The following is a 72,089-nucleotide window of genomic DNA, read 5'->3' on the forward strand; positions in this document are numbered from 1 at the left end:
GAAGCAACAGGATTTCAGTTTTTGGGCGCAAGACCCCAGTGAGCCAATTAATTAGGCTTCTGCTCGCGGAGGAAATCTTCCGCAGGGCAGAGCACGATGACACAGAGGAGGCAGCTCGGAGACGCGCTTCCTGTAATGCATTCTCCATCCCATGCTGGGGAAAAGAACGCATTTTCGTACACGTTCGTTTCTCAGACATCTTGGGCCCACAGAGGTGAGAGAGGGGGGAGAAAACCCCAGAATAGCACAGCACTGCGTGGGAAGGATGATGAAATTATGGCACTCTGGTGGCAGACCAGGAGGTTTCATTTTCTTTCTCCGTAACAGCGCGTGTTGGGAGGTTCACTGTTTGCATTTCTCTCCTTTCTCCCCGTCCCTATGTTTTCCTCCATGAATATATACACGGTTGCGTATTTTACTTCCATTTTGGATGCTTTTCCTTTTCTCAGTCTGCCTCGGATCCACGCAGCCTCGCTGCTCTGGAGGGCTGTGATGGGCCCTGCTCTCCAGGGCTGTGTCCCAACGGGCCACTCTTATGTCAACGCTTGTGGCCCCAGGTGGCCCCTGCGCGACACCATTCAGGGACAGCTTTTGCTTTGAAGGTCAACACATCCCCCGGAATCCGGGGCATGGGGTTCCCTGGGATCCCTCCCCACCGCCAGGTCACAGACGCCAGGCAGCAGCCTACTGGCCCCAAACGAAGCCCTGCCCTTCTCGCTGCCAGTCATCGTGAGGTTTTGCGTGGCAACCTTCATCCACCCACTTCCTGCTGAGCAGACTGTTCCTCCCGTTCCGGTCACGTGCGAAAGTCCCACCGCCTCTGCGTCAACCCAGCCCCAACCTCAACAGCCCAGGAGAGAAAAGGCGTGGTGGGTGCCACAGCCCCTCACCTCTGAGACGGGGATTTGCAGGGTCCATGCTGCCTCATCGCACGCGAACTCTCTTAGACAGGGCGCCCCTGCCGTTATGAGGGTCCGCAAGCTGGTCGGCTGTACCCCCTGGATCAGGCGGGGTCTGATCAGACAAGCTGGGGGTGATTTACCAAGGGTTTGGAGCGGTCACAGGGGCTAGGCCTGCAATGGAGGGTGCAGGCTACGCCGGCCATGCCGTCCACGCAGGCTGGCGCTCCTGCATCACCTCCAGCGTGGTGACTCTAGGTCAGCCAGGCCATCCGCTGAGCAGAAAGCCAGATGCAGGTGATAGCAAGAACCGACTGGAACCAGCAGAGGGGAGGGGAGACTCACATGACATCTGGAACCCGGAGGGAAATAGAACCTGCTTCCGTCTCATCACCTGGACGCTGCGGGTGACCCGCGGGAGAAGCGAGGCCCCCGGGCGGAGAGCGTGTGCACACGGGGGCCAGGACTTGGCAGGACCACATTCGGAGTCTGGGAACTGAAGAGAGTGGCCACCTTTCACGTCCCTCACTCCCACCTGTGGAAGGAACAGCGATCCCAGTGCACTGTTATCCATTCTCATCCTTGTGTGTTTTGTTTGCTAAGGAGGGAAACAAAGGCAAGAGAAATGCAAATGAAACTAAATCTCCTCGCAGTGCGCAGCCCACTGATAGACGCTGCGAACATGCGGTGTGACCTTGCTGAGGCAGCTCATGGCCGCCTTACTTCCTTAACGTTTCTGTTTTCTTGAAAACTAAAAGTAACCTTTTCTTAACAGTAGCTGGCCCCTCAAGGTCCTCAAAGCCTTGCTTTCAAATTCTGTAGAGACTTGCGCTGTCCCTAATCCCCACTAAATTAAAAGTATATAATCAGTCACTCCTCACAACTCCAGGGCAGCTTTCTGACCAGGGGTCCTTTCTCCGGGCTTTGATAAAATCACCTTTTTGCACCAAACATGTCTCAAGAATTCTTTCTTAGCCATTTGCTCAAGAACCCATTGTTCACTTCCATGAGAAGGTGCTTGGTCAAGTCCAGAGACCATCCCAACAAACTCTGACCCATTTACAACTTTTTAACCCCCTCTGTATTTTTGCAGCAGTCCATAAATTAGCGGGCTTCAGCTGAGCGCCTGTTAGCCAGATCCTGGGCTGGATCCCCAGGAAAATGCAAAGAAAGCCACTCATGCCCTCTGGCGTAAGAGGTGCCGTGGATTCATGTGAAGCGGAGTGACGTCAGAGCGTTACACTGGGTAAGAGGCAAGGAGGAATCCTACAGGGGACGCAAGGACTCTTCCCAGAGGCGGAGACTTCCAGCAGCGTGAGATGATGGATGGAGAGGAGGAGGAGGAAAGCAGTGAGGAGCACAAATCAGAGTTCAGAAGGCTCCGTGGGGGCGGGGAAGGCTCCCCACTTCCAGCCCGCCAGCTATCTGTGTGCAGAGAACAGGAGGCAGAAAGTCAAGGCTCACGTCCAGGATGACACGAGGACATGATCTCCCTACTGCCTGAGCTCCCCCAGCGCTGTGACTGCAAAAGGTGACCCTGATGCTCTTCAGTGACGATGAGAAATAGCTGACGCCCAGGGCAGTCACAGTGCGCCGGTACATCGCCATGTAATCCCTAACTAACCCTCGGGTAGTTTTTATTTTTATTATTTTATTTGTATTTATTTTTATTATTTTATTTTATATTTTTGAGAGATGGTGCGAGTGAGCCAGGGGAAGACGGAGGGAGAAAGAAAGGGAGAGAGAATGCAGAGCCCAAAGAGGGGCTCAGGCTCCCCCGACATGGGGCTTGAACTCAGGAACGGTGAGAGCATGACCTGAGCCAAAATCAAGAGTCAGAGGCTTAACCAAACAAGCCACCCGGGTGCCTTCACATAGTTATTCTTATTCCCATTGAAGAATAAGGAAACTGAGTCTTAGAAGATGAGGTCCCTCAATGCCACATTCCTCACCAACTGCTCAAGACCACCAACCCCGCCCTGCAGCTCCAAGCCTAGCGGTGCAGGAGCATAGATGCTGGCGACCTGTCCAGTGTTACACTCACCAGGCCTTCTTCTGTCGTTTAATTTCAGTTCTGATTAGGGAAGCAAACACGCCAGGATTCAAACAGGCTAAATTATAAGAGAAGTCGGCACTCTAAGAAAGTGGGTTTCTCTACCCAGGAGGCTGGATGGGCGCCAGAGCCTCCATTGCGAGGTGCATTTACTGTGGAGTGCGCACTGGGCACTTGTTTCCTTTTCAATTTTTTAAAAGTGTATTCATTTTCGAGAAAGAGAGCACAGCAGGGGAAGGAGAGAGAGAGAAGGCGACACAGAATCCGTAGCAGCCTCCAGGTTCTGAGCTGTCAGCACACAGCCTGACATGGGGCTTGAACCCGGGAACCGGGATCATGACCTGGGCCTAAGTTGGACGCTCAACCAACTGAGCCATCCAGGCGCCCCACCTTCGCCTTTCATTTTATGGGGGGTTTCTTTTGTGGGGGGAAAATAGGTTTCAGTTTGTAAGTTGAAACACACTTGTTAGTGTCAAGGATGAAAATGCGCGCCCGCATGCAGAGAAATCACCACCGGGGCCTCCCCGACTGAGCAGCGCCCTCCCTCGCCGGCCCCAGGCCCCAGGCCCCAGGGCCCAGGCCCAGAGCTGCCTCAGTGAGCAGCGGCCGGCTGAGGCAGTGAACAGGAACGGGAACGAGCTCAGTAAATGTGTCAATTTACCTGGGCTCCCTGCAATTTAGAAGCTGATTTCAAAGAAAAATTGCTTCAGGCCTCAGACTCCTTCTGTTGTGGCCAAATGCGGCCCAGTTTTACAGCTGACTGAGTGCGGGCTAGGAGTGCAGGGCTCCGGTGGTCTCGGGGGCCCCCCGATGGCTCCTGGCCACCCCCCAGCAGAAGTGGCAGGCATAATTACAGCTAATGGAGGCAGGCCCGGGCAGGCTGTCCCTCACATCGCCGCCACCTGCTTCCCCGAGGCCTGCGCGGCTGGCGCACGCAGCTGTTGGGAATCCCGTTACCAGCTGCCGCGGCTCAGTAGACCCTCACCCTCCTGCCCGGCAATCCTCCTCTCGAACCTTCTCTGAGCAATCCATGGCTCTGTGCTCCCTGCCCTCCGAGTCTCCACCCCTCCCCTGGGTGACACCCCACCCCCCACCCAAGGTTAATTATACTGTCCCCAGGGCCTCTGCCCAGAAGGAAAAGAAACAGTCTGATTTCAGTGAGTGGGGCGGAGGGGCAAGAAATCCTGTCCCCATGCACAGAAATCAACGCACGGGTCTTTCTCTCTGGCAGCTTCGATCTGAGGGTGTCTCACTTAAAATCCATCCCTCTCTAGTCTCCGCCCGAGATGGGGGTGAGGGGTTATGAGGTTGCTCTGTGGTGACAGAGGACAGACTCATCCCAGCCGAGCTTCCAGAGAGATGCTGGGTGTTTTGATTTGGCTTTTGGTTCAGAAAGGGCAGTTATTCAAATAGTGTTGTTTGGAGAGTGATCCAATAATAAGTTGTCCCCTGAACAAACCCTTCGAGAACCTATCAACCTGAGTGGTTCAGTCCGTTAAGCATCCAACTTCTGCTCAGGTCATGATCTCTTGGTCTGTGAGTTTGAGCCCCGAATAGGGCTCTGTGCTGACAGCTCGGAGCCTGGAGCCTGCTTCCGATTCTGTGTCTCCCTCTCCTCTCTCTCCTCCTCCCCTGCTCATGCTCTCTCTCTCTCTCTCTCTCTCTCTCTCTGAATTAAACATTAATAAAAGAACCTATCAACACAGCCTCAGTTGCTCAGAGGAGAGATTCCTCCTCCACAAGGTTTATCTCAGGGTAAGTGGAGGATGCATAAGGTCTGCTCAAAGAGCACCTGTTTGGAGGAAGCTTCTGGAGCGCGGCTAGGCCAGCAGGGCTATTCTAGGCGGGGGTCACCCCTGGGAGGCCAGAAGCAAACGCATGCGCCACCTGTAGGTGGGGCCCAGCCGATAGAACAGGGTAGACCAGACGGCCTTTCTCCTCTGGCGCTCCCCAGCTCTGGGCTCCTTACCTGAACTTTTCTTTCTTCTTTAGTGAAGACAACTGTCTAGACGAAGGGAGATGACCTTTGCAGACCAATCACGACCTTCCACCGCGACATTTGCATGCGATTCTTATGGAAAGGTCACCCAGAGAATTCCGTGGTTGAAGAGCATCCTTCCAAACAACAAATGTGACAATGAAAACAAAGCACCCTTCTCATGCGGTGGCAGCGCGGAAGCAGCTGGGCTCCAGGATGGCTTGGCTGGCCCAGGCCCGTGGCATTTGTCACCTAAGGGAAACAATAGCGGCTCTGTAGGCATTTCTGTCTGAAAGGGCAGGAGCTGTCGCCGGCTGCTCGGCTCAGGCCAACAAAAGAGGGGCAACGGGAGAACGCCCATCATGACTGCGGGCGCATCCTCCCACCTTCCCCGACGCCTCCACAGTCCTGCCCCCTCTTGCCAATGTGTGCATGCGTGTGCCGGTGATGCCTACATGGACTTGATTCCGGATCAGGACGTGAAGCTCGGGGCACCAGGCAAGCTCAGTGGCTGTGGGTGTGTCACTTCCATGCCACTGCAAAATAGCCTGGTCGTTCATGGCTTTGTCCTCGACTTGAAAAATGTGCGTTGGGCTGTGAGCCAAGGACACACATCTCACTTTCTGCCAGCTGTTTCCAGTCTCTTGTAGAACCAGGTCTTCCACGGAAGTGATCATTTATGGATCGATTATGGCTCCTCTAAAAAGCCTCCCAAATGCTGGACACCTCGGGGGATAGACTGTTCAAAGGGAAACTGACTCACATAAAGCCCTGGCGGCTTCTCCACCCACATCCCTACCACACAGATCATTGGGTCAGGGGCTGGGAGCCTAACCCACAAAAAGAACCAATGGATACCTTTCCAGTGACTAAGATCCATACGGTTTCTAAGAAAATATGTAAGAGGAGGAGGAAACACCGAATCTATTTCATTCTCTGTCTTTCTGTCTCTCTTTCTCTCTCTTGAACCCGAGCCATAAGTAAGAGAAGAATTTCCCACTGGCAGGAGGTAAATTCTGAACTCTTCTGAAGAGGCAGGAAGTAAATTTAGAACTAAAGCAGCCCAAGTTAAGGGTGAGCTGGGGCGGTGGGCAAACACAAGGAGCCACTGATGGTTGGGAGTGAGCAAGAGACACAGCAGGAGGGTATTTCATCCTGAAGGTGCAGGCCTTGAGGACCCCACGGAAGCCCCCTTGAATCCTTCTGTTCCATTTCCAGATGACCCATCTGTACCTGGGTTTTCTGTCCTCCGTTTCTGGACTTCCTCATGGTTGCGCATATATCTTAACATTAATTCCCCTTCACTCTGGTTAGCGTCAAGGAGTCTCGATCCCTTCCCTGAAGATAAGCCTGGAAAACAAAACAGTAGACATCTTGGGAGACTTGCTTTCCCAGGGCCCAAAAAATGAAGAGTGATATATTAAAACACATTAACGGGCACCTGGGTGGCTCGGTCGGTTAAGCGTCCAATTCTAGATTTTGGCTCCAGTCATGATTGCATGGTTTCGTGAGTTCAAGCCCCGCGTCAGGCTCTGTGTGCTGACTGCACAGGGCCAGCTTGGGATTCTCTGTCTCCCTCTCTATGGCCCTCCCCTGCTCATACTCTCTGTCTCTCTCAAAAAGAAAAAAAAATTTTTTTAACTAAAAAAGAATACATTCGGGGTGCCTAGTTGGTTAAGCATCCGGCTTCGGCTCAGGTCATGATCTCACGGGTTGTGGGTTTGAGCCCTGCGTTGGGCTCTGTGCTGACAGCTCAGAGCCTGGAGCCTGTCTCTGGATCCTGTGACTCCTTCTCTCTCTGATCCTCCCCTATTCATGCTGTCTCTTTCTCTCTCTCAAAAATAAATAAAAACATTAAAAAAAAAAAGAACGCATTTAATTGTTGCTGTTCTATTTGATTAAAGGAAGGAGGACAAGAACTCTGATTCATGAGGCAGTCACCAGATCTGGGGAGGGTCATCCAGGCAGCCAAAAACACCGCCATTTATACAGATTGTTGAGTAACCTGATTGACTCAGAGGGAGACGCAGGGGAGTCTGATCTCTCCTGCCACGATGGCTGTTCCTTTGGAGACGCGAAAAACTAAAGTCACAGCAGGGAGCCCTCGCGTCCCCCTCTGGGCAGGACCAGCAACACTGGCACCCCAGCACAAGGTGCCTTAGAAGAGGTCAAAGCCATATTCTGCCTGGTTGCTTGAGCCTCGTGGACACGGACACGAGATGAGAGACTCACATTCCAAACTGGGTGTCAGTCACTCAGGCATTCTCTCCTTTTGGATCTACAATGGATCTACAATGAACATGCTCTAGGTGAGGAAGAAAGCACATTTAACAAATATCGAGAAGTTTCTATGCCACTGCATATTGATTATAGCCTGTTTGAGGAGGCTGGGAGAACAAAGGGAGGCAGGTTATGTCATATTTACAAACCTCAACTAACCAGAAGCCCACTAACTATAACCTCTCAGTTAACCAGACATTTAGCCGTCAACTTTTAGAAACATAAAAGGTCAAATGACCAAAAAAAAAAAAAAAGTCAGACTAGGGTCTGTCGTAGAGTGACACATCAGAGATCTCTAGGATGACCTTGAGATGTTGCAAAATCTTGACTGGTGTGAAAATGTTTGCTTTGCTCATTAACCTCTACTGACAAAGGCATGGGTGTGATCACAAATGCTATGGGCAGATTTGCAACAAGTCTCTATTTTGTTCTCATGAAAGCTGGGAATTGGATATTTAAAGTCCACCCATAAATCTTTTAGATTATAACGGCCTGAATATCACCTTTATTTCAGAGAAGAGGGATTATGACCTGGGGTTTGTCCAGATGCTCCCAGTTAGACAAAAGCCTCAAGCACTCAAAGGCAGGACTGAGCCACTGGACACGAAGAGGTCTTGGGATTTGGACTTATTTGGCCAAGGGACATGGGTTCAAGTGTCAGCCATTTCAGTCAAGGAATGACCTTGAGAAAGCTTGGTCTCCTTTTCCACAAAACGGAGAGATTGTATTAATGTTGAAAATGACCTATCTTCAAACATGACCCCACTTCCAAAACCTGCTCCATCAAGTGGAGAGGAAATTTAGAGGCTACCTGACTTGACTTTGAGCCCTTGACTCAAAGTGGAGATGGAGAGACCTTCGAGCGAATCCCAAGCTCTGTATTACACTTTTGCCCTCTGAGGGGAACTCCACCTGACATAACCATCCTCCATATCTAGTCTTAGCTGTAGTTCACACACTGCTTTTCTTGATAGAAAGATTTTGAAGGTTCTAGCCCATCACGAAGATGAGGCATTTACAGATATATTCTGCCCATACTGTGGGCCCCTGACCAGAACTGAGATCATGTAGCCCTGAAGACCCCTTTTAGTGCCCCTTAGACCGCTCATCCCAGGCCAAACCCAAAAGTTCTTCCAAATCCATGTGGAGGTGAGGTAATGGGAGATTTTGTGTGGAAAAATGATGAGATGCTTCCTTCCTCCTCGCGCTGGGTGACCTCCCTCTTCAGGACTCTCATGGCTTCACAGGCCAAGGGGTGAGGGGCCTGTAACATAGGGCGGACCCAGGTTTCCTTTCAGACCACAAAAATCAACCCATTCGAACAGGTGCGTGTGATCTATCTAATGTAATCAGAGTGGCAGAGACACTGTTCCTACTGGTTACTGCCTTAGGCTCTGGGGCCACAAAGCTGGGACAAGTGACTTCATCTACTAAGGCTTTAATCTCATCTGTAAAATGGGCTTAGAAACAGTCCTCACTTGCTAAGGTTGGTGCACCTACTCAATGAGAGAGTTTATGCCAAGTAGTTGGCATGTGGCAAGTGTTTAGTAGCATGTAGCTCCTATTTTGTTGTGTCCCAAGGATCTCCAAAACCCTTCTCTGTTCTCCCAAAATCTCCCGAAGACAGGGCATCACAGGAGTTAAGTTTGATATGACCTCTATGTCTTGTCTAGGCGAAGGAACGGGGGTTGAAGAAACTTCTGATTTGTGGTGAGCACGAAGGGGTTCACTGATGAGTCAATAACTCTGCTTTTGCACCTGTGACCTCACCCAGTCCGGAGGCATCACCTCTGACTTCTGAAGATAAAGGTGAGAAATTAGTCATTTTTGCCACCCTCCTCAAAGCCCCGATAATTTCAATCGCACCTATGTTCACTAGGGTTCCATAACTTTTAGTTGAGGTGTGGGCATTCAAATGCACCCAAGCTTGATTAGAAAAGAGGTTGTATAATTCCATAAGAAGAGGAATCATAGCCAGGGTCTTAGTGTGACACCTGAGGCTGAACCAATGGGATCAAGGGCGAGGTCAGGGGTTGATTCATTCGATCTCTGTCATTTGCCAGCTGTGGGCAAGTCGGACCTCTCCAAGACCACACCTCCTTCTTTATGAGGAGGAGAAAGTAAAAGCCTAATAATAATCCCTTCCTAGGGTCATGCTGGAGACATTTGTTCTACAGCTCAGTATTTGGTGGTGCCAAGTCTACTCAGCTTCTCTCCCAGACCCACTGATGGCTGGTAGGCAACTGCGTTAACCATTTGGTATGTTTCCATCAATGGGCAACCAAAAGCAGGCAGCTAGCTCATCCCCTTGCTGGCCTGGTCTCCGACTTGCACCAAGTCTACCAACTTGGACTGCTCCAGTACAGCCCTGAGCCTGCTAATCTGCCACCAGCAGGGGGAGCACTGCCCAATCTCCCGCAGGTACTCACCCCTGCCTGGGGAGCAGGCAGGAGGCAACAGAGCGGACCGCTAGCACCTGATTCCTACTAAAGATCGCTTACCCCTAGACAGAGTCCACGTCCAGCTGGAATGTGGTTGGGACGTCATGACTCTGGGTTGGGGCTCCGATACGATACACCGACTGTCCTCCTCTCCTTCTCTTCAGGATCTCTGAGTCCTCCGGCGGAACTCCGCCCCACTCCCCCCCTAATGCCTGTCTGTTAGGTCTTGGTCACAGCATTTCCTACCTGGACTTCACTATTTCTTTCTTTCACTTTTACTATTCAGCGTTCAGTCATTCGTAGTATGGACTCTGCTCCACACCTGAATTTCAATGCTGCTTTCTACGTGTGTGACGTTAGCCAAGTTACCCAATCTCTCTGGGTCTCTGTTTCTGCACCTGTAAAAGGAAGAATTTAATAATACCTCCTCCTTTCGAGAGCTGTCCTGACGGGACGAGTTTATGCAGGTAGAGCGCTTGCCACAGCGTCTGGAACACAGTAAACACCGTATTCCTGCTGACTACTTGTTACTGCGTTCTTGTGCCTTGGTGACATCTCATAATTAGTGGCATTGTGCAGAGGTGTCCTCTCGCAGGAGAGAGGGGGCAGAGACTGCCCCGTCAGCTCTCCACCAGGACGCGGAGTTAATCTATTGTGTTGCGCAACACAGTTGGACTCTTGTCTGTTTCTCATGATCCCAGGGCAGCTTAGTCCTTCCTGTTCTTTGGATGGTTCCTCTTCTTCCGGAACCTTCTGTTTATTTCTGTGGATCCACCCTCCCCAGTTACACAGAGAGAAATACAGATCTATATTTTACAAAAAGATACAGATAATTTGAAAAACAAAACAAAACTCAAAATACCCAAACATGTCAACCTCACCACCACCACGCTCAACCCCACACCATGGCTCGAGATGCAGGGGAGAAAAGGGCCCTGTCCCTTGCTTTCCCTAAGTGTGGATGCTTCGGCTCTTCTTAATATTTCTCCTCAAGAGCCATCATTTTAATATCTTCAACAACAAGGGGCACGTGGGTGGCTCAGTTGGTTGAGCCTCGGACTTCAGCTCAGGTCATGATCTCGCAGTTTGTGGGTTTGAGCCCCGTGTCGGGCTCTGTGCTGACAGCTCAGTGCCTGGAGCCTGCTTTGGATTCTGTGTCTCCCTCTCTCCACCCTTCTCCCACACATGCTCTGTCTCTCTCTTTCAAAAATAAATAAACCTTAAAAAAATTAAAAAATAAAACCTTCAACAACAACAGGAGTAGAATTAATGAAGAATTCTCAGAGGTAAACCTGTCTTTTTTGGCCACTTGGGTAAACGTGGTGGAAATAATGTTCCCAAACCTCTCCCGATCCAGGCCCAATCCTCACAGGCCTGAGAGCAGCTGAGGTACAAAGTCATCTTTCCAGAAAGTGCCGGTCAAGACACAGGTGGAGGAGGGTGGGGGTGGGGGTGGGGAGGAAGCGGTCCCTGTTGTGCACCAGACTCTGCACCCTGCCCGCACCCTTCCCATCTGGGTGGCACAACATACACCCCAGGCATTTCCAAATCACTGCCCATCAGCTTCCCAGGAAAACAGAAAGGCCACACTTGGCACTTTCCAATCTCTCCCCACCCAAGCTGTTCATGCAAGAAGAAAAAAAATTTTTTTAAGTCTACAAGTTGAAAGGGTTTTTTTAAGCGCCTACCCACATTAAAGGAAGACTATTTAATTCTGGTGCTAGAGCTACAAGATCAAAAATAGGAATAATTAAAGCCTGAGATGTAACTGTTAAGATAGGCATTTTTTATTTTCTTTGCCAAGTCCTTACATAGGTAAACCACATATTTAAAGAAAGCACTAAGATCCGAAAATCCCAATGGGAATTTTTCTTTTTTCTTGTTTAAGACATAATGAATTCAGTCTTCGGAGACCACGGAGCAGAGTTTGTTAAGGTCTGTGAACTGTCAGCTGAATAATTATCTGGCAAAGCCTGTGTGGAGGTGACACCCCACGATTTCACTTCTTTCCTGTTATGAAACAGAAGGTTACCAACCTCTGGAACCAGATCTGGCAAACTCAGGGAGTGTCAGCTCGTGACCTTGCTTTCACCAGAGGCTATTTGATTTTTCAGTCCTGCGAATATGCATACTGAACTCCACTCAAGTACATGTCCTAGAGGATGTACAATTTAACAAAGAAACAAAATTGAAAAAAACACAACCAAACACACACACACAATCTCCCTTTTTCCGAGCGGCTGGAGCCAAATGAACTTTATGTCAAAACCTGTGAACAGTCTGACAGTTTATATTCCAAGGAGAAGGTGAGGCAGGAACAGTAAGGGTCGAATGCAAAATAAGAGTTCTGGGGAAAAAATCTCATTACTGCCAAAACTGTTGGCTTTTTAATATGATTATAATTTTAAATTGTGGTCTTAAAATACCTATCTGAGCGCTTAGATGTTATTGCTTTAAAATCTCCACTTGAGAGGCTGTGGCCATGGGGGCTTCCCGTTCACCTGAAAGGGGTCTGGACATCTGAATAATGGGCGCATCCTTCTGTTGCATGAACCTCATCATCCTATTCTGAAACTGAAGTATTCAGTCTCCTTCCCCACAGGATGCCAGGTGCCTTCAAGGAAAGACAATGCATGTCATTATCCTAACTTGACTGAAGGCAAAGCTAAGCTGTGAACTTGAGATCAGACGCAAAACCTGATGTGGAGCAGAGATCACACCTGGCTTGCCCGTGTCCCAAAGAACTCTGCCTGGGAGTCAGGCAGGACTGGTGGCTGCACCTGCCGGGGCGGGGAGGTGGGATTTGCAGAAGGGAACACAAAAACTCAGTTCCTGGTAAGGGAGGAAAATGAGCAGCCCACTTGTTCTCGGCCCACCTGGCCAGCTTCTCTCAGGTTCGGTCAGACAGGACGTTCCGTTGCTTTTATCCTAAACCAGAAAACCACCTCCCCCGCTCCTGCTATTGCCTGTTATCTGCCACACGTCCAAATGGGCCTGGGGCAGGCTGCCCGCTTTGCTCTCTGGGGTAGAAGCAGGGTTGAGAGAGGGGCAGTGAGAAGCTGGTGCAGTCCTGGACTTGTGTCCGCAGCTGGAAACCACTGAGCCACACGGTCTCCATTATCCATGTAGACAACAGTGGTTGGTGAGAGAGGCAGATTCCCGGTGCAGCTGTAAGGGTTCCCGATGGGACCTTATTTCTAGAATCAGCAGCCTGGACCGTGCTCCCGGGACTGGAACCTGCTAGGTACACCCTCAGCATTCACAGCACAAACCACAAGATGAAGAAACAAGCACAGTGGAGCGATCCTGTGACTGTGTGTTGGGTCATTTCTCTTTAGAATCGGGAGCTAAGTTATTAAACTGTTCTAGCGTACCCTGATTTTTTTCCAGGGCACCCCAAGCGTCAGAAGGCATAGGCTTATATCTACCCCTTGCCTCAAGACAAGCTGCAGGGGCGCCTGGGTGGCTCAGTCGGTTGAGTGTCCGGCTTTGGCTCAGGTCATGATCTCATGGTTCGTGGGTTCGAACCCCATGTCGGGTTCTGTGCTGACAGCTCAGAGCCTGGAGCGTGCTTCTGATTCTGTGTCTCCCTCTCTCTATGCCCCTCCTGTGCTCATGCTGTCTCTCTCTGTGTCTCAAAAATAAATTAAAAAAAACATTTAAAAAATTAAGAAAAAGAGACAGCTGCAAACACCTTGGGAAACTTTGCTATCCCGACACCTGTATTTCCCCATGTTTGGGGTGGGTGTTTGTCTCCGGTCTTAGGCAACTTGATTATCAGTGTTCAAAGAACCTTGAACATCTAAGGCTTTTCCCCATATTCCCTTGAGCTTCAAAGCCCTGTGGAAACTGATCCTCAAGATGCGTCTTGATGTCGTGGGGATCCCAGGTGGGACATGAGGACTGTGCCTTGATGAGTCTGCACATCAGTTTCAAATATGAGGTACGTGCCTACAAACCCACAAAAGCTTTGAAGGCTGCGATTGTTGACGCCGGCCTGGCTCTGTAGTGAGGAAAGTGGCACATGAACTCCGTCCTCAAAAGACAGACAATCTGCCAGCATGCCGAAATACTCCTCTCATCGCCCCCGCTTTCTGTGTTTTTTGATAATATTAATTCCATGGCCCTATGATCACTGTCATTACCAAATTCCAGTCCTTCTCTGCTGCCCCAACACCAGCCAAGAGCTATCTTCATCCCTCCAACCCACTGTATTTCTTTCTAGAAACCACACCTATGACTTGCTCCAACCGAGCAGCGAGGAAATGGCCAGAGGTCACTTGCTTCGACAAAACCTACACATCAAATTGAAAAACAGACAAATAAACCCACAGCTTGGGGTCGTCAGGGTAAGGGGCTAAAATAATATCGGATTTTGAGAGGTGCATGCAATTGGGTATTTAAATTTCAGGGAACCTGCATGAGAAAAAGTAAACCCATGGTCACGAGAGGTCATCGGTCAGGTGTTACAATGTGGCCCCATTTCACCCGGATCGGGCCCCATACAATTCCTAAACCTTCCTAAGTTTCCTTCAATCTATGGGAGATGTCTCTGCCCCCCACCACCTCTGTTTATCCTTCCACATTTTTTAGAGTTCCCAACATTGCAATTGCTTATGAACAGGGTGTAGTATCTGGACAACTTACTGAAATTCTCTTATTAGTTCAGATCAACTTGTGGTTGATTGGGGAGGATTTTCCAAAGAGACAATTATGCGGTCTGCAAGTAAAAATGGTTTTGTTACTTTACTAATACTAATACGTTTTGTTATTTTATACCGGTTTATTCCATTAGCTCGGATGTTGAATAATAACAGTGTTTGTCTTTGTTGAGGATTTCAAATGGGTGAGTCACTGCTGAAGATGAGGTTTGTAGAGGGGTTTCTTTCCTTTATGAAAATGAGGCTGTTTTGTTTTAATTCTATTTTGTTCAGTGTTTTTGTTTTACGTCACAAATGGGTCTTCGTTGAGCTCGTTAAAATATTTTTTTCTGAATCTATCGAGATGACGTTATGATTTTTCTTTTTGAATTCTTGATCAAATGAGTTACATTAGTAGATTTCCTCATGGTGAAATATCCTGGCATTCCAGGGATAAGCCCTTCCTTGTTAGGATGTATTATTCTTTTCGGACACAGATGGATTTAATTTACTACTGTTTTATTTAGGATTTTGGTGTCTTTGTTCATAAATGTGATTGATCTATATTTTCTTTCCCTTCAATATCTTTGTTTAGTCTTGTTATATGGTTACATAAGCCTTGGAGATGGAATGAGAAGCTTCTAAGTTTATTCTCGTTTGGAAGGAAGTGATATACCCCCCAAATGATCTGTTGCCTGGTGATCTGAGGTTTATGATGAACTTTGCCTAACTTCTAAATGTTTCTATAATGATCCCTCTTTACTCAATTTTAGAATTTATATTTACCAGGATTTCACCCGTTTTAAAATATACATTTGCACCTTTATTTTAAAAAGCTAAGCGTGGTATGTTTTTACGTTTTAAATCTCCAAACAGAATACACAGCCTTTCTTATTTCTAATGTTTCATTAATTTCCTCCTTATTCATAATAGGCCTTCATCAAAGCCTCGATCATGTTTTTTTCATTGACTCCATTCACCCCTGCGTTTTCTCATACTTATTAATTCTTTCCTTCTACTTTTGAGGGGATTACGTTACAATTTGTTTTCCAGCTTCTTGATTCATAAGTTTAGTTAAAAAAAGTCTCATTATCTAATGAGACTATTTCAAGCTGTAAAGCCTCCTGTGACTATTATTTTGCATGCATCCCACAGCTTTTTCTTTAATGCTGTGCTCACATTCTCATTTATTCCTAACTTGTTTGTAATTTCAGTCAGATTTCCTCTTTAATCTAGAAGTTATTTAAAAGTCTCTGTTAAAATGTGCTGGTAGTTGTGTCTAGACTATATAAAGAACTCCTACACATCAATACAGAAAAGACAGCTCATTACAAAATGAATCAACATTGGAACAGGCGATTCGTCAAGAAGATACATGAACGGCCAAAAGACATGTGAAAAGGTAGTCAATATTAGCAGTCTTCAGGGAAATGCAAATCGAAAGTCCAATGAGATACCACTTGCCACCCACCAAATGGTTGGCATGAAAAGATGTGAAAATATCAGGGGCACCTGGGTGGCTCAGTCAGGCGAGTCTCTGAGTTCGGCTCAGGTTGTGACCTTACGGGTTCATGGGATCGAGCCCCACGTCAGGCTGTGTGCTGAGGGTGTGGAGCTTGCTTGGGATTCTCATCTCCCTCTCTCTCTGCCTCTTCCCTGCTCGCTCATTCATTCATTCATTCTCTCTCTCTCTCTCAAAAAATAAACACTGAATGAATAAATAAAAGATGTTACAATATCAAAGGTTGGTGAGAAAGAGAAGCAAAAACCCTCGTATGTGGCCGATGAAAGTATAAAACGGCACAACCACTTTGGAAAAGAGTGGTAGTTTGGTGGCAGTTTCTAATAAAATGAAACATACCCCTACCCAATAAGCCCGGGATTCTGTTCCTAGGTACATGCCCCAAAGAAATGAATGCACATGTGCAGAGAAATCCTTGTACAAAACTGTTTTCTATTAGCTTTAGGGAGGTGCAATAACCCCAAACTGAAATCCAGATTCCAAACAGTAATACATCTGCACAGAGACAGACTCCTTAAAAAAATGAGTAAATAAATAAGGGGTGAACTGTTCGTACATACCGCAAACAACAGGCTCACGTCTCCAACACATGCTGAGTGGAAGAAGCCAGATGCAAAAAAGTATCTGCTACGTGACACCATTTATGTAAAGTTCAAGAACCGTGATTGTCTCTGGGTGGGGGCATGACCAGAAGGGGGCAGGAGGAATCTTTCTGGGTGATGGGAATGTTCTAGATCCTCAGCTGGATGATGGTTACTTAGGTGTGAACATCAAAAGTCTGTGAGCTGCACCACTGCACGCTTGTGCCTTTAACTGTGTAAATTATACTTAGAAGAACACCACCACCAATGAAAAGTGGTGGATTTTTTTCTTTGCCCTTCTTCTGTAGTTACTTTATACAATTATTGCATTTGGCTAGTAAATTTATTTAAATACAATTCAACTACTTAATACTTATTGAGATTTCCTTTGAATCATAGTAGATAGTACATTTATGCTCCATAAGTATTTGAAAGAATATATGTGATTCTGTTAAAAATAACTTATACAGCTTGTAGTGTCTTATTTAAATATACCAGTTTTCTTTTTTTAAAAAATGATATTTCTATTTCTGAGAGAACCATGCTAAAATTGTGGCTTTTTCCACTCATTTCATCCGGTAAACATTTGCTGAGTTCCTACTCCTTGAGGGATGTACATTAAGAGCTGAGAGCCAAGGGTGTGGAGCTAGAATCACGGGGCATGAATCCTGACTCTGGTATCGACCGGCTGTGTGACAGTGAATATGCCACTTGGCCTCTCTGTGGCCCGGTTTCTAGATCTTTAAAATGTGGACAATATAGTACCTGTCTATGTGTCTGTCATACCTATTAAATGAGTACATGTGAAGTGCTAGAATAATGCTTGCATATAATAAGGCCTTAATAAATATTAGCTGTTACATGGCAGGAACTGTGTTAAGCCCTGGAGATACTACAATAAAAGAGAGAATATAAGACATGGCCTGAGGCTTACCTTGCAATGGAGGAGTCCGACCTTTTGTCAACCGCACAGATAACCGTGTGATTAGAGCTCGGATAAGTACAATGAAAGAACACGGTATCATGAGAGCACAAATGAGACATGATCCGTTTGAGGGACCCGAGAAGACTTTCCTAAGGAAGAAGTATTTGGGCTGAGGAGAATGTGGTTATGACTTTAGAATACAAAAGAATTTCTTATACAAGTCACAGTCAGTACAGTTCAAAAAATGGTATTGTATGAAAATGTAAACTTGTAGAGTTCTGGGGCACCTGGCTGGCTCAGTCGGAGGAGAATGTGACTCTTGATCTTGGGGTCATGAGTTTGAGCCCCATGTAGGGTACAGAGATTACTTAAATAAAACTTTAAAAAAAAATTTAAACTTGAATGGTTAAAAATTACCACAAATAAAATGCAAAGACAAATCAAAGACAAGGATGAGATACTGCAATGCATATGGCTGATAAAAGGTTACAAGTTTATAAAGAAATTCTACAAGTCAATAGGAACAACCTCAAACATATAAATGCATAGACAGATGACAAGAACAAGCCATTCACATAATAAATTGGAATAGCCAAAAAAAGGACACATGTAAAGATACCCAACCTCATTAGTAAGCAAGGTAGCACAAAAAACACAATAACAATGAGGTAGCATATTGACCTGATACACTGGCAAAAATTTTTAAGTCTAACAATATAGTATTTGGCAATGGGAACTCTAACACTACTCCAAAAATAAATCAATATTAATTTATAATAGAGAGCAATGAGGCAATATCTAGTAAAATAGACTCTTTGACTCAGAAATTTTACTCCTGGGTATACACTCTAGAACTAAGATTTCCAACTTTTTCACATCATAGCTCACAGTGGATTTTATTTTCCCCAATCAGTCTCTGTCTTTTAACAGGAAAAATTTAGCCCATTTACATACATTGTGATAACTAATATGACTGGATATATTTCTAGAGCCTTATTTAATGTTTAAAATTTTTTTCAATATTTATTCATTTTTTAGAGAGACAGAAACAGACTGCGCATGGGGGAGGGGCAGAGGGGGGGAGACACAGAATCCGAAGCAGGCTCCAGGCTCTGAGCTGTCAGCACAGACAGGGCTGGGACCCATGAACCACGAGATCATGACCTGAGCAGGAGTCGGAGGCTTAAAGGACTGAGCCATTCAGGTGCCCCCAACCTTACTTAATGTTTACCATGTATCCTACTTTAAAAATACCTTTGTTAGTTTTCCCTTTATAAACCATTTATTTCAATGGATTTTGAATTCTTTGAATTTTTTTCCTCCAGTAGTTTAGACATTATATACCCTATTTCTATTTTTTCTGGTGATTATTCTTATACTTTAAAACACATTTAAGCATGTATCTTTCTATGAATCTCTGGTATTTGTCAGTATCTCTATACTTCTCCTGAAAAGTTATCTATTGATTTGATATAATTCCAATATTAGCCTGCTTTCACTCTCTTCTGTGTCCCAAACCCATCACAATGAAATCATTTGGGATTTTAGTTCTTGTTTAGTTCTATTCATTATTTTTCACATCATGCTATCAAAAGCTTTTAAGATTTAACTATTAAGCTTATAGGTTTATTGGCTTACCACCTTCCTGTGACCTGATCCCTTTCTTAGGGTCACTTTTCTTCTTGCTAGAAACACTCAAGTGCATCTTCTGAGAGAGGCTCTGTGGGGGTTGAGTCCTTGCGTGTCAGTGATTTTATTTTGTTCTTCAACTTCATAGGTAGTTTGGCTTGGTGTAACATTGTAGCTCTCTGCAACCATTCTTCCCTCCTGCAGTTTAAAACGAATACATTCCCCTAAACTGCTAGCCTTTTAAAAAAATCTTTTTAATGTTTGTTTATTTTTGAAAGAGAGAGACAGAGCACAAATGGAGGAGGGGCAGAGGGAGAAGGAGACACAGAATCCAAAGCAGCCTCCAGGTTCTGAGCTGTCAGCACAGAGCCCGATGTGGGCCTTGAACCCACAAACCGTGAGAAACTGACCTGAGCTGAAGTTAGACTCATAACCGACTGAGCCACCCAGGTGCCCCCAAACTTTTGATCTATTGCCACTTTCCCTTAGATTTCAGTTTAGCCAGTATTTGTTGCATCCCTTCTATGTGCTGAGTACATTTCTAGGTATTGGGAAGTAAGGGGCTTGACATAGGCCTGTGTGTGGTGTGCTGGGTTCACTCCCATCACTGTGCCTGGACTTCCTACATTTCCCCCGATGACTGGCCGAGGGACCGCCCTGCTCAAAGTTAGTCAACGCGTAGACTGGCCTACAGCATGATGTGGTCTGATGAGAAAACCCTAAAAACTGAGCTGTGCTTGGGGCGCCTGGGTGGCTCAGTCAGTTAAGCATCCGACTTCATCTCAGGTCACATCTCATGGTCTGTGAGTTCAAGCCCCGCATTGTGCTCTGTGCTGACAGCTCAGAGCCTGTAGCGTGCTTTGGATTCTGTGTCTCCCTTTCTCTCTCTGCCCCTTTCCTGCTTGTAGTCTCTCTCAAAAATAAACATTAAAAAATTCTAAAAAAAACCTGAGCAGTACTGATTCAGTTCTCACTCTTAGGCATTTCAATGGGGAAATGCCCAAGGAAGAAAGCTGTGAAAATAACACTGCCTACTCTTTGGCCATCTGCCCACCAAGGACAGAGCTCAGGGCATCTGGTCCCTTTGATAAAGGCTCTGACCTGGCTCTGCCTGACAAACCACATCTTTCTCACTGTCACTTTCTGGGCAATGACATGTGAGAAAGGAAAAGACCAGCTCCTCGGCACAGCAATTCCCCAAAGAAAGAAAACAGGGCTGGGGGTAAGGGGAGCATTTATTAAATCACCTGGAGGACTTTAAAAAAAATGCATATTCAGGGTCCTTAATCCCAGAGAATAAGATTTGACCTCATGGGATGGCGGGGTAGGGATTAGAGGAAATATACATTTTGAAAAAGTATTTCAGGAAATTATCATCTATATTTCATGTATGACCGCTCTGCCACATCTGAGTTGACAGCCACTCATGTTATCCAACCCTGTCATTTTATAGATGAAGATACCATGGCCCAGGTACGAAAGGTGATTGATTTGTTTCTGCTAGCTAGTAGCTAGCAGAGCCAGGATGAGACGCAAGGACACTTGATTCCTAGACTGTGCTTCTCCTGACGTTACCTATCGTTTGTCTTTAGCTCTTGCTCTTCTTGAGATTATCATCACCGTGACCACCATCATGATCATCACCATGACCACCATCAACACCATTACTATCATGATCATCACCACCATCACCATCACCACCACCATCACCATCATCTTCATCACCTTCACCTTCACCAGAAGGCTACTGGCCACTTACATAAACTTATCTCTCAAAGTGACAATAATCCTACAAGGCAAGTGTTATCTCCGTTTCTTACTCCTTGTCCATGTTCCCAACCTTTATGGACTATGCCTCCTGACACACAGGATCTGTCACCAGCAACAAGTACCTCTATCTGTGCCCTTTGTCTTTTGTTGTGAGGTCTCTTCCTATCTTGCCCCAATGGAAAGTCAGCTGCGCCCTGCAAATCCCACCTCATCTGCAGCCTCTCAAGTGGAGGCTATTTGGGTTTCATCTCCATTCTCCTTATATCAGAGGGTTCCTTATATCACCGGGGTATACTTGCAATTTAATTCTCTTCCTCTTCCTTCAAAACTCCCATCCTTCGAAATTCATGTCACACTTTACTACCTGCCACCCTTACCTGCCACTGTTACCTACCAACTTACTCCCCTTCATTCATGAATGACTCTAGCATCCGGCTCTCCATGCTTATTCCTGCCACCATTCTCAGTGACTCAACCACCTTGTAGAACAGGGCTCCTTTCCACACCTTACCCCTGTGCTCCATGACCTCCTCGCCGCCAACAACCTTTCATTTCTACTCCTCCTGAGCCACACTTCCATGCTATGTTCTAAACCCCAGGGTCATCTCTCCCTGATATCAATTCATTGACTTTACCACCTTTGTGTCTTTCTTTATAAAGATACAAAATACAGTGGATCCTTGGTTTGCACATAATTCACTCCAGAAACATGCTTGTAATCCAAAGCACTCATATTTCAAAGCGAGTTTCAAGAACCATGAGCTCCGTTGTGATCATGTAACGTCTGGCATTACGGACTACTCGTATAGCAAGACATCGCTCGTTTACCAAGTTAAAATGTATTAGAAACGTTTGCTCGTCTTGTGGACACTAGCAGAACAAGTCACTCGCCATCCAAGGTTTTATTGTATATACAAAGATAACATACATGTGCATATAGATGCAAAGATTATTTATATATAATGAGGTTATATATATGAAGAGATATGTCATATATATATATTCTTATATTCTCACTTGCCTCCTCGTTCAGCTTAATTCCATGATGTGTTATTATAGGGACCCTGGTCTGTGCTGGGAGCAGTGACTCTGCCTTAAGGACAGCATGTAGGCAGAGGCAGGGAATGGTCAGGCAGGACCCAAATCAGAGACTGGCCTCCCTCGAGGGAGAGGCAGGGAGGCGGCCAGGTGTGGGGGGCGGCGGGGGGGGGGGGGGGGGGGGGGGGGGGGGGGGGGGGGGGGGAGGCACACTGGTTCCACTTACAAGCGCCCAGAGGCTAGGGAAGAGCAATCGGATGGAGAAGCCGCAAATCTGGGTATGTTGGGAGAAGCAGCAGCAGGCCACCAGGGCCGACCTGTGGTCAGAAGCATCAGGACTGCAAACAGACTGTGGATTTCGAGAACACCCGGCTTGGGGAAGGTGTGGCCTGGGGATGGGAGCAGCTGGCACAGGCCTGGCTGACCCCAGGTCCCCAGCCCTCAGGCTCCCTGCCTGGCAGGTCCCTGTAACCCAGCCTCCTCTCCTCATGTCCCATTCCTGTACTCTGTCTGCTGGTCCCATGTCACAGAACTTTCCTGGGGGGAGGGGGGAAGGGGCGGGGCAGGCACCCTGATTGGCTCCAGCAGGTCTGAGGTAACAAGAGAAAGGGCTCCTCCCAGCAGCCTGGCCCAGCCAGGTACGTCTGCTCCGGGCCACACTCCCTGCCCGGCAGTGAGCCTGTGCACAGGTCACTTGGCTTCTCTCTGCCTCAGTTTCCCCCTCCATAAAACAGGGATGGTGACGGCAATGAAGGCACTACTCTCCTACGGCTGTGTGGATTGAGTGAAGTGATAAGCGTCATCACAAAAGAGGTACAGGGCTGATGTGTGTTTTGAACCTTTTCATTTACTCTGCGCAGCAGTGTAATGCATGGGTCCCATTTTCAGACGGAAAACCGAGCCTTCACAATGAATAGGCACTCACTGAATGACCTGTAAGGAGTAGGAACCGCAATTTGAAACCCAAACTTTTGTTTATTTACTTAGTTTTGGGCCACAGAGAGCACATGCGCACACATGCAGGGGAGAGGCAGAGAGGGAAAGAGCGGATAGCGCAGAGCCTGATGTGGGGATGGAACCCACGAACCGGGAGATCATGACCTGGGCCAAAATCAAGAGTCTGATGCTTAACCAATGAGCCACCTACGCGCCTGGGAAGCCCAACTTTTGTGACTCTAAAGCCCGGGCTCTTTTGGCCTCTCAAAGTCAGACAGGCAGGTGAGCAGGGAAAGGGCGCCCAGGGCCACGGCCCCGGTTTCCAAGCGGGGCCGCTTCATTTTTGCTTCTAAGCGGGGTCCCCACAGCGGACCGAAGTCCAGAGCTAAGATTCCTGCTGCGGAACGTGAGGCCGGACTGCAGACTAGACCGGGGCAAGAACCGAGACCCAGGTATCTTTTCCAGCCCCCCCCCCCCCGCAGGGCGCTCTGGCCACCTGCTGAGAACCCCGGGGCTCCCTGCAGGAGAGACCGGCATACACCAAAGCCGGAGTCGCAAGCTGGTGTCAGAATCGCCCCCAAAGTCCTTCCGTCGGCCTGCTGGCAGCTCTGTTTCTGGACGGAGACCAAGCGGAAGGACGGGCTCTGCGCAGTGTGCGCCCCGCACAACGGCTCAGGCCAACCGCGTCCCCCAAGCTCTCCCAGGACCTGCTTCTCCTCTCACTTGGCTTCTCGCAGCTCCGTGCCAAGCATTCAATTACCCTCCTGCTGCTGCCTCCAGCCACATGGGTACGAGACACACCACCTAGACCTCGCACAAAGGGGGGAAGAAAAACTTGACTCCGGCAAATCAGCAGAGAAAATACAATTAGGGAGAGCAAACAGAGCCGAAGAGGCGGGCGCCCGCGAGCCCACCTGCACCGCATTTCCAGGAGCCCCTCAGAAACCACGCCTTTCTAAAGGGGGCCATCCGGAAGCCCCGCCCGGCCCTGGGAGGCTCTGTGCAGGGGGGATCAGGACCGCCCCCCCCCGCGGGGGGCGGGGGAGCGGGAGGGGGGTTTGCTTGTGTTCCACTCCCCGTCTCCAGGAAGGATGTAGGGAGGGCCTGTGGCCGAGAGCTCGGTGCCAAGAAGCCACCGGAAAATTGGCCCGCTCCTTCCTTATCTCGCAATTTACACTTCCAGCGGGGGAAGAGGGAGGCGTGAGGGCCGGGTCGCGGGAACTCTTTTCCCCGGTGCTCAAATCACTGGGCTGAGAGTAAGAGCTGCCGCCCCGGGGAGGGGGCGAGGGCTCCTTGACGGCCTGCTCAGAGCGTTGGGCAGCCGTGGAGAAGCTTCTGCCGACAGTAAACACCCAGAGGCCTGGGTAGCATGGTCCTGCCAGGGCCTGGGAGCAGCAACCGAATGCCAGGCTCAGGCACCCGCCACCAACAGCACAGATCCGGAAGTGCGATGTGCAGAGCGGCCTCTTACCACCCCCACCCCCCAGCAGTACACTCTTACCTCCCCCCACCCCCCAGCTGTGCAGGGCGGGCAGGCAGGCAGTGCCACCAGCGCAACCTCTGGCATCAGGCAGATGGAAGCTCAAATCCCAATTTCCACTTAACGAGAAGCTGTGCAATGTGGAGCAAGTTACTGAACCTCTCTGGGCGTGTTTTCTCATTTGTAAACTGAAGAGGTACCTAAGAATGCCAGGAAGATTAAGTGAGATCCGTGCACATCTGGTGCTGAACACATACCTGGCACACGGTGGGAACCGAATCAATGGCAGCAGCTTTGTGCCGAGCTTATTAGGAGGATAAGCTTGGGACATCAGGAGGCGGGAGAGAGAGGGGGGAAGCCGCAGAACAAATATGGACGGAATGGTGCGAGGCCGGGAGATAGCAAGTCGAAAACCCATGCAGCTAAGCGCTGGTGGATCAGCGTGTGAGCGTTGCTGGCTTATTAGCAGGGGAAGGGTTCTATTTTGAAAAGTCAAACCAGCCCAAGGGCACGAGCCCTACGGCATCTATGTGATGGAAATGAGCACAGAGCTCTGTTTTTTTTCCATCTCCAGAGCCTTGCATGGTCCCTGAGCCAGCCTTGCCTCTCCCTACTCCCGTGTCCTTTATTGCAAAAATAATGCCAGACAGGGGGCACCTCCGTGGCTCAGTCGGTTGAGTGTCCGACCTCGGCTCAGGTCATGATCTCATGGTTCGTGAGTTCAAGCCCTGCATCAGGCTCTGTGCTGACAGCTCAGAGCCTGGAGCCTGCTTTGGATTGTGTCTCCCTCTCTCTCTGCCCCTCCCCTGCCCACACTCAGTCTTTCTCTCTCAAAAATAAATAAATATTAAAAAAATAAAAAATAGAAAAAATACCATAGGGAAGTGGGCGATCCCCGGGGTCTTGCAGGAGGCTGTGTGGTGGCTCAGTGCCAGACACTGGCCTGGACAGCCCAGAGGTGTGGCTGACCTCCTGGCTGGGCCAGACGTCAGCACCTCTGTCCACAGGTCTGATGGCCCACACCCCTCATTGGCATGGCATCCTCCGTGAACCTTTCCTCAGGGCTGGCCAGAGCTGTGGCCCTCAAGCACTCACAGGGAAAGCTGCGAAAGAAGGGGGAAAAGCAGCTGGAATCTGGAATCTTCTATCTTGAGATTTAATTTAACAGTCTAACAATGACCTCAGTCTAGAAATACAGCCTTTCCACCAGTCTCCTATGCATCTATATGGTCCAGTGGCCGTCCCGGGGCAAGGGAATGAATGGGCTGGCTCCCAGAACACCAGGAGAGGAGTCAATACAAACTGGCAGCCAGAGACCAGCTCCTGAATGACAGAAGTGCGGCAGGGAGTCCTGCCTTTGTCCCCCGTGTCCTAGGACACCACCACTGGTACGTGAGCAGGGGCGCTTCCCAGCCGGGCGCGGGCTGGTGGACAGCCCAAGCTCTGCCATCAGCGGGCCTGTCGGAATTTGAGGCCGGCGTCTTCTGTGTGGTCTCACAGACTTGAGACTTAATCTATTTGGCTTCAGCCGCCTGTGGCGCTCCACGATTAGGGTTTCTGTGAGGATTAAGCGGCATAAAGTATATGCAGGGCCCGGCTCAAGAGGGAGGAATACCCTCTTCCTGTGGTTTGAGTTCATAGACCAAGTTTGGGGGGTCCGGCCAGACCTACCGTGCTGTTCCTGCAGAGCCACGCCCCCTGGGCTGAGACACAGTCCCTGACGGCCCCCCGTCCCCCGGACCCCACACACTCGGCCCTTCCTCCTGCCTGCAGTTGCCTCTCTCCAGCTCCTTGGTCCCCACAGCCACGAGTTGTTCCACCCAGGCTCCAGGGGACAGCCTGACAGCCCCACCCCGAACCACCAAAAGCAGCTACTCAGGAGTTGGGAACAAAACATGTTCTGGACAACGGCAACAACGTCAGGGCATGATCTTTTTCTGCGACAAACTGGGTAGGACAGTACGTAGGAGTGACACGTCCACTGTCCAGGAAGCCTACAGCAGCAAAGGGTCTGAGACCCAACCTGGACTTCAGACCTACCAGACGACGGAAAAGAAAATCCAGCAGGACAAAAAATCTGCGGGGACACGTAAGTTGGCTGTTCTGATGAGCAGTAACCCCGGGGCTCTGTCTCGACTTGTTCTCTCCTTGTGTAAATTTGAGAATGTTTGTTTATTTTTGTGAGAGAGAGACAGAGCATGCGTGGAGGAGGAGCAGAGAGAGGGAGATGGAGGACCAGAAGCAGGCTCTGTGCCAAGGGGCTCGAACCCGTGAGCCGTGAGATCACGACCTGAGCGGAAGTCAGACAACAGACTGAGCCTCCCGCGTGCCCCTTGACTTGTTTTCTATCTGCGCATGTCCGTCCCTGAGGTCGGTGGGATGGAGAAAGGGCAGACCCTGGAGGGAGAGGGTCTCAGGTCCTAAACCACCTCGGCCTCTCTGCCTGTGTCGCTCACCCCAAACTGGGTAAAGCACAGGCATATTGGTACTTGGGGTGTGCATACGCCTTCTAAAACCCAAAGTTATTCTGGGGCTCAAAGCAGAATTTTACCAAACCTCTTTCAAACCTGCGACCAGTTTCAGAACAAAAGCTGCTGAAGGGGCCAGCTGGTCTCATCCGGGATCATGTCTCCTGTGTCTGCCCCAAGGCCCCGCACCTAGTAGGTGCTCAGTAAACACTGGGGAGACTCAACTCCTCCGGTCCGCGTGGATCTGTGAGAAGAGAGATAAGGCAGGTAGACAGTTTGAACTCTGTTCCTTGAGGCTTCAAACCCAGAGCAACAGAGCCGTGGACAGGAAGGTACATAGCGCTATAGGGATTTGATAAAATGTAGGGTGGAGAGGAGATCTTGGCTACGAGACTTATTTGGATCGTTTATTCACTCACTCAGATAAGGACAACCACTTGAGAGATTAAAACAAATAAAAAGAGATAGTCATGCCTCAGACAATGGGTTTTTGGTTCTTTCCAGGCACACACAAAAAGTAAATAAAGGGAGAGAGACACAAGAGAGAGAGAGCTCAAATTTTGGAACCTCTAGTAGAACTACTTTTCAATCCAACCTAAGCCAGGCCTTCCAACCCAGGTGCTAACCACACAGAACCCCACTGCCCGCCACAACGATACTACCCAGGACGCTACCCACTGGCACCCTGGATGGCGGTATTCCCGACACTCCCCGCCCACTGGTGAATGGGCTGTTCTGGGCCCTCCTCCAGGCTAGGAAAAGGGGAGCCCCGAGGCATGAAGCGCAGCCTCTTCCGGATGCCGCCACACAGCCAGTCGCCCATTGGCCCTCCATGATGCTTTCTGACCCGGCCTTTAATTCTGTCTACGTCTTCCTGAGAGGTACCTGCAGCAGGACATGTGTCTGACAACGTGTAAGAGCGCGGCATGTGTCACAGGGAAACTGTTTGAGGCGGGCTGTCTTTGTTCTTGAAAGCTACAATAGGACACCACCCGGAACTGGCAGGGGGAGGCCGAGGGTTACGTGTATGAGGGAAGAAACCATTAAGCAACCAAACCAAGACATGAATACCACGTCTCAGCAGCTCCTCTATGAGCAAAGTCCCTGTCAGATCCCCGACATGGGCAATATGCCTGCAGAGTGGGCGACTGCCACCAAGGGAACATGGGGCCGATGTGACATTTAGCTTTCCTTTACTCCCAACTGGTGCAACATACTCTAGACAGATCAACTCTTCCTAACAATGGTGGTAGAGGGGCGCCTGGGTGGGTCAGTTGCCTAAGCGGCCGACTGCGGCTCAGGTCATGATTCCTGCTTCGGATTCTGTGGCTCCCTCTCTCTCTGACCCTCCCCCGCTCACATTCTGTGTCTCTCTCTTAAAAAATAGAATCTGTTTCTAAAAAAAAAAATGGTACTAGAAATGCATGTTATTTATTTTTTAAAGCTATTTATTTTGAGAGAGAGACACAGAGAGAGAATCCCAAGCAGGCTCCAAGCTGTCAGTACAGAGCGCAATGCAGGACTTGATCCCACAAACCCTAAGATCATGACCTGAGCCGAAACCAAGAGTTGGACGCTTAACCACATGAGCCACCCAGGCGCCCCAATGCCTGCTAATTTTAGCCACTAAGAAGTGAGCAAACAGGGATATCTAACACGATTTCAGTAACTAATAATCCACAGCTTCTCATTTACGCTTTTCCAGCAATCATATCAGAACACCTTATGGTTTAAAATCTCTTGTTTCTCCCTAACTATGCACAGATCACTTGTGGCTTTGGCACGGAGAGTTCTGTGTAACGTCCACAGGCTTCTTTGGCCTGTTTCTTCAGCCCCCAGCCATGAAATGTAGGTGGCATGTCCCCCACCCCAAACATAACAAGACAAAAACCCGATGACCCAGCAATGGGCCTCCAACCAACTCGTCGGTTGTTGAACAACTTTGTCCCTCTGTGATGAAGAACATGGCCTGCCTCCACTCCTTGCCTTTTGCTGTATCATGCAGCTTCCTTAAAAATTTTTTTAATGTTTATTCTTGAGAGAGAGAGAGAGCACAAGCCAGGGAGAGTCAGAGAGAGGGGGACACACAGAATCTGAAGCAGGCTGCAGGCTCCCAGCTGTCAGCACAGAGCCCGACGCTGGGCTCGATCCCACAAACCATGAGATCATGACCTGAGCCGACACCAAGAGTTGGACACCTCACTGACTGAGCCAGGCAGGTGCCCCCATGCAGCTTACTTTTATAGCCCGACCAGGCCCTCCAACACAGTCTCTTGCCACGCTGCTCCCCTCTGTACTTTCCGGAACAATTAGGAATTGGACTGGCTAGACAAAAAGGGAAGAGAAGGGAAAGGAGAGGAAGGAGCTGACCCTCAGCACTGATGCAACAAAAGACCCGGATACTTCTAGGTTCTTCCTTATCCAATCTCCTCTCCAACCTTCTCTGGTGTCCAGTCCATTCTTCTTTTTCTTTCTTTTTTTTTATTAAAAATTTTTTTTTACATTTTATTTATTTTTGAGACAGAGAGAGACAGCATGAGCAGGGGAGGGTCAGGAGAGAGGGAGACACAGAATCCGAAGCAGGCTCCACGCTCTGAGCTAGCTGTCAGCACAGAACCCAATGTGGGGCTCGAACCCATGAACTGGGAGATCGTGACCTGAGCCGAAGTCAGATGCTCAACCAGCTGAGCCACCCAGGTGCCCCTGTCCAGTCCATTTTTCTAAGGTTAGCTTCCTTCACATGTTTGGAAACTGGCCATCAGCCACTTGCACAATGTGCAGCCGGTCATCAGAGAGGGATGAATCTCTTCGTTCAGCATGTCCACACGCACACAAAATCCTAGACAAGGTTTCTGACCGACCTGGCCTAGTGCTAGGGTCTGCATGTTTGCGTCCTCTCCTCCTCAATTCGCGTGTCGAAAGCCTAACCTCCCAGAGTGAGGGTATTAGTAGGTGGTGACCCTGGGAGGTGATTAGGCCACAAAGGAGGCGCTCTCATGAATGGGATTGTTGCCTTATTAAAGAGGATCTGGAGAGATCCCTAGCTCCTCCCGCCACGTGAGGACACAACAGGTCTGCAGCCTGAAAGAGCGCTCTGACTCCCACGCCGGCACCCTGACCTCAGACGTCCAGCCTCTAGAACCGTGAGAAATACATTTCTATTGCTCATAAGCCATCCAGTCTGTGGTACTGCGTTAGGCAGGCCGCACGGAGTACTCAGTAGCCAAGACACTCAGGTTTTGTGCCCATTTCCACGACTACTGGGTATTATGATTGAAAGTACCAATAAAAGGATGTAGAAGATAGGTTCCTCCACAGAAAACGGGGGTGTTGTTTCAAGTTGAAAGGAAGAGTGGTTACAGGCCAAAAATGATGTCCACCAGAATCTGGTATCTTTCTCAAAATATACTGCTTAAGATTGCTGAGGCCCAAAGTGTCCCTCAGACAACTTTCCTATGACTATTCACATCACATTGTTCTGGAGCGCAAGACAAGAATGTTTTAAAATCTCCAGTTGTTCTGGGTGTCTCAGTCAGTTGAGTGTCCGACTTTGGTTCAGGTTATGATTTCATGGTCTGTGAGTTCAGGCCCCACGTCAGACTCTGGACCCTGCTTCAGATTCTGTGTCTCCCTCTCTCTCTGCCCCTCCCCTGCTCACGCTCTCTCTCTCTCTCTCTCTCAAAAATAAACATTAAAAAAATCTAAATCTCCAATTGTTCATTAGATGTGTGGACACACACAGAGTTATATTTTAAAGCTATATTATAAAAACCCCCAAAGGGAAACCTGGGTGGCTCAGTCAGTTAAGCATCTGAGGATCTCAAGGTCATGAGATGAAGCCCCAAGTTGGGCTCCATGGACCTGCTTGGGATTTTCTCTCTCCCTCTGTCTCTGTCTCTCCCCTGCTCGTGCATATGCTTGCTTTCTCAAAATAAATAAATAAACTTTAAATAAATAAATCCATCCATCCCTCCCATAAAATATTAACATTGTTTATACAACTGAAGCTCATTTAGGCTCACCTCCATATTTTCCATTTTATTTGCTCTTTATACTTTCTTCCACCTTACACTTTCCATCTGGAATCATATCTTCCTGCCTAAAGTACGTGCTTTAGAATTTTCTTTGGTGTGAGTCTACCAATGGAAAAATCTCTCAATCTTTTTGTTATGGTTCTAGACTTTATGTTTATATTTGTATATTTTATTTCTTCTTACTCTTTAAAAAGTTTTTTTGATGTTTATTTATTTTTGAGAGAGAGACACAAGACAGAAAGAGCACAAGCAGGGGAGGGTCAAGGAGAGAGACACAGAATACAAAGTAGGCTCCAAGCTCCAAGCTGTCAGCACAGAGCCCGATGCAGGGCCTGGACCCATGAGTCATGAGATCATGACCTGAGCTGCAGTTGGACACTCACCCGACTGGGCCACCCAGGTGCCCTTATTTCTTCTTACTCTTCTTACCATTTGGGTGGGTATAGAATTCTATGTTGGTAGAATTTTATTTCTTCAAGACATTGACCTCAACATCTCACCTCACCTCTCTTGCTTCCATGAGATTGTTGACAAGTCAGCTGTCACTCTAGTAGCTATTCCTTTGACGATACCCTTTTCCCCCTCTGTTTTGTGATTTTCTCTTTGTTTTGGTTTTCTGTGCTTCATTAGAAAGGAGTGCATTTCTCTCTGTTTACACTGTTTGGGCTATGGTGGGTTCCTTAAATCTGTGGTTTTAGTTCTAGGAAATTACCTACGATCATCTCTTTTAACTTACCTCTATTCCATTCTATCTCTCTTTTTTTGGAACTCTCTTTAAACTTATTTTAAGTCTTGTTACTCTATCACTTGTGTTTTTCATCATTTCCCATGTTTTTCCTTTCTTTAATTAATTTGTTTTTTGGTCTTACTGTGCTGTCATTGAGATAATTTCTTTTGATCTATTTTCCAATTTACTAATTCTCTGTTCAGTCTGATCTAATTTGCTAATAATCTGATTTATTGAATTCTTAATTTAAATTACCTCATTTTTAATTCTAGAAATTGTATTTGGCTTTTTAAACATCTGCTATGTCACTTTTCATACTTTCCCATCTTTTGCTGATCAAATTGACCTTAAAAGTTTTATAGTCTGTGTATGACAATTCTGATCTTTTACAATCTATTTCTGTTATGTCTTTGAGTTGGTTCTTGCTCAAGATGTATGTATTTCCTTGTATGTTTAGTTTTCCTTGAATGAATGCTGGCCATTGTGCTTAAAAATAAGAGAGTTTTAGAAATAATTCAGAGCTAATGAAGACGAAGTTACCCTCCTTCAGAAAGGACTTTTGTTTGTTTTGATCATCACCAGTCTGGGATCACCTTAACACAAGTTCAGGGAGGGGAGTTGTTTCAGACTATCCAGGTAATGTTAACTCAGCTGCAAAGCTGAGAGAGACAGAGAGAGAGAGAGAGAGAGAGAGAGAGAGAAAGAGAGAGAGAGAGAGAGAGAGAATTAAAGAGAAGAGAAAGAAAAGGAAGAAGAGGAGGAGAAGGAGGAGGGGAAAGAAGAGAATGAGAAGGAATGAAAAGAAACTGAATAACAAGGAATCACTTTTGGTTCATACTTATTTTGAGGATGAAGCCAATTAAGATACCAGCTTAATAGGTATGTGGAAGAATGGGTATCAGACTTACATCTTGAGCTGCAAATCCTGAGCTTTAATTTCTGTTCTGCTTGTTACAAGTGGTCATCACAACTACAGTTCAGATAGTTCAGATAGATATGTTTCTTACATACCAGCTAATGCCCTCAGAGTAAAAGTTATTTTGAGTGAGTAACTCACCTTTTCCAAGATTTTGCCTTGGTAATTCTTCCCTAACAACTAGGTTCCATAGTGCTTTAAAATTGTAATTTTGGGATGCCCAGGTGGTTCAGTCAGTTAAGTATCTGGCTCTTGATTTCAGCTCAGGTCATGATCTCATGGTTTGGTGGGTTCAAGTCCTGCTTTGGGCTCTGTGCTGACAGTGCAGAACCTGGATGGGATTCTCTCTCTCTTGCCCTCTCTCTCTGCCCCTCCCCTACTTGCTCTGTCTGTGTCTCTCAAAATAAAAAAATAAACTTAAAAAAGTGTTTTAACTGTAATTTTTATATTTCATCTGGAGTTTTGATTTTTCGCAGACGAAAAGCTAATCTAAATTTTGTAACACAGCATTTCAGTTATATTATTATTATATTATTATTACATCACACATTAATAAAAATGCCAAAGCATTAAATAAGAAAAAAGAAAATGAAAATAATCTGAAATACCATTATCAGAGATATATTATCAAAATTATAGTAAACTTCTCAGAATTCTTTGTATGCATGCATCCATATATACATTATTCCTTATAAACCTACGTCACATGCTAGTAACTTTAGTCCAGTAGGGCCACTTTCCATGTTAATACAGATCTCACCCTTATAATGCTTGCATAATAACCATACCTAACACCTACTGAAGACTTACTACGTGCATGGATTCTCAATGTAATTAACTCATTTAATCTTTGAAACAACTTTCTGAAATATATTTTAATAGATTATGAAGCTATTGTAGAGATTTTAAAACATTTTCTAGATTAGGAAACGAAAAGGTATTAACTAATGTGACCAGAATGACACAAGCAGTGGGTGGAAAGGCCAGATTTGAATTCTGACAGACCGACCTTCAACACTCTGCTTATTTTTTTTTAACTTTATTTATTTATTTTGAGGGTTTGGGAGGGGCAGAGGAAGGGAGGGAGGGGCTGAGAGCAAGAGAGCAAGAGAGAATCCCAAGCAGGCTCTGTGCTTTCAGCTCAGAACCTGACACAGGGCTCCATCCCCTGAACTGTGAGATCATGACCTGAGCCAAAAGTACTTAAATTGACTAAGCCACTGTATTCCACTTAATGTATTAAACCGAGCTACATACTCCTGGATTATTAAATTATCCAAAGTTTGTTTTGCCATTATATAAAATAAGTTAAAAACATTCTTTGCCATACATCTTTATGTACTTGTTCACCTACGTCCTCAGAATAAATTCCTACAGAGAGAATTGCCATGTCAGTAGTGTACTCATTTAGGGGTGCCTGGGTGGTTCAGTCAGTTGAGAACCCAACTCGATTTTGGCTCAGGTCATGATCCCAGGGTAGGGGGGCTGAGCCCCATATCAGGCTCCACATTGAGCCCCACATCAAGCCCCACAGTGGGCTCCACTTCAAGAGCGGAGCTTGCTTAAGATTCTCTCTCTGTCTCCCCCTCTCCCATGCTCTCTCTCTCTAAAAAAAAGAGTAAACACATATACATTTTTCATTTTGATACAAATTGCCAAACTATCTTCCAGAAAGTTTTACCAATTCACAGACCCTCCATCACATCAGTTTTATAAAAGTGCCAATCCATTAGTATGCTTTTTAGCCCAGAGTTTTGTTAATATTTTCCTTCTTTGATGCTCTGAGCATTATCATCTGCGTTTCTTTCCACATCGTGCTTTTGAACTGTGGCTTTCTGGTGGGCTCTCTGGATTACTATCTGCTGCATTTCCTCTGTTCAGCCCTGGCTTTATTCTGCTTTCCCCTCTTCATGAGTCCCATGGAAAGTTCACCTTGCTGGTTACATTTCCTTTCGGAACAGAAAGCAGTCTTAGGATGCAGGACTATTCAGAGTCTCTCAAACTAGGTTTTCTGATTAGGAGGCAGTTACCTGAGTGACAAAGATATTAATTTCAAGGCTACAAGTATTTTCTCTCTTCATGCTCCAGATCGGCTCACTTCCTCTCACCTTTCCAACCAAAGAAACGGAGGGACTGGCAGTATCCCAGCAGTTTTTTCCAAGCCCATAACATCTTCTACTTAACTGTGGACGGACTTTAGAGAACGCAGATTGAAACCTGTTACATTAACGAAGGTGAATATGCGACCCACCTAAGAGCTGTGTTTATGGTAAAAAAAACAAAACTTTAGTGACTGAAACAAATTTCAAGGTAACTCTCCTTCTTCCCTTCCTTCCTCTCTTCTTTGTTTTCTTCCTCACACATATTTTTTCTATGTCATTTTTATGGTTTTTTTTTTTTTAAAGTTTTAATTATTTATGGGGAGGGGAGAGGATGAGTGGGGGAGGGGCCCAGAGAAGAGGGAGAGAGAGAATCCCAAGAGGCCTTGTGCTCCACACTGAGCCTGACACCGGGCTCGATCTAATAACCATGAGGTCATGGCCTGAGCCAAAATCAAGAGTCAGATGCTTACCAGCTAAGCCAACCAGTCACCCCTCTTTATCATTTCTTAAAGACCACAAAGACAACACATATTCCAAAAGAACAATTCTTTTTTTAAAAAAATCTTTGTAATGTTTATTTATTTTGGAGAGAGAGAGAGACAGAGAACAAGTGGCTGGGGGGTGGGTGGCCCAAGAGAGAGAGACACAGAATCCCAAGCAGGCCTCAGGCTCTGAGCTGTCCGACATGGGGCTCAAATCCACGAACCGTGAGATCATGACAGGTGCATCTATGTTTCCTGGGGATGGAGGGAGGGGCAGAAATGTTGTACCACGTTCTTGCCCTCAACTTCACATTTCCCGAAGACTGAAGGGACTAAAGTTGTTTGTGATAAATGTCCAAAATATTTATGTCTTAAAGATTTTGACTTTATTATTAATAAATAAGCTGTTTGGGACCCTAACTAAGTTGCCTGATGGCCATCATCAGCTCTCTGGCCCTTACTCTACATAAAGCAGGGAATACATGGTGAAAGTATTAGTCCTTGACGGCAATAAATGATCCCACTTTTTGAAGTTATGTAAAATCTATTGCACACTCTATGCCTTTGTGAATACAGCTTAGACTCAATGTAGCTGTGTCAGTTCCCACCACCCCCGACACTGAATGAAACAACAATGCCCCCTCCCTCTCCTTGCCTCCTATCCCTCTGAACAGAAACACTCACGGGGGTATATTGTTACAAAGACATCAGACCATATCTCCAAATGTTTCCCGGGTTAGCCAACCCTCCTTATGTCAACAACCCAACACCCTGCTCTTTTCTGACCGGTGAACCGCTCTGGCTGGAACATATCAGGGTCTTGGAAAGACAACCCCCTGCCAGAGAGACCTCAGCAGCAATTCTTAAAGCTATTCTGTCCAATAAAGGGCACGGAGCTGAATTCTGCCAGCAAACCCAGCCCTGATCCTTTTTCTGCTGAAGAGAGAAAAATTGGGAAAATCGTATTTTCTGAGATGAAATAGTGGGAACGAAATAGAGTATACATAATCACTTAAATGTTGGTATCAGCAGGGCTGGAAAAATCCCCTGGCTAAATCCCATGGTGGAAATCCCCTAATTTTGAGGGGATTAAATCAACTGAATAATTTTGGATGGGCAGATAATGGAAGTAACCATTCTGACAGTTAAACTTCTCGAGGGAAGCAAACTTAATTTTTAAGTCTCTGGCAATAATTGCAAGTAGACTTTGGTATTTTTTAAGCGATGCAACTGGGACTGTTTCTTATGATACAGTTTACATTTCTATAATCTCTGCATGCCAGGAGGGTTAACATTTTATTCAAATCCAAATTCATTGTTTAACTATTCCTGCTAGAGACCTTTAGATTGTAATCTCCCCATTTACCTTATCAGAAAAGGACCCAGGCATGATTGGATCTGGTTGATATAATAATCCCTATAAGAGATTTTCCTTTTCCCTTTTCAGCACGGCGGCAAAGTTTTGAGAATGGCATTCATGTGTTTAGCAAAGGAAGAGTGGACGATGCGGTCAGTTTCAAGCTAGGAGAAGCACAAGCCTTTCTCCTTTCTTTTGCTTACAACTTTCTGCCTGGTTTGGCATTAATTGGAGAGATATAAAGTTGGCAGAAGATACGGGCAGGAAGGAGAAACAAAAGACATCTCACTGAGCACATCACTAAAGCCTGTCCCTTAGCAACTGCCAGCGGGGCTCTCAAACATGCAGAGAAAGCTGGGCCGAGGCAGTGGGAGCCCCTCTGGGGCCGAGGTCCGTGCTTCGTCTCACCCCTGTGTGTTCAGTGTCTAGTGCACTGCTGGACAGAGCAGGGGCTCACACACGCGGTGCGTGATCAGTGGCAGAACCCCGGGGAGCCTCCTCTAGGAGAAGAAATGTGCCTCTCTCCCTTTCTTGGCTGAAATGGTGGTCAAGAGAAGCAAAATGGACCCAGATGGGGCTCATTCCTTTCCTTTTCAAAGACAAATCTTCCCAGATGGACTCATCCTTTGCCCTTATGGCCAGAACGTGAAGTCTTAGTGTTTTTACCTGTCCTCGTGTCTTGTTTGTGGATTAGGGCTTTTCCAGCAGAGGAATAGCATGTGTTAGCGTAGGGCATGAGACTGTATGGTGTGTTTTTGAAACTGTTCTTTCTCTTTGTGTTTCCTCTCTTGTTTTGGCTGCAGAGAGTGGGTATGGAGGTTAGAGTGAATTGTATCCCTTTGTGTGTGGCATATTATCATAATTGGTCTGTTTAAGTTTCTCTTGTTTTATTTATACGTCTATCACTTCTCCCCACAGACTGGCTTCTGGCTTCTGACATGCTATGGCTCCCACTCATAACGGATAAGCCCATAACAAAAAGCCCTGCCATCTTTCTTTCTAGAAATCATTTGTATAAGATGTCTGACAGGATGGCAGGGGCCAACAGTCTGGAGACAACATGAAGAGAAGTGAACTGATCCTCTGTGGCTGCTTTATCTCCGTGGGCATTGGTCGATTTTCCCCAAAATGCAGAATGAGAAAAATCAGAATTTTTTAGCCATCTCACAGGGCTAGAAACCTGCATGGCCTCAGTACACTCCAGTTTTCTCCCTAAAGACATCTGCCACATTCTGAAGCCACATGACTTAAAAAAGCGAATTAGGAAATCTGTGAAAAGCAGAATGGACTTCGGGGTAGTCTCACAATGATGAGAAAACAAAGACTAGAGTTTGGGAATTGTTACCAAGATGGGTGCACCCAGTGACCACATCAGGATTTGGAAGACTATACCTCAGAGCAGGGATGAGGTAAACTGAGGAAGGGAGGGAGACTGCGACTTAACAAAAGTTACAGTTAAGCATTTTCTTAGCTGAGTCTCTGAATAAGTCATCAGTCCCCACTCTGTGAGCCCCATAAAGGAAAGCGGGGATCAACTATAGTGAAAGAAAACATAATGTGAAGCCTCTAAAAAGTTTAAAAATCCACAATATCGAGTATACAACAAAATAAAACTAAAGTGAAGAAGGAGGAAGGAAACTAATAATCAACAGATAAAACAGTTAATAAAAGCAGACTGAGAAATGAACCTGGGATGAAAAGTTTGCAGACAAGGCCTTAAAAATAAGTAAGATGAATAGAAAAATAAAATAGAAAAAAGGATAGAACTTCTGAATGGAAAAAGGGAATCACTGCAACAGAGAACTTACATATTTAAAAGAATCAACACAACAGTGAACACTGGGTTTTATAGGTAAGTGATGAATCACTAAATTCTACTCCTAAAAACCAAGAGTACACTACATGTTAACTAGTTAGAATTTAAATAAAAACCTGAAACAATAAACAAACAAATAAATAAATAAAAATACAAAGAGTCAACCTGGCATTCGAAAACTGCAAAATATCACAGAGGTTGTGGTTTGGATTTAGAAGGAGTACAGTCCTAATAAACCTATGCTCCTTCCACTAACAGCTATAACTCCTGGAAAAAAAAAAAACAAAATAGGAAAAAAACCCCAACTACCTGAAGGCTCTAGAGATTGACAAACACAGGTGAATTATGGAAGGGAGTCGAAATTTAGAAGAGTGATCGGCACAGAATGAATTTCCTGTCTTTGTCACTTCAGCCTGAAGGGACCCACAGACGTGGGGGTAATAATGCCAGGTCACTAAAGCTTCAGTGGGAAAATCCACCAGCTTATTGTCCTTCAGAAGCAGAGAAAGAAGCCTGGGACAGGCATAGCCATTCAAGAAGGGGCTGCTGGAGAGAGCCAGAGAGAATCACATTTAAAAATTTTTTATATGTTTTTTATTTATTTTTGAGAGACAGAGAGAGACAGTGCGAGCAGGGAAGGGTCAGAGAGAGAGGGAGACACAGATTCAGAAGCAGGCTCCAGGCTCTGAGCTGTCAGCACAGAGCCCAACATGGGGCTCAAACCCACGAACCATGAGATCATGACCTGAGCCGAAGCCAGACGCTTAACTGACTGAGCCGCACAGGCGCCTTGAGAATCGCATCTTAATTCTGTGTGTTAACTTAGCCCCAGTCTATGACTGATTAATGCCTCATGCGCGCTGAGAGGGCCGGACGGAGCCCCATAGCTAAAACGTAGAGAACCAGATGCAGAAGGAAGCCACCACCCACCACAGGCCTACCAGTGTGTAGCTTAATTATTAATTAGTATGACCCTCTATGTTTCACCTCTTGAGGTCAGAATGGGCTCAGAATCACGTGAGGGGGGCTTTTGGGATTATCACAGGACGTGATCATTACCAGGAGCCCACTGGGACTGTTTCATGGCCTCAGCTGCCACTACGTGTGGAGAGAGGGCTCAAGAATATAGTTTTAGTCATGACTTCAGGGGGAGAGTCATGTGATCAGAACAGTACCTAGAGCCGCAACAAGGAAACCTTGATCCAGTTATAAGCAGACTTTCGGCCTTTTTGTCCTGGGATGCGCTCCCTGGGTCTCTAAGGAGGTGGCTCAGTTTTCAGTTATGTCACCAGCACTGACACAGAAAAATAATTTTATTATTTTTTTCTTTAAGGGTTTTCTCACACAAAGAATTACAGTGGGGGGGGGGCGCGGTGGGGGGGGGGGAGATCCCTGAGAGTCACAGCTAAGAGGTGTGCATGTAAGAGGCTGCACATGTTCCTGTTGAAACTGTGACCTCTTGTTGTTGGGCGAAGACAGTCACACGGGCCTTCCCACCCCTCAGGGTGGTTCCTGCAATGCAGGTCGGGCCTGCTGACCTCAGGAAGGTCACAGAGAGGAGGCACCCAAGCACTACCTTCAGTCCATTTCCTTCTCCTGGCTCCCCTCACTGGAGCGGGCTGGGAAGGTGCTAGGACAAACGCTTTCTCTTCAAGTGGTACCTTTTCAAGCCTCAGACATAGTTAAGCCTCTTCTAACCACAAGATCCTGGCTCTTTTATGTGCTGGTCCCCCCTCAACAGCAGGACCCGGTCAGCCCTGGGTACTTTTTCTTACGGAGAACAAGCCCTAGAATCCCTTTGGCCACATTCAGATGAGAGCTAATAATCTTTAAAAACATTACGCTGCCCCTACCTCGGGCTTCTGTCGGAGGCTCTGGGAGCCCCTTACGTCCGCAATAACCCCCTGGGAGGCCATGACTACAACTACCGAAACCCCATCGGTCAGAAGTCAGTGCGACACAGGTCCCCAGGCGAAGAGCTCAGGTGAAGCGTGTGCTTTACTAGCTTTTTGTCTAACGTAGAAACTTCCAGAAGGCTTTTCATCCTAAAATCCCTCTGCATTTATATTAGGCTTACCTATTTCAATGTAGTTTATTAAAATTTCAATGTTTTTAGCTTCGAGATATAGAAATCAGAAGTCCTGGACTAGGGTAGGCCAAGTGAGGCACTGACCTCAGGCACAAAATTTAAGAGGATGCTGAAATCAACATATAGAATATTTAATGTGATATTCAAACGTTCAAAAGTAATACAATATTTTCACAATGAATAAGATATCAAAAATTTAAATAACGATAAGATCAGTGATAGTGTCATTCTAACCTCTACTGAAACCTGAGGCAAATAAAAAATTCAGCAATATCTCACTCATCATTTGATGCCTCTTCACATTGTACAAGAGGTAAAATAATGATCAGAGTGAACAGATGTTGGAACAGTCATGGGAAATTTAAAACAATTATGATTAACAATATTGAATGCAATAATGGAAAAGGTAGGCAGTATACAAGGTCAGATAGGTTATTTCAACAGAGAAATGGCAACTATAGGAAAGAATAAATGGAAATGTAGGAAATAACAAAGAGATAAAGAATGCCTCCAACAGGTGCATCAGTACATATAACACAGAGGATGGAGGGGAAAAAAATCAGTGAACTTGAAGAAGAGTCAGTAGGATTTATACAAATTGAAAGCAAAAAGAAAAGAGACTAGAGAGAAAGAATTAGAAAAGACATCAAAGAGCTACGGAACACTATGAAATGCCCTAACATGTGCAAAATTAGAATCGCTAGGAACATAGAGAATGGACTGAAATAATTACTTGAAGAAACAATAGCTGAAAGATTTCCAAAATTAATGACAGATGCCAAACCCAGATTCAAGAAGCTCAGAGAACACCAAGAAGGATTAAAACAAAAACAACCCAAAAAACCTAGACAAGCATCTCATAGTCAAACTGCCCAAAACCAAAGAGAAAATCTTGAAGGCAGTAAAAAAAAAAAAAAAAAAAAAAAAGACAGTATCAATAAGAGAACAAGTATAAATATTACAGTCAATATATTTTTTTAACCATTATTTTTCAGAGAGAGAGTCCAAGCAGGGGAGGGGCAGAGTGAGAGGGAGACACAATCCAAAGCAGGCTCCAGGCTCTAAGCTGTCAGCACAGAGCCTGATGCAGGGCTCGAACTCATGGACTGCAAGATCATGACCTGAGCTGAAGTTGGATGCTTAACTGATTGAGCCACCCAGGTGCCCCTAGAGTCAATGTATCAGTAGCCAGCCAGGCAAGAATACAATGAAGAGAGATCTTAAATAGGCTGAAAGAAAAACACTGTCAACCCAGAATGCTATATGAAGTGGAAATATCCTTTTCCATGAAGGAGAAATATTCTCTCAGACAAAACAAAAACTGGGGAACTGAGAGAATTCATTGCCTTTTACAAAAAAATGTTCAATCAAGTTCTTCAGGGAGAATAAAGATGACACGGGTCAGAAATTTACTTCTATACAAAAAAAAAGAGGTCAAAAAAATAAAGAGAAAATGAAATGTTTTATCTTTCTTATTTTTAACTGTTCTACAAGACAATTGACAATTCAGAGCAAAACAGGAACAATGTATTATGTATTTATATCTTATCTAGAAGTAAAACATACAACAACAATAGCACAAATGATGAATGGGAGGCATTGCTGATATGTTATAAGGTCCTTAAACTATAAAAATTAGTATAACGTTATTTGACTATAGATTCAGAGTACTTTAAAAATGTACATTGTAGAGATGCCTGGGCGGCTAAGTTGGTGAAGCATCTGAATCTTGATTTTGGCCCAGGTCACGACCTCACAGTTTGTGGGTTCAAGGCCTTTGTCAGGGTCTGCACTGACAGAGCAGAGTATGCAGAGGATTCTCTCCCTGTCTCTCTCTTTGCTCCTCCTCTACTCATGAACATGCTCTTTCTCTCTCAAAAATAAACAAACATGAAAAAAATGTACACTTGATCTTAGCCAAAAGGCCAAGAAGCAATGAAAAAAATATATATTGTAGGATGCCTGGGTGGCTCAGTCTGTTAGGTGTCAGACTTCAGCTCAGGTCATCATCTTATGGCTGGTGGGTTTGAGCCCTGAGTCAGGCTCTGTGCTGACAGCTCAGAGCCTGGAACCTGCTTTGGATTCTGTGTCTCTGTCTCTCTCAGCCTTTCTACCACTCATGCTCTGTCTCTCTCTCTCTCTTTCAAAAATAAACATTAAAAAAATTTTTTAGGGGCACTTGGGTGTCTCAGTTGGTTAAGCGTCTTGCTTCGGCTCAGGTCATAATCTCATGGTTCATGGGTTTGAGCCGTGCGTTGGGCTCTGTGCTGACAGCTAGCTCAGAGCCTGGAGCCCGCTTCAGGTTCTGTATCTCCTGCTCTCTCTGACCCTCCCATGCTCGCACTGTCTCTCTCTGTCTCTCAAAAATAAATAAATGACATAAAAAATATTTAAAAAAATTTTTAGTATATATTGTGAACCCAAGGAAAACCACTAAAATTCTATGTAAATAAGTTAAGAGAGCAGAGAAAATAGAATAATAAAAAAACGCATAGTCAAATACAGAGAAGGCAGAAAAAGAAGAAAAAAGAAACAAAGAACAAATTATTCCAATCCAGCAACATCAGTGATCACAATAAATGTGAGTCCTCTAAAAACATTAGCAAAAGGACAGGGGTTGTCAGATGTGGAGATACATATGTGGAAAGCATATCCAAATTTATGCCCTTAACAAGAAACCCACTTTAAATATAAGGACACAGATAAGTTAAAAATAAAAAAAATGGAGAAAGACATGATATACATTGTATGACAAAATAACTGGATTAGCTATTTCAATTTCAGATGAAGTAGACGTTGGAAGAAGGAATATAATCAGAGATAAAGAAGAGCTTTACATAATGATAAAGGGGTCAATTCCTCAAGATGACACAACAATACTAAATGTGTATGTGCTTAGCCTCTGAGTTTTCAAAAACAAATAAGAAAAAAACTGAGAGACCTAAAGGAAGAAATATGCAAATCCACAACTGTAGTTGGGGACTTCAACATTCCTCTCTTGATAACTGAGAGAAAAAGTAGGCAATAACAGTATGAAGCAACTTGACTTATTTGACACTTACAGAACACTCCATCCAATGATGTCAAAATGCACATTCTTCTCAAATGCAGTAGGATATTCTCCAAGATAGCCACTCTTGGAGATCAGCCACAAATTTTGTGGCCTATCAAACTTTTCAATACTTACAAAAGAATAGAAATCATCCAAAGTGTATTTGTGGCCCATGCCAGAATTTGGCTAGAAAATGATAATAAAAAAATTTTTGGAAAAGCCCCAAATGTATGAAAAATTAAAAAATATACTCCTGAATAACCCAGAGGTCAAAAAGGAAAAATTCTGACCTAAGGAAAATGTGAAAAATTTAAATTGAATGAAAATCAAAACACAACGTGTCCAGTTTGTGAGATGCAGTTCATGCAGTGGTTACAGAGAAATGTGTATTACATGTTTATGTGTTATAAGAGAGCATCTACAAGGGTTAACCTAAGCTTTTATCTTCAGGAGCAAGAAAAAGATAAATAAATGAAATCTGAAGTGGTAGAGGAAATAAAAATACTAATAAAACACTAATAAAGATTAGTATAGAAATCAATGAGATCAAAAACAGAAAAATAATAGAGAAAATATATTAATCTAAAAGCTGGGTTTTTAAAAAGATCTATAACATTGATAAGTTTTCATCTGAATATCAAGAAAAAAAGAAGACAAATTGTCAATATTAGAAATAAAAGATGAATATCACTACAGACCCTATAGATATTAAACAGCTGTCAATGAATTCTTATGAATAACATTATGGCCATCAACTTGACAGTTTGTAGGAAGTGAACAACTCCTTTAAAGAAAGAAATGATCAAAGTTGACCCAAAGACAATTCAAAAACATAAAGAAACTAAATGTGTCATTAAATCATTTGCCACAAATGAAACTCACATGGCTTTATGGTCAAGTCTAACAACAGTAAAAAAAAAAATCCAACACAATATAAAGTGATAAATTTGGATTGAGTCCCAGGAATATAAATGTGGTTGAACATTCAGAAATCAGCCCATGTCATCCATCATATTAATAGAATAAGGGAAAAATAAAAACATGTTCCTCTTGTCAAAATTCAACACTCAATCATGATAAAAAGTCTCAGCAATCTAAGAACTTTCTCAATCTCACATATGACATAAACCAAAAACTTCACAGACTTGTGATGGGGATTAAGGAGGGCACTTGTGATGAGCACTGGGTGTTGTATGTGATGAATCACTGAATTCTACTCCTGAAACCAACACTGCAGTATACGTTAACTAACTAGAATGTAAATAAAAACTTGAAACAAACAAAAATACTATATGAAATAATAAGACCTATTTGTGAATGAAAAAAAAAATAAAGACTTGCTTTCCAACTGATGGTCACCAGAGGGGCGGTGGGCAGGGGGATGGGGGAAATATGTGATGGGGATTGAGGGCACACTTGCCCGGATGAGCACCAGGTGACGTATGGAAGTGTTGAGTCACTGTACTGTACACATGAAACTAATACAATCACTGTATGTAACTATGTGGATTCCAAAAACAAAAAAAGACTTGCTTTCCTTCTAAGATACGGAACACAGCAATGTTATTTGTTCTCATCACATCTATTTAATATTATCCTGAGGGTCACTGATAGTGCAATAAGAAAAAATTGCATAGATACAAGAAAGGAAGAAGTAAAATCATCATTTTTCTCAGAATGCATGATCACATGGGAAGAAAATCCAGAGGGATGACCAAAAGGGTACCAGAATCAAGAGATGAGTTTATCAAGTTCACAGGAAACAAGGTTAAAATACAATGTCAGTTGTAATTTTAGATATCAGCTGTGAACAATTAGAAGGTGAAATATAAAAAATACCATTTAACATAGCATTAAAAATTGAAACCCTATGAGATAATCAGATGTGAATTCTTTCCAGATTGATATATAGATGCAGTCTCAATCAAAATCCCACACGGACACCTGGAGGGCTCAGTTGGTTAAGCATCCAACTTCAGCTCAGGTCATGATCTCACAGTTTGTAAGTTCGAGCCCCAGGTTGGCCTGGAGCCAGCTTTAGATTCTGTGTCTCCCTCTCTCTGTGCCCCTCCTCTGCGCACATTCTGTCTCTTTCTCTTCTCTTCTCTCTCTCTCAAAAATAAACATTAAAAAATATTTTAAAAATCCCACAGGCTTTTTGTTTTCTTTTAGCAATTGAGAAGTTAATTGTAAAATTTAAAAAGTTAATACAAAGGATCTAGAATATACTAATCAATCTTGAAAAATGATAATGAAGTATATTTCATGAGTTACTATATAGCTACAGTTATTAAGTAGTATGGGTTTGGTATAAGGATACGGGACCATGTAAAGATTCCAAAATAGACCTTCATAATTAAACGATATTGACAAATGTGCCACGATTATTCAATAGGGGAAAAAATGCTCTTTTCAATGACAATGTTGGCAAACTGGTTATCTATTTAGAAAACAAAATGGACCTTGGCCTTTACCTCACACCATTTATCAAAATAACTTTACTGTTTTTTTTAAATTTTTTTAATGTTTTATTTATTTTTGATACAGAGAGAGACAGAGCATGAGAGGGGGAGGGGCAGAGAGAGAAGAAGACACAGAACTGGAAGCAGGCTCCAGGCTCTGAGCTAGCTGTCAGCACAGAGCCTGATGCGGGGCTCGAACCCACGAACGTGAGATCTGACCTGAGCCGAAGTCGGAGGCTTAACCGACTGAGCCACCCAGGCACCCCACCTTTACTGTTTTTAAAATGGTTCTTAATTTATATTTGAGAGATGGAGTGCGAGTGGGGAGGGGCAGAGTGAGAGAGAGAGAAAGACAGAATCTGAAGCAGTGTCCTGCTCTGAGCTGTCAGCACAGAGCCTGATGTGGGGCTTGAACTCACAAACTGTGAGATCATGACCTGAGCCAAAGTCAGACACCTAACTGACTGAGCCACCCAGGTGCCCCATACATTACTTTAAAATGAATTATAGTTTTAGCTTTTATGTTTAAAAGCAAATACAGGGAAAAAATGTGTGTGAACTGGAAGAAGGCAAAGATTTCTTAGGACACAGAAAGCACAAACCACAACAGAAAAGAGTTGCTAAGAGTAGACTTTTTCAAAATTAAACACTCTGCTTTTAGAAGGCAAGCCACTGAGGAGAATATATATGCAGTAAATATAACTGATAGTGGAGTTATTTCCAGAAAATATAAAGAACTGCTATAAATCAACATTAGGAAGACAATCAACATGATAAAAAAAAAAAAAGACAAGCAATATATGTGAAAGGACAATTCTCTTGTTCTCTGAATGACCAAGAAGCACAAGAGAAATTGCTCAATAGAATAAGTCATCATGGAAATGCAAATTAAAACCACTACACATCTAGAGAAGCTAAAATTAGAAAGACTCACAATACCAAGTGTTGATGACGATGTGAATCAGTACGAGCCTTCACAGATGGTGGGATGGTAACGTGCCACAAGTACTTGGAAAACAGTTTGGCAATTTCTCAGAAGTTAAATATTTTCCATACAACTCATTAGCTCCCCGGAATTTCCACAAGAAAAATCAAAACAAAAGACAGACACAAATGTCCACAGTGGCTTTACTCATAATAGACCCCAAACTGGAAATAATCGAGGACCTATCGACTAATAATCAGATAAAGACTTTGTGGCATAAGCCTACGATGGCATATTCCTCAGTTCTAAAAAGGAACAAACTTTGCATACGAATACATCTTAAAAATATACTGAACAAAAGACGCGAGATATATATTGTATACTTTCCATCGACATGAGATTTTTAGGATAGGCAAAACCAGTGTACAAAGACAGGAAATAAATCCGTGGTTGCCTGGAGCCACGGCTGGAAGAGACCAAGTGCAAAGGAGCATAGGGGGTCTCTTAGGAGGTGAACATATTCTGTATCTTAACTGTAATGGTGATTATGTGATTTCCTATATGTGTGTGTGTTAAAACTTATGAAACGTATGAATAAAAATGGGCATCTTTATTTTATGTAAATTGAATCTCAACATATTTAAGTAAAAATAAAAAATAAATTCTAGGTTTTGGTGTTTGTCTTATTTATTTTTTGAAGTTTATTTATTTTAGGTGAGAGAAGGACAGAGAAAGTGGTGGAGAGACAGAGAGAGGGAGAGAGAGAACCCCAGCAGGCTCTGCATGGTCAGCACAGAGCCCGACATGGGGCTCGAACTCACGAACGGTGAGATCGTGACCTGAACTAAGATCAAGTTGGATGTTTAACCGACTGAGCCACCCAGGCACCCCGATGTTTGTTGTTTTAACTATTGAGTTTGCAGACAGACAGTGAGGTCTCATGCATCTGGGTAACACATGGCAATGGAACAAGGCATGCCAAGGCGTGGGTGGTATCCAGCTGCCGGCCTAGAGCCCTGGGACTGCTTTCCTTCAAACAGAATGACATCCCAGCCCCAGCAGCCCACTATTCTGACTGTCCCTGTTTACAGCGCTCTGCCCCAGGGATGAGGAGAGGGTGACGAGGTCGTAGCTAACCAGCAGGTTCCACTCCCAGAGCCAAGCACGGTACCTCTTGGGTGGACAGTAAGACACGGGGTAAAAGAAGCCTATTTCCAGAGGGAACCTTACATCTCTAGACAGTGCAAATGCAAAGACTGAGAGGTGGAGGCGGGGAAGGAGCAAAGCAGTGGCTTCAGAGACAACCATGAGGCCAGGAAGTGCCTCAGGACGGGCTCTTAGAGCCAGCCCTGGCTAGGGCGTCTGCAGATCCTGGCAGCGCCCTTCTTCACTGACTTCTCTGGGCAGGTAAACAGGGCTGCCCTCCCTGTAGCAGATTCCCCAGTGAGGGAGGTTTCACATCCGTGCAAATAAGATGCATCTCCAATCAGGGCCCGCCTGCAAAGCGCAACTCTCATTTCACAGGAGCCCTGGGGGAGGGAGGGGCATCTGGCCTCTCCTAGGCTGCTCACAGGCGGGCCTCTTTACTCTGCACCCCCGGGCCTCCTGCTTCCCGCCACAGAAGTGCATGCACGTCCCGAATCAATTAATCAGCATGGGCTTCTTCCCAATGACAGCCAACGAAGACTCTAAACACGGCTTGACTTAGTGCCCACAGCTCCTGCTACATCCACGCTCCCCCTTGGCTCACGTGTGACCCATCTGTCGATGAGGAATTGATACACAGTGTGTCACATATGCCCGTACGATTATTGTAGGAATCAAGCTGGAAGTCGTGCTTTTGGGAAAGCTTCAGAGAAGTGTGGGGAGCAGGTTCTGTTGGCTCTCATCCATTAAACAAGATGGGCCTTGGCTCCCTGGAAAACATCTGATCGGAAAGAGCACAGCGTCCTGCTGCGTAAACCCACATGATAAAGGAAAAGCATTAGCACAGGGAAGCCACAGATAAGAGAGAGGAGTGACGGAGGGGGTGTAAGATCACCAGTGACGCTTTGAGGAGGGTAGGGCAGGGATGTTGTGCTCTACCCCATAGGCCTGGGATGCTGGGAGTTAACAGGTGCCTAGTTACCTTGGTGAGTGACAAACCCAAAATTCAACATGCATTTAAAAAAATTTTTTAAGGTTTACTCATTTTTTCAGAGACAGAGAAAGAGTGTGAAGAGGGGAGGGTCAGAGAGAGAGGGAGACACAGAATTTGAAGCAGGCTCCAGGCTCTAAGCTGTCAGTACAGAGCCTGACACAGGGCTCAAACCCATGAACCGTGAGATCATGACCTGAACTGAAGTCGGATGCTTAACCAACTGAGCCACCCAGGCGCCCCATTAGACTAGCTTTCTATTCATGGTGCTGCCCACAAGAGACCAAATGACCTTAGATAAGTCACTTATTTTCTCTGAACCTCACTTGTTATTTCCCTAGTTCCTTCAGAATCTTTCTATGTTGTTTCCAGAATGTTCCTTCAGCTTGTCTTCTAGTAACAGCCATTTACTTGGCCTCCCAGTGGAAGGCCAATGCTGCTGCTCCCACCCGGCATGTGATCGACTTCACTGGCACAAGAAGATCTAACAATTGTAAATATTTAGGCACCCAACAAGATAGCACTGAAACATATAAAACAATTAATAACAAACATAAAGGAACTCGATGGTAATACAGTAATAGTAGGGGACATTAGCACTCCACTTACATCAGTGGACAGATCATCTAAACAAATGATCAACTTTACTGAACAAATGAATGAAAGATCACATACATAAACAAACTCCTGACTCCTTCCTGCACAATAGCCCTCTCTGTGGGCTGCTACTGCTTCCAATCAAACAGGAATGCGTAAAAATTCATTTAAATTGTGCTTAGTTCCTCAGTCCTTATTCAGGACCTTCTGCGTATCAGGCATCAAAGTGGGCAGATGCTTGCACTGGTCAAAGACACATGAAAAGATCTCTGCCCATAAGAAGCGTACGCTTCCTTGTCTGTGACTCTACACCAACAGTCAGTACATCAGTCAGCGTCCAATCAGGAGACAGAGACTATACAATTATTTAAATAAGGGAAGCTTAACATAAAGAATTATTAAGTAATGACAAACATTAACTATAAAAGATAACTTTACAGGGTGCCATAGGGCTGAGGGAGAGTCCCCAAAGGTTCGTACCCAGTTGGAGAAGGCAGAGATGAAGTCTGTTGGATGGAAGAGAAGTGTGTTGGATGGGCTGTGCCAGAGCCGGTCCACAGTTCCTGGGAGGCAAGCCACAGCCAGTGACCAGATGCGTTTGTAGGAGGCATGGCACACCTGGCATCAGGTCAGGAGGGCAGACCTGAGGGGGAGGGGCGTATGAGCAGAGGGAGCCAGGGCTCCGGGGAGCGGGCATGTGGAGAGGCTAAAGGTCACGGTCTGGGCAGAGGGCCTAGAGCACGCAGTGCCTGTGTGGAGGGGGTCATGGGAAAGTGTTCTCTAGGTGACGGTAGTGCTGCAGGGCCACCCAAGGACTGAGTACGCTGGGCCTCTGGCTGGGGCAGAGTGCCACCTGATGTCCTCAGGGTCACATGCATGGCTGATGGGGCAGCTCGCAGACCCCAAGGAAGCCTCCCCCTCCTGTTCTGCTCCTCCAGCACCCTCCACCGAGAAAGCTTACCCCGTGATCCCTGAAGGAGGAGAGCTCACAGGGATTCCAGCCATCACGTTCAGAGCAGGTACTGAAGGAGGCATTCAGAGCTGAGAGGCAGAACGTGATATCAAAAGGGCCCTACGCTGGGGACTCAGACCTTATGAGTGCACCTGACACGTGGGCGTCTCGGCATTACTCATTGTGCCATGGAGACAATACCTGTTTCATTTGCTAAGCAAGGACACTGGGAGGATCCAGTGAGCAGCGTGAAAGCACTCTGGAGAGCGCAGAGTGGAACACATTTCCGGCGGGTCACCGCCATGTTAGCTGGACCCAGTGTTGCATTTGCTGCCCCAGTAAGCTGGGCGATGTGTCTCTTGGTATTAAGGCCTTGGCAATGACATTCTGAGACCCTGTCTTACGTATCTGAATTGCTGGCAGCTAGCGCTCTGGGCACAAAGCAGGCGGTTAATTAGTCTTTGTTACCAGTACTCGGTGTTTTACTTATTTGTTGAGAATCTGATTATTTTTTTAAGATTTTCTTTTTTCTTTAATGTTTATTTATTCTTGTGAGACAGAGGTAGAGAGCAAGCAGAGGAGGGGGCTGGAGAGAGAGAGAGAGATTACCCCAAGCAGCCTCCACATTATCAGTATGGAGCCTGATGCAGGGCTCACACCCATGAACTAAGCGATCATGACCTGAGCCAAAACCAAGAGTTAGATGCTTAACAGACTGAGCCACCCAGGCGCCCCAGGGTCTCATTAACTGAGGAGCAGAAGCTTCAGGTCATGCTGTCTCTGGTCCATGAATGGGTCAGCTCCTTGCAAGGGGCTCTCTCTGTTTCCCCGCCTTTCTTCCTACCACCAGAAAGCCGCTGGAGGCGTCACTGGGGACAGCCTCTTTGCCTCCTGGCCAGCCTCTTCCTGGGAACCTGGGGCAATGCCTTTACTGTAGATCCTGATACTCAAGGAAAATAGGAGTTTTAGTAAGAACTCTCTTGCTGACCTGTTGCAGAGGGGGTGAATAATGTATAAATGAATGAATGAATAAGCAAACACAGTTGCCCAGCTGTCTTGCACAGCATCCGATTTGAGTGTGATAACCACAGGCTATCAAAACCAATCAATTGTTCTTAAATATATGCCTTTAAAAAACAGACAAAAATCTTTGTCCATTCCTTTCTCTTATTACTCTTTCCCTTCCTTTTTTAAAAAAATGTATTTGAGAGAGAGAGAGAGCACAAGCAGGGGAAGGGCAGGGAAGGAGAGAGAATTCCAAGCAGGCTCCATGCCATCATCGCAGAGCCCAATGGGGGACTCGAACTCATGAACTGTGAGATCATGAGCTGAGTTGAGATCAAGAGTTGGATCCTAGCTGACTGAGCAAACCAGCCGCACCTCCCCCTGCCTCCGTTTTTAAAAAATGTTATTTCTTTCTTTATTTATTCCTTATTTTTTTGTGGGGGAGAGCACAAGGGGAGGGAGGGCAGAAAGAGGGATACAGGGGATCCGAAGCAGGCTCCCTGCATACAGGCTGACAGCAGTGAACCTGATGCAAGGCTCGAACCCACAAACTGTGAGATTACAACCTGAGCTAAGTTGGGCGCTCAACTGACTGAACCACCCTGGGGTCGCAGCCCATTTTTAAAATCAATGAAGAAATATGGGTATATATGCAAACCAACTGTGATATATTCACTTACTTATTGGATTTTTGCAACAGAAAGCTCACAGTACAATACACCAGGGTTCTGTCTGGTCGTTGCAGATACTGCTCTCGGAGGGTAAGTTCCTGGGCATCTACAGCCTCCACCCTTCTTGCCCCGGCACTGCTGCTGATTCAGGTAGACAGAAAGCTCGGAGCAAGCTGTGGCTGGAGGGGGCAAAAACGATGGACATGCTGACTGGTCTAGGAGAGAAACCTGCCATCTGGCTCTCCTCCCCTACACTGGCAGTCCTGACGGAGAAGTAGAAAGAGGGGAGCAAGTTTCATTAGACTCAAACATATCCTAGGATATTTCAGAGACTCCTGCAGGGAACTGAAGCATTGCATGCTCTTTAAAGCTAAACATCACTAACAATTAGAATTTGGTGGGTTTTTTTTTTTTTTTTTTTTTTTTTTTTACCCTGCCTAAGACACATTTTGTGGATGAAGTTCAACCAATAAGCACTGAGACAGATTTCAGCATGGTACTGGTGAATTGTCTTAGGCAGAAACAACTTGGCATTGTAGAATCAGTTTGCTCTGCTTTGGATACACACAAGGGTGGGTTGAATGCTGCAGAGTGAAACTAACATATGGAAGCCGTCTTTCATTCATTCATCCCCCTGCCTGAAGCAAATCCTGTGGGTTCATCTGATGGGAATCAGACCCACTTGCAGATAAGGGAACACATTTAGAAAAGGAGGCACAAAGGTAGCCCTGAAGTGGGTGGTCATCTGCACCACACAAAGGTAACTTGATCAGTCACTTAGTATCTCATCCACTTTTTCTCCATTTCCTACTTGGCTGTGCTACATTGTTAGCACGTAATCTGGAAAGAGAGGGAGCACTGTTTTCAATTGTTCCTTTCCTTCCACAAATTCAGCAAATGGTCAAAAGCCAGAGTCACGTCAGGCGACCAGAGGTACAATCTTCCTTGGCTTCCTAGGGAAGTGGAGGGAGAGGTTGAAGTTCAAGTTCTCAGAAGTGTAGAGGAAGGTGAGGGCGAGGTCCATTTCCGCCCTGCAGGGAACTGGTCTCCCTGCGCTGCTGTGGCAGGTGGGTAACCAATGAGCCTTTGAAACTGTCTCAGCAACATGTCCCCTCTGCTTTCAGAGAAGTGGGTGTTTTGTTTATTAAGCATGGAGGGTTAAGAGTGTCAAGCTGGTGTTCCGCCTTGAGAATCAGTCACTGATTTTAAAGCCTTCTTCTCTTACTCAGTGCCTACGTGAGAGCTGAAGGTGAAAATGATGCCTTTGATATTTTTGTGCTTAGCCCTCTAACATGTTTACCACTGAAAAGATCTGCTAAGAAGAGCTATAAGGGACAGAGAGAACATTGTGATTGCATTAATGGCACTTGACTAGAGAACTCCAAGTGCCCAAATCTTGTCCTGTCAATCTCTCCTCAACTTTTGACATTCCCAAGAGAGCTGCATACAGAAAGAACTGATGGCAAATGGGAAACAAGAATGAGACTTTATTATTGCCCTTCAGAGCTTGATAATGCTGGGTTAGAGCACATGGCTTGCTCTTAAGAACGACACTTTCACCTCCCTTACGCACCTCTGCTTCTCCTCGAATGTTTTAGTCCCACTAGCTCCTGCTGACTATATGGCATGTAACTAAAACAAGCGCATCTTACTAAGGTACAGAAAGATGGCTAGGCCCTGAGCGATTCCTGCGCCCACTGATAATTCCAGCTCATGGACTGCAGGCAGGGAGTGCAAGATTACCAGGAGGGGAATTACCGTGGGAACATTACCATGCACACACGTGGTCTCTTCACAGCACTCCGTCCGCTGGGACACATGGCCAACAGTATCTCATTTTTTCTGTTTATTTTTTATTTTTTGAGAGACAGAGAGGGTGCAAGCAGGGGAGGGTCAGAGATGGAGACACAGAATCTGAAGCAGGCTCCAGGCTCTGAGCTGTCAGCACAGAGCCCAACGCAGGGCTCGAACCCATGGACTGTGAGATCATGACCTGAGCCAAAGCCGGACACTTAACCGACTAAGCCACCCAGGCACCCCATGATTTTTTTTTAATTAATAGGAAAAAACCCCTTGATTTCAGTACAGTTGACACACAATTTTATATTAGTTCCAGGTGTACAACACAGTGATTCAGCTTCTTTATACGTTACGCTATGCTCGCTGGAAGTGTATTCACCATCTGTCACCACACAATGCCTTTACAGCACCACTGCCTGTGTTCCCCACGCTGTACCTTTTATTACCATGACTTACTCATTCCATAATAGGAAGCCTGTATGTCCCTCTCCCCTTCACTCATTCTGCCCATCCCCCAACCCTCCTCCCTTCTGGCAACCATTAGTTTGTTCTCCGTATTTATAGGTTGGATTTTTTTTTTCTGGATTCCACATATGAGTGAAGTCATCTGGTATTTGTCTTTCTCAGCCTGACATATTTACTTATTAGCATGATACCCCCTAGGTCCAGCCATGCCGTCACAAATGGCACAATTTTATCCATTTTAATGCTGGGCAATATTCCATTGTTCTACACCTTCTTTACCCATTCATCTATAGATAGACACCTGGGTTGCTTCTCTATCTTGGCTGTTGTAAAATAATGCTGCAGTAAAAACAGAGGTGCAAATGTTTTTGAATTAGTGTTTTGTTTTCTTTGGATCACTATCCAGTAGTGGAAGTATCTAACAATACAGTATTTTTATTTTTAATTTTTTGAGGAATCTCCATACGGGTTTCCACAGTGGATATATCAATTTACATTCCCACTAACAGCGCACAAGGGTTCTTTTTTCTCCACATCCTCGTCAATGCTTGTTAACTTCTTGTCTTTTTTTATTTTAGCCATTCTGACAGGTGTAAGGTGATTATTTCATGGTCGTTTTGATTTGCATTTCCCTGATGATAAGTGATGTTGAGCATCTTTTCATGTGTCAGTTGGCCATCTGGATGTCTTCTTTGGGAAATGGTCTATTCAGGTCTTCTGCTCATTTTTTAACCAGACTGTGTTTTTGGTATTTAGTTATCTAAATGATTAACTCGTTATCGGATATATCATTTGCAACTATCTTCTTCCAATAAGTAGGTTGCGTTTTTGTTTTCTTGATGGCTTCCTTCACTATACAAAGCTTTCTATTTTGATGTGTGTCAATAGTTTATTTTTGTCTTTGTTGCCCTGGCTTGAGGAGACATATCTAGAAAAATACTGCTATGGCGGATGTCAGAGAAATCACTGCCTGTATTCTCTTCTAGGAATTTTGTGTTTCGGGTCTCACATTTAGGTCTTAAACCATTTTGGTTTTTGTGTATGGGGTGAGAATGCTTCATGCTTTGGCAGGGAGCTGTCCAGTCTGCCCAACACTATTGGTTGAAGAGACCGTTTTTCCCACTGTGTATTCTTGCCTCCCTTAACACAGATTAACTGACCATACAAGGATGGATTTATTTCCAGGATCTATTCTGTTCCATTGATCTATGTGTCTATGTTTGTGCCCGTACCACACTGGTTGGATCACTACAGCTTTGTAGTCTATCTTCAAATGTCAAATTGTGATGCCTCCAGTTGTGTTTTTCTTTCTCAAGATTGCTTTGGCTATTCTGGGTCTTCTGTGGTTCTACACAAATTTTAGGATTATTTTTTTCTAGTTCTGTGAAATATGTTCTTAGTATTTTGATAGGGAGTACATCAAATCTATAGATTGCCTTGGCAGTAGTATGGATATTTTAACAATACGAATCCTTCCAGTCCATAAACATGCAATATCTTTCCGTTTGTGTCTTCTTCAATTCTGTCATCCATGTTTTGTAATTTTCAGAGTGGAATACTATTGTCTCCTTGGTTAAATTTAGTACTAGGTATCTTATTATTTTTGGTACAATTATAAATGGAATTGTTTTCTTAATTTCACTTTCTGCTACCTTTTTATTATGTATAGAAATGTCTGGCTATTAATTTTATATTCTGCAACTTTACGGAAGTCATTTATTACTTCTAGGAGTTTTTTGGTGGAGTACTTAGAGTTTTCTATGTATAGTATGATGATAACCAATATCTTATAATTGATCAAATGGAATGGCAAATAATTCTCCATTAAGAAACACTGGAGAGCTAGAGCTAGAGCGAGAGTGAGAGAGAGAGAGAGAAAATAAGAAATTAAGTAGAGACTAGAAATAGTTTTCCCCTATAAAACATTCACATTCTCTGCACAATAAATGTTCCTTTTAAAACCTTGTACAGAGAAGCTAATGAGATAAAGAATAGGATTCTTTAGTAAAATGCAGACTAGATATTTAGACTTAGAAAGCTGATGAAATAGGGAGTAATTATTTAATTAGAGGAGAATTGCTCACTTCTCAAGAAATAGTATTCCACAGAAAAAAATTAGACTTTTTGAAGCTCCACCTTTCCAAGGAGACACTTTTGTAACCAGATGCCACCACAGAGATGGCACAGCTAAATACAGTAATTAACTGACATACAGAAAACCTGAAAGGCTCTACCAAAAAAGTACTACAACTGACAAATGAATTCAGTAAAGGTGCAGGATACAAACTCAATGTGAAAAATCTATTCCATTTCTATATACTAATAGTGAAGCAGCAGAAAGAGAAATTCAGAAAACAATGCCATTTACAAGTACACCCAAAATAATAAGATACCCAGGAATACACCTAACCAAGAGGTGAAAGAAAACTATACTCTGTACTCTGAAAACTATAACACATTTATAAAAACACTGAAGATGCCACAGAGGCATGGAAAGACATTCCATGCTCACAGATTGGAAGAACAAATACTTGGAAAATGCATGTAGTACCCAAAGCAATTTACAGATTTAGTGAAGTTCCTATTAAAATACCAACAGCATTTTCACAGAACTAGAGCAATCTTAAAATCTGTATGGAACCGGGGCGCCTGGGTGGCTCAGTCAGTTAAGCTTCCGACTTCAGCTCAGGTCATGATCTCATGGTCAGTGGGTTTGAGCCCTGCGTTGGGCTCTGTGCTGACAGCTCGGAGCCTGGTACCTGCTTTGGATTCTGTCTCCCTCTCTGCCCATCTCCTGTTCATGCTGTGTTTCTGTCTCAAAAATAAATAAACATAAAAATTAAAAAAAAATTTTGTATGGAACCACAAAAGACCCCAAATAGTCACAACAATCTTGGAAAAGAAAAGCAAAGCTGGAAGCATGACAATTTCAGACTTGAAGTTAAATTACAAAGCTGTAGTAATCCAAATGCTATAAATAGACACATAGATCAATGCAAGAGAATAGAAAGACCAGAAATAAACCCACAATCATATGGGTTAATCTTCGACAAAGCAGGAAAGAATATCCCATGGAAAAAAAACCATCTCTTCAACAAATGGTGTAGGGAGAAATGGACAGCAACATGCAGAAGAATAAAACTAGACCACTTTCCTACACCATATACAACAATAAACTCAAAATGGACTTAAGACGTAAATATGAGATCTGAAACCATAAAAATCCTACAAGAGAGCACAGGCAGTAAGGTCTCTGGCACCAATCACAGCCACATTTTTCTAGATACGTCCCCCAAGGCAAGGGAAAGAAAAGTAAATTAAAAAGAGCCATTGGGACTATATTAAAATAAACTTCTGCAAATGAAGGAAGCAACTAATAAAACTAAAAGGCAACTTATGGAACAGGAGAAGATATTTGCAAATGAATATCTGATAAAGGGTTAGTATCCAAAATATATAAAGAATACAACACCCCCCAGAACAAATAATCCAATTAAAAATGGGCAGAAAACATGAATAGGCATTTCTCCAAAGAAGACATACAGGTGACCAATAGACACATGAAAAAATGCTCAACATCACTCATCATCAGGGAAATGCAAGTCAAAACTAAAAAGAGATATAATCTCATACCTGTCAGAATGGCCAAAATCAAAAACATAAGAAATAACAAGTATTGGCAAGGATGTGGAGAAAAAAGGAACCTTCCAGCACTGTTGGTGGGAACGCAAATGTGCAGCCACACAGGAGAGCAGTATGGAGGTTCCTCAAGAAGTTAAACATTGAACTATCCTCTGATCCAGGAATTGTACAGCTAAGTAAATACTAGGTATTTACCCCCAAAATACAAAAACACTAATTCAAAGGGACACATGTACTCCTATGTTTACTGCAGCATTATTTACCATTTGCCATGACATGGATGAAGCCAGAAAGTATAATGGAATCAGAAAGAAAAATACCATACGATCTCTTGCATAAGTGGAATTTAAGAAACAAAATAAATGAGGAAAGGGGGGAAAAAAAGACAGAGAGAGACAAAGCAAGAAACAGACTCTTAATTCTACAGGACAAATTGATGGTTGCCAGAGGGGAAGCGGGGTAGGGGACAGGGAAATAGGTGGTGGGGATTCAGGGGCACACTGGCTGTGGTGAACGCTAAGTGATGTACGGAAGCGTTGAATAACTATACTGTACACGTCAAGCTAATACAGCACTGATGGTAACTATACTGGAATTAAAAAATTAAAGACAAACATATAAAATTGTGTAGAATGCAGAAGTAAGGCAGAAATAGGGCTAAAGTAGAATGACACTTATTAGCACTTAAGAATACTTGAACTTTTTATTTTAATAGAAATACTATTGGGGCACCTGAATGGCTCAGCTGGTTAAGTATCTGACTTCAGCTCAGGTCATGATCTCAATGGTTTGTGAGTTTGAGTCCCGCATTGGGCTCTGTGCTGGCAGCTCGGGGCCGGGAGCCTGCTTCTGATTCTGTGTCTCCCTCTTCTCCCTGCCCCTCCCCATTTGCACTGTCTCTGTCTCTGCCCCTCCCCTGCTTGTGCTCTGTCTGTCTGTCTCTCTCTCAAAAATAAACATTAAAAATATTTTTTTAATGTTACTGAACAGCTTCCTACATGGTTCTGTGCACCTTGCTTGCGTCCTGCCTCCTCTAGTGAACGTTTTCGGATTTCTGCTCAGCCTGTGTATTTGTGGTGATGTGGGATGATGCTTGGCATGTAAGTGGAGACCTCCCTCTGAAACCTTGTCACTGAACCCACACCAGCGAGGAAAGCCTGTTGTAGGCAGCGTGTGCATGTGGGTGTCGTTCATCAAGATACACTCTTCAAAAGGAAATTAAAATCTGGGTGATGAGCTCACACAACCTATGCCTACTCTATGTACATCTCTACGGAAGAGGGTTGCTATGTCTTCTCAGAGCACTTCAGTGGACCCTGCTACATAAATCACCTCTGAATTTGGTGGGAACGTAATTGTTTTCCAGTCTTCAGGACATTGGCACCAAAAGCACATCTGGGTCAACTTCATGACTGTCACAAATGTCACAGCATCTCTAGCAGTTTCGTGGGCAGTGGCTCTGCGCAGGTACATGTGCCGCTCAGTGAGTGATGGCTCAGTGACTTTCAGGAGATCCTCCCCAGAACAGATGTGGCCGTTCCCTGGTGAGATTACTGATGTATTGCTGAATGAGTTTGAAAAGTTCTCTTGTAAATCTGAGTTATGATGACTTTGCTTTAAATTTTTTCTGTAATGTTTATTTGAGAGAGAGAGAGAGAGAGAGCGAGTGAACGAGCAGGGGAAGGGGCAGAGAGAGAGGGAGACACAGAATCCAAAGCAGGCTCCAGGTTCTGAGCGGTCAGCACAGAGCCTGACACGGGGCTCGAACCCACAAACCAAGAGATCATGACCTAAGACAAAGTCGAATGCTTAACTGACTGAGCCACCCAGGCGCCCCGTTTTGTTTGTTTTAAAGAATTCAGATGATACTGTGAAGATAAGAGAGGCATGGGGAGGAAAAACCCATGACTTCTTAAGGACCCACTGTTCCCAGGACTACTCACATGAGCATGCAGTAGGGTGAGAGGCTGGGTCTGCAAAGTAGAGCACACGGCATGGGATGGACGCATCGCGACTTTCTCCGATGACCTGGAAACTCCTATGGTCCGCTGCCAGAGCACAGCCCCACTTCTGGGTGGGGAGGGACGCTGCAGCGTCCAAGGTGACAGTGACACAGAAGCTTGGTTCTGGGGACGGCTTCATGCTTTGTCCAGAAGTAGCCTGGACGCAGAGTGTGAGGTGGACCTGGAGGAAGAATGTGAAACGGGAGCTGGAGACGGAGCAGAAAAGGAAAGCTGGATGGTCAGAAGCAGGTGGCACCGGGAAAGACCTTGAGAAACCACACAGCTCCGTGCCCCAGGGCGAGTCTACATTTATTACAGATGAGAAAAACCTGGTTATTGGCTTTTCCTTAAACAGTTTGGGCGGGATGTATTGTGTGCTTCAAAACTCAGTTCCAGAAATAAATGCAACTGGTAAATGTACTATGGATGGCTTTCTTTCCCGTTCTGTCCTTTACCTACATTCCTCGGAAGAAAAAAATACTCTGAAAACCCCAAGTCATTTAGAAAACGAGATTCTCAGATTCTCATTAAAAGATGCTAAAAATGACTGAACTCTGGTTTTTTACTAAGGGAACCTGATTATACATTCATTATTTTTCCTGCCAGTTTCACTAATCCTGAGGTGTCTTCCTTCCAGATTGTTAGACAGACCTGCTTCAACCATCCTGTCTTTGCAGGCTGCCTCTTTGAAATAAAAAGTTTCCTTTTTCAAATAAACAAAGCAGGCTGTGAAAAGTGCCATCGCTTGGATTTAAATCGTAGGCCTTCAGTCAGCGAGAACAACCTTACACCTCAGAGAAAAGCAAAGGACTATTAAAAAGGACTACTTCAAAGTATTTGGTGCGGGGAGGTAGGGAGGGAGCAGTGATAAAATCCTTGAGATTCTCTAAAATTATAAATGCCATTAAGCTTTACTATAAAATCCTTCAAAATTAATGTGTTCCTAACTTTAGCATTAGATGAGGCTGGTGTGTTGAGTAGAACTATTTGCATAATGATGACAAAAATCAAAGTTTCAGGGAAGCAAAATGGAGTCATCTGAAACTTACATTCTAATTCCTGAGCAGCTCTGACTAATGAGCCTGAACAAGTCAGAATTGTCCTGGCCCTCTTCCTCAACAGGGAAAGAGGATTATGGGACGGCTTTGGAGGAAATTTACAATATACAGCCATAGGTTTCTCAAACTTTTACACTGGGGTGTGTGTGAATGTATCTTCCCAGTAGCCTCAAGGGTTTAGCCTGAAGTTATAGGGGGCCAGCACAAAGATTTTTAAACCTTCTCATTTTCTCCTTAACATGGGTATGTATTTTCAACCATATGCCACAAAACATTTGTGTCTCTTTAAAAATATAAATGCTGTCAGGGCACCTGGGTTGCTCAGTCAGTTGAGCATCTGACTTTGGCTCAGGTCATGATTTCATGGCTTGTGAATTCGAGCCCCCGCATTGGGCTTGCTGTTGTCAGTGCAGAACCTCCTTCAGATCCTCTGTCTCCTTCTCTCTCTGCCCCTCCCCTGCTTGCATTCTCTCTCTCTCTCTCAAAAATAAATAAATCTTTAAAAAAAAACCTCTCCAAATAACTGGATAATTAAAATCAGGTTATGCCCACACTGAGATACCACCTCATGCCGGTCAGAGTGGCTAAAATGAACAAATCAGGAGATTATAGATGCTGGCGAGGATGTGGAGAGACGGGTACCCTCCTACACTGTTGGTGGGAATGAAAACTGGTGCACCCGCTCTGGAAAAGAGTGTTGAGGTTCCCCCCAAAATTAACAATAGAACTCCCCTATGACCCAGCAATAGCACTGCTAGGAATTTACCCAAGGGATACAGAAGTGCTGATGCATAGGAGCACATGCACCCCAATGTTCATAGCAGCACTGTCAACAATAGCCAAATCATGGAAAGAGCCTAAATGTCCATCACCTGACAAATGGATCAAGAAGATGTGCTATATATACACAATGGAGTACTACATGGCAATGAGAAAGAATGAAATCTGGCCATTTGTAGGAAAGTGGATGGACCTCGAGGGTGTCATGCTAAGTGAAATAAGTCAGGCAGAGAAAGACAGATACCATATGTTTGCACTCATATCTGAAATAGGAGAAACTTAACAGAGGCCCATGCGGGATTGGAAAGGGAAAAAAGTAGTTAAGGAGAGGGAGGGAAGCAAACCATAAGAGACTCTTAAATATTGAGAACAAACTGAGGGTCGCTGGGGGAGGGGGAGAGGGGAAAAGGGGTGATGGGCATGGAGGAGGGCACTTGTTGAGATGAGCACTGGGTGTTATATGGAAACCAACTTGACAATAAACTATAAAAGAAAATTAAACTAAAATCAGGTTATCCCCATATTAGTCAGGCTCAAGGCTAAGCTGCTGTATTAAAAAGATCCTACAGTGGCTCAAACAAGATGTCTAATTTCTCATGACCTGGTCAAGAGATGGCAGCCTGTCAAGGGCGTATCAGCAGTGCTGCTCGACAGGACACCGAGGGACCCAGCTTCCTTCCATCTTGTTGCTCCCTACCCCTCAAGGCATTATCCTGGCCTGCTCAGTCAAAGCTGACCCAGATCCAGATCCATGCTTTTAGTCCTAGAAAGGGCAAAGAAAACTGTAGATGAATGTCATTTCCACTCACATTTCGTCGGTGAGACCCAATCACATGGCTACAGTAGCTGCAGAGGATGGAAGATAGAATTTTCAATTGGCAGCCACATGGCTGGCGAAAATCACAGCGATGCTATGAAACCATAGGCCAGCTCCACCTTATAGATTCATGTAGCCCACGCCAACTGCTATATTCCTCTAGGCGTGGCCCAGGGAAGCACGGCAGAAGGCACGAGTCTGCAAACTTTTCCTGTAGGGAGCTGTGTAGTAAATGTTTTAGGCTTTCTGGGTAGGTCCTCTCTTTTGTGACTACTCATCTCTCCTGCTGTAGGGGAGAAGCAGTCAGACACAACTCCATGTAAAAAAAAGAGCATGTTGTTGTTTTACTCATCCATTACACGAGAACAAATTACTATTCAGTTAGAAGCTTATTAATTTTTAAATTAAGTTTAAAAATGTTTAATGTTTATTTATTTTTGAGGGACGGAGAGGGACAGAGAGAAAGGGAGACAGAATCTGAAACAGGCTCCAGGCTCTGAACTGTCAGCACAGAGGCCAACATGGAGTTCAAACTCACAAACGGTGAGATCGTGACCTGAGCCGAAGTCGGAGGCTTAACCGACTGAGCCACCCAGGCACTCCTAGAGTTAGAAGTTCAAATCAACACACATTTATTATCTCACAATTACCGTGGGTCAGGAGGGTCCTTCATGTAGAATCTCACAAGGCTGCAACCATGGGTCAGTTGCGACTGTGTTCTCATCTGCAGGCTTGACTGGGGAAGAATTCGCTTCCTAATGCATTCAGGTTGTCTGCAGATTTATTTCCTTGCTGCTGTAGGGCTGAGGGCCTTGGGCCTCAGCTTCTGGGTGGCTACTCGTCAGCTCCTAGAAGTCATTTACATTCCCTGCCATGTGGCTCTGTCCACAACCCCTCTCGCAAATGGCAGCTTGTTTCTTCAAAGCCAAGAAGGGAGAAAATCTCTACGGTGACTTTGGTAGCATGACAGAATTTTACATACGTAACCATCCTAGGAGTGACATACCATTTCCTTTGCCACATCTGAGTGGTCAGAAGCACGCAAGGGGCGGTGCCCACACTAGAGGAGAGAGGACTATAGCGAAATGTGAACACCAGAAGACAGGATCCCTGGGAGCCTGAGTACTAGAGCTTTGTTCCAGTAAAACTTGATAAAAACAAGTGGTGGGCTGAACATAGTCTGCTGACCCCTGGAATAATGAAAGGTGTTGAAGACATTCTTTAAGAGAGAGAAATTCGTAGAATAGAGAGAAAAAGATTGGTCAGAGCCAGAAGAGCTACGTAGAGGGTTCTCTTTCTTCCTCTCTCTCTCTCTCCCTTATTCCCTCTTGTGCTTTTTTCTGATAAATAAACTTAAAAACATTTAAGAGTAAGGTAGATGGGGATTCTGTTTGAATACAGTGATCACTGGATACAGTTGTTACTGGAACTCCCAAGTAAATTTATTTACTTATTAAAAAAATTTTTTTTAACGTTTATTTTTGAGAGAGCGAGCTAGTGAGCGAGCAGGGGAAGGGCAGAGAGAGAGGGAGACAGAATCTCAAGTAGGCTCTGTGCTGACGGTACAGAGTCTGATGCAGGGCTCGAACCCACAAATTGTGAGATCATGACCTGAGCCGAAACCTGACGCTTAACCGAGCTACCCAGGCGCCCCCAGAGCTCCACGTGAATTTAAAGGGAAGGGTCTTCATAGCAAGATTTCTGCAGTTTTGACTTTAATTTAAACCCACCTGGAACAATTTCAATAGAAACCATGGTCATTTTCTTCATGATTTTGAAAACAACGCTAACATTTATGATGTGATTATCACAAATCAGGAATTGAGCTGTTCAGCATGAATTCTATCATTTAATCAACATTCCCGTCATATTTACATGATTATCATTCCCATTACAAAGACGAAGAAATGGAGCTTGAGTAAATTTAGCACCACAAAAAGTAGCGGAATGAGGTATGACTTAAGTCTGTCCTCAGAGTCCAGACATTTTATCTGAACTCGAAAGGAAAGCCTTTGAAGGGTTCTATGTGGAGATGGTGTCATTAATGTGACTGATGTTTGTGAAATATGAGCTCTGGGTGGAGAGTGGACTGAAGGTGGGGGTGTGTGGACTGGATGCAAGGTAGGTCCAGGGCAAAGATGGTGGCAGGCTGGGGAAGGCAGTATCCTCGAGGTACATCTGCAAGACATTTTAGTGACAGAAGTGACAGCACCACCGCCCTACCCTGCCTACCTCTAACTGTGACGCATTCTACTCTCTTCTTGTTCACAACCCTCTGGCCACATGGAGCTTCTCTGCTTCCTGCGAATGTGCTAGGCATCTTTTCAATCCCTGGGACACAGCCTGGGCCCCTCTCTCTATCTAGAATGCCTTCCACTCTTTCCTTCTGTCACGTTCCTCTGTTCATCTATCGCTTTGTCCTGCCTGGCCCCACACGACTCCCTTCAAATCTCCCTTCCTTAGAGAATCTTTCCCTGATGCCCCGATCCAAGTATGGCCCTACCTTGGATTTTCTCTTGAGAAGCCAGTTCTTTTTCAGCCCATACTTGTTCACAATGTATTACATCTCCTTCCTTTGGAAGACGGGCTGCCAGATTACACTTCAACAAGCCAGGAAGCGTATCCATTTTGCTCATCACCGTTAACATGGTGCTATCATGCAAAGATCCTGATCACAGGCACTCAGTGACCATTTGTTGAGGAAATCAATGTCTGACTTCAGTGTCGGGACACGTACACTGTGCTAGCGCCTTTACATTTGCGGATTTTAGAGGCGCTCTCCTCTTCCAGCCTTTTAGAGTCGAGGGTGACATATCCCAAGCGATCAGCAATGGTCCAGTGTCCGGCCCTCTCTCACCCCACGCTCTTCCTGAAACCTGGCCTCAGGGTAAGAAGAATGTGGAGAAGGAAGAGTGCAGCAGGGGAAAAGGGCGATGAGCTGTCTTGAAGCAGATGAACTCTCATTTATGTGTGGTGATGGCATGAACAGACATGGGCCGTAGCAGAATGAGTTTATCAGTATGCAAAAAAGGCTTCAAAATAAAAATAAGCAGAAAAAAAAAAACATACACAAAAAGGTGTGTGTGTGTGCGCACGCATGTGTGTGTGAAGTTCAAACATAAAATGTATGAAAATATATGGACCAAATGTTTCCGCGTAGTTAGGTGGGTACTTCTTTGAGTGAGAAGTGAGAAGGCAAAACAGGAACTTTTTTTTCCTATGGGCAATTACTATTTTTATAATAAAATACCATCAAATAAAACTGGAAAATATAGTGATATACTTTTTACATAATCCCACCCTACTAAACCAATACGACAGATGTGCTGTAGGGGTTATAGCTATAAAGATGTGCACCAACGGTTCTTTAGTACATTAAAAAAAACTGGAAATGGTCTAGATGTCCAACAACAGATTGGATAACATGGTGGGCTATTTAATATACATTAAAATTATGTTTCAGATAATAAGGACAGGGAAAATGATCATGTAGAATGTTACATAAGCAAAGCAAAGTACGAAACTATATTTATGGAATTATTCCAATGTATTAAAAAAGGAAGAAAAAAAGAGAAAAAAAGAACAAGGAAGATATATATGGGTAGAAAAAACTCCACTTCAATAAAACCTACCAAAATGTCATTTTAACAGCCATTCCGGATGATAAGATTCAGTAATTTTATGTTACTTCGTTATTAATTTCAGTTTTTCCTAATTCAAAATAATCACAAATTTTGACTGGAGCACTGCAGATATTATTTGCAGTAGGTGTAAAAATAGTACATTGGTTCCTTTCTAGCAAGTAATTCTATTTGTATTCAGTACTCACGCCGAGCGCTCCCGAGAATGCTGAGAGAAGGCCTTTCAGCTCCCATTTGTCCTTCCACCCATCTTATTTCTGAGAAGAAGCAGCATGTGTTTAATACTGATTGGGAATGAGGTTCTCTTTGACCTGCGTATCATAACAATGGTGGGTGCCTTAAGGAATGAAAGGATCTGCAATTAAATACACTTCAGGAAGGGGCGCCTGGGTGGCTCAGTCAGTTATGCATCCGGCTTCGGCTCAGGGCATGATCTCACAGTTCATGGGTTCAAGCCCCACGTCGGGCTCTGTGCTGACAGCTCAGAGCCTGGAGCCTGGAACCTGCTTTGGATTCTATGTCTCCCTCTTTCTGCCTTTCCCCTACTCACACTCTGTCTCTGTGTGTCAAAAATGAATAAATGTTTTAAAAAATGTATTTCAGGAAGAACTATATTCTCAGTTGGAATTATGCCTTCTACTTGTCCTTTCTTCAATGCCTGTGGTCCGGCTTTCTTGCACTAGACTCATGGAGAGAAAACTACCTACCACATTTTCGTACAGGTTTAGATATACTCTTAGAGAGTATAAAAGCAGGTCTTTTAGGGAGCATAAAATGAGCTACTAATCGAGAATTTCATTTTGGACTGTCACATTTAATTTAGATACCTACAGTGGGAGTTAAATTGGCCATTAAACCAATGAAAACTTCTACCTCGCCATATGGTCACTGTCAGGAAGGCCTAACAAATTTAACTCGAGATGATGTATGTTTTGCTGTATATAAGAAGTCTGAAAGAATATTTACCAAAATGTTTAAGCAGTCAGGTAGTTCCCTCTGGAAGTGGCAGAACACAGCATAAAAAAATAAGGTGGCTCCCATAAGCTAGATATGGAAATAAATGCCATTATATTATAAACATGTCTTCCAGATAGCTTATCATGGAACGTAAAGTTAAAAAAACTTTTCAAATTAATCAACTATGGACAGCAACTATACATTACTTTCTGACATGATCCAAATCCCCAATTCTTCTAAGCAACAGCATAGAGCACACACATAAATACGGACATAAATTCCATACACTGAACACTGACCTGAGAGACCTTTCACACTTGTATTACGCACATGCCTCACTTAAGGAGTGTGATTTAAAGCTAACGGCTCTGTTGAGCCCCAGGACATTTCTGAAATCAAATTCCTTCGTATGAAGAAAGTCATGCTTGGGGGCGCCTGGGTGGCTCAGTCGGTTAAGTGTCTGGCGTTTGACTTTGGCTCAGTCACGACCTCACGGTTCGTGAGTTCGAGCTCCACATCGGACTCCACACTGACAGCACGGAGCCTGCGTGGGATTCTCTCTCTTCCTCTCTTTCTGCCCCGCCCCTCCTCATGCTCTCTCTCAAAATAAATTTAAAAACTTCTAAAAATAATTACATAGAAATTCATGCTTGACTCAAATTAGACACAGGTCTCTATCATTTTCTCCTCTCCTCTTCTCCCTCTGTCTGTCTCTTGGGAAACAATACAGAACAGATATTTCATTCATAAAAAATTCAACATGTTGGTATTACTTTTACGGCAACCATAGTCACATTTATATATAGTCAAAGCAAAGAATACTGGGGACTTCAACTAATTCTAAAACATAAACATTTTATTGACTAAAACTAACATATTTGCAGAAAGAAAATGCAAAAGATATCTGTTTCAAAATTTTAAGGCTACCCATTTAACACTCATTACAATTATTTTTACTTACGATCTGAATCTGTATTCCATACTATGAAGTGAATCATTAATGTGCAGTACAACGAAAAGCATGCAAAAACCTAGACTATTATTAAATCATTATACTCAGAGAAAAAATTAAAGTGCACAGAGAAGCTCACACTGGAATTAACTGATGTACCGCTACCAGCTCTACTTTAAATTTCTTTCCTATGTTACTTCCCAAGCAAAACATATTCATTACATTCAAGAAGAAAGAAAGTATCTGATTGCATTTGGGTCCTTTCTTGCTTTTGTTAATGTAGACAGGGGAGTTAGGTATTGCAAGGTACACATTATACTTTGTATGCATGGAGTATCCGTGAACCCTCCTTGTTACATCAAGGTGTCATCAAATATGTAAAAAATAAACACGTCAGGCAATAAAGCAAAAACAAGACAATAAAAACAGTACAGTATTTACTGCTGTTTCTTTTATTTGTTTTCTTAAACATTTTGAAATGCTTTCATTTATTTTTGAGAGCAAGAGAGAGCGCGAGAGTGAGCACGTGAGTGCGAGGAGGGAGGGACAGGGAGAGAGGAAGACACAGAGTCCAAAGCAGTCTCCAGACCCCGAGCCGTTGGCACAGAGCCGGACGTGGGGCTCAAACTCACAAACTGCGAGATTATGACCTAAGACTAAGGTGAATGCTTAACCGATTGAGCCACCCAGGTGCCCCCACTGCTGTTTCCTTTAAAGCAAAAGTACTGTTAACAACTCTTTGCTGTGGGCTCAGAGAACAAGGGGATGTGTATAAGAAGCTCTGGAAACAACGATCTCCCTCAGCGGTTATTTCTCTAAGAAGTGATAAGCCGTGTAATTTACAAGAAGAAAGCTACTGAATCCTTCAGAAAACACGACCTGGCGGTCTATCGTCCGTGCAGAACGACGAGGTGGCAGGAGTGTGCTGGGGAAACCGGTCTTGGAGAACGTCATGTCAGCGAGTCCAGCTGCGCTTGGATGGTCTCCAGCTATCCATAAAGACAAAACGAGAGAACAAGTTGCTGAAAGGAGAGAAATGCTACGAAGGTTTGTTCAGAAACTTGCAAATAGAAGGGAAAGAATGTCAGTGGCAACCGTGCATATTCACGCAGCGAAAGATGAAGTGCGCAGAAAAGTTTTCTCCTTATATGAAGATATTACTATTCATGCCTGCAATCTAAGTTTTCGGATTTTGTAGAGGGGGATTTCTAAATACAGTTTGGGGGCGCCAGGATGGCTCAGTCAATTAAGCATCTGACTTGGCTTAGGTCATGGTCTCACAGTCTGTGAGTTAGAGCCCCGTGTTGGGCTCTGTGCTGACAGCTCGGAACCTGGAGCCTCCTTGGGCTTCTCTGTGTCCCTCTCTCTCTGCCCCTCCCCCACTGGTGCGTGCTTGCTCTCTCTCTCAAAAATATACAGACATTGAAAAAAAAAAAGACTGGGGCGCCTGGTTGGCTCAATTGGTTAACCATCCAGCTTCGGCTCAGGTCATGATCTCATGGTTCGTGGGTTCAAGCCCCGTGTCGGGCTCTGTGCTGACAGCTCAGAGCCTGGAGCCTGCTTCAGATTCTGTGTCTCCCTCTCTCTCTTTGCCCCTCCCCCACTTGTTCATTCATTCATTCATTCATTCTCTCTCAAAAATAAAAAAATATTAACTTAAAAAAGGCCTAAATACAGGTTTAAATATACTCAGCTGTTTTAAACTGTCACTACACAAGATTTTTAAGGTGGGGGAGAGGAACAGGGTGGGGTGTGTGTGTGCATCTCCCTGAATTACAAGGTCAGTATTTGTAAAGAAACATTAACATACACTCAGAGATAAATCTTTACAGGCCTGGCACCTCCCTTTGTCCTTGGGCCCAGAAATTAAAATATTTAATGTTAAATGATCAAGTGCCAGTGTGGCTTGGTACCACATAGTTCATTCCTCAATGCTTTATGTTAAAGTAATAATCCTATTGCCTTAATTAAAACCATCTCCACTTTCTTTCTGATTTAGGCTGTCAGATTCTCTTCATCTCGGCAATGCTTCCTGCTGTGAAACATAAGGTGTTTACAAGGGATGTTTAAAGAACTTAGCACCATAACTAGGCATTAAAAAATAAAGATTCATAAAAACGGAGGAAGCATGATGAAAAACCATACACGGTAGAAATTATTTAAAAAATACGGACCTTGTTATAGAAATCAAACAACTCCTGGTGACTGAATTCCACAAGAACTTTCTCCACACTCTGCAAGGAAGGAAAAGAAGCAAGAATTCAGTTGTACACAATTTGCATTGCATTTTCCCCCCCTCTGGCCCCAGAAGATGCCCTATTATTCTGAGTGGTTTTAAAAAAATACTCATCTGCTCTACTCAACCCCACAGTTCCTAGAACTCACAGACACACTTAATAATGCTCTACTTTTAGCCAAAGGTTTCAACTCTAGAGGGACATCTGTTCTTTAAAGTTGACTCCACAAAGGTTAATAAAATATAAGCCAGCAAGAGAACAATTTCATTATCTATTTTTTTCCCAGACCGAGATCCACGAGATGGTATTTCATTTTTCTCAGCAGTCCATTTGAAATCGAGTAAATACCATTACACAAAGACACTGGAGGCGGCCTATCTGACTGAACTCATCTAGGCGTTAATGCCTCCTGTCAGCACAGCTGCTGCCTCTAAGCATTAATCTAGCAGTTATGATCTTAACATGCTGAGACTGTTACCTTTCCTAATGTACAGACTCAGCAAAAGTTCGCAATTAACGTGACAGCTTCAAAGCGGAGACTGCAACTCGCTCCTTCCTCTTGCCCCAGATGTGACGGCCAACCGTCCTGGGTGCTGTGGGTGCTAATCCAGCCCACCCCAGCCTGCTCCGGGGTGACTTTGTAAACTGAGGCATCATCACTTTGAGTAGTTTCTGAAGATCAGCTAAACATGTCTTTATTTTTATTTATTTTTAAATTTAAATTCAAGTTGGTTAACATACAGTGTAGTCTTGGTTTCAGTTCCAGGGATTCATCTCTTACATAGGACACCCAGTAGTCAACGCAGAAAGTGCCCTTTGAATGCCCATCACCCATTTAGCTCATCCCCCTCATTTCTCCAACAACCCTTCGTTTGATCTCTGTATTTAAGAGTCTCTTATGGTTTGTCTCTTTACATTTGGGAAGTGAAAGTTAATGAGGAGAGAAAGCCAGGAATGTGCTATCCACTCTGACCTGATGGGTGTGCTCACAGGACATAAAACGGGCACCAGGGAAAGCCACCTGGGTGGCTCAGTCAGTTAAGTGTCTGGCTTTGGCTCAGGTCATGATCTCACGGTTTGTTAGTTCGAGCCCCACGTCAGGCTCTGTGCTGACAGCTCAGAGCTTGGAGCCTGCTTCAGATTCTGTGCCTCCCTCTCTCTCTCTCTGCCCCTTCCCTGCTTGCTCATGCTCTCTCTCACTCTCAAAAATGAATAACATTAAAGAACAAAAGCAGGCACCAGAAACTGAAGAACTGGACAAATGTTGAAAACAGACATTAATTCATGTATTTAATCACTTGTGATCATTTCTAACATTCTCTTAATTCTACTTCTCAATTTCTATGGCTACTTTTTCCCCTTTTTTTAATCTATTTTTTTCCTGTCCTTTTTTTTTTAAAGTTTATTTATTTTGTAAGAGACAGAGACATCGCAAGCAGGTATGGGCTGAGAGAAGGAGAGAAAGAGAATCCCAAGCAGGCTCTGTGCTACCAGATATGTTCTGATAATGGCATTTCCTTTGTCAAAAAAAGCTAAGGCAGAGAGGACCAAATTCCATACTTCTTCCTTTCCCCTTGTATCACTTACTAAGTAGTTAAGCTTTAAATGAGTAAAGACACAAAGCTACTTTAAAGCCTCATCCTTTAAATGATTAAAAAAAAAAAAGCAGTAGCCTGATACACATCATTAAACTCCCACAGGTTGAAATCAGCATTGTCTAGTGCTCCCAGCAGTTAAAGGGAGAGGACAGGTCTCAGTTTACCCTATGCAAAA

General features: G+C 44.7%; 1 protein-coding gene and 3 long non-coding RNA genes across 6 annotated transcripts in view; 2 read left to right on the top strand and 2 right to left on the bottom strand.

Annotated features, from left to right (window-relative positions):
* Window positions 1–1,931: 1,931 nt before the first annotated feature.
* Window positions 1,932–6,230, bottom strand: LOC115293932. Its single transcript, XR_003909681.1, has 3 exons — window positions 6,164–6,230; window positions 4,922–5,182; window positions 1,932–2,324 (listed from the first exon to the last, which is right to left on the bottom strand). It is a non-coding gene; the product is annotated as an uncharacterized LOC115293932 (long non-coding RNA).
* Window positions 6,231–22,397: 16,167 nt separating this feature from the next.
* Window positions 22,398–37,337, top strand: LOC115293872. 2 transcript variants are annotated; one of them, XR_003909641.1, is made up of 5 exons: window positions 22,398–22,569; window positions 23,047–23,144; window positions 25,977–26,261; window positions 34,406–34,551; window positions 37,177–37,337. It is a non-coding gene; the product is annotated as an uncharacterized LOC115293872 (long non-coding RNA). The 2 variants fall into 2 exon arrangements; XR_003909642.1 differs by lacking the exon at window positions 25,977–26,261.
* LOC115293873 lies at window positions 23,247–25,384 on the top strand. The gene is made up of 2 exons (XR_003909643.1): window positions 23,247–23,480; window positions 25,180–25,384. It is a non-coding gene; the product is annotated as an uncharacterized LOC115293873 (long non-coding RNA).
* Window positions 37,338–68,703: 31,366 nt separating the features above from the next.
* Window positions 68,704–72,089, bottom strand: part of COMMD10 (COMM domain containing 10) — a 197,503-nt gene continuing 194,117 nt past the window's right edge. For both annotated transcript variants that reach the window (XM_029941565.1, XM_029941566.1), the window contains exons 6-7: window positions 70,254–70,313; window positions 68,704–69,068 (exon numbers count right to left, since the gene is read on the bottom strand). In XM_029941565.1, the coding sequence (XP_029797425.1) occupies window positions 69,030–69,068; window positions 70,254–70,313 (99 nt within the window). In that variant the 3' untranslated portion in view covers window positions 68,704–69,029. The remainder of the gene's footprint in view (window positions 69,069–70,253; window positions 70,314–72,089) is intronic.

The sequence above is a fragment of the Suricata suricatta genome, chromosome 6 (assembly GCF_006229205.1).
Source record: "Suricata suricatta isolate VVHF042 chromosome 6, meerkat_22Aug2017_6uvM2_HiC, whole genome shotgun sequence".
Classification (NCBI taxonomy): Eukaryota; Metazoa; Chordata; class Mammalia; order Carnivora; family Herpestidae; genus Suricata; species Suricata suricatta.